The sequence below is a fragment of the Excalfactoria chinensis genome, chromosome Z (genome assembly GCF_039878825.1).
Source record: "Excalfactoria chinensis isolate bCotChi1 chromosome Z, bCotChi1.hap2, whole genome shotgun sequence".
Taxonomy (NCBI): Eukaryota; Metazoa; Chordata; class Aves; order Galliformes; family Phasianidae; genus Excalfactoria; species Excalfactoria chinensis.
In genome coordinates this window covers 45,954,769-46,026,857 of record NC_092857.1, presented here as the reverse complement: position 1 = coordinate 46,026,857, position 72,089 = coordinate 45,954,769, and the positions used below count along the sequence as shown (strand labels likewise).

The 72,089-nt window shown below is 41.5% G+C and overlaps 2 protein-coding genes across 2 annotated transcripts; both read right to left on the bottom strand.

The window, feature by feature from the left end:
• Positions 1–23,721: 23,721 nt before the first annotated feature.
• On the bottom strand, positions 23,722–24,469 carry LOC140264555 (endogenous retrovirus group V member 1 Env polyprotein-like; the record flags this gene model as incomplete). Its single annotated transcript, XM_072360409.1, is given in 3 exon segments — positions 23,722–24,212; positions 24,215–24,250; positions 24,253–24,469. Coding segments are annotated over 3 exon segments (744 nt in total), but the record flags the coding sequence as incomplete, so codon positions are not given.
• A 23-nt stretch (positions 24,470–24,492) lies between these two features.
• Positions 24,493–36,503, bottom strand: LOC140264554 (adenylate cyclase type 10-like). Its single transcript, XM_072360408.1, has 23 exons — positions 36,074–36,503; positions 35,722–35,826; positions 35,466–35,504; positions 34,860–35,003; positions 33,744–33,949; positions 33,400–33,493; positions 33,159–33,247; positions 32,831–33,022; positions 32,570–32,691; positions 31,897–31,973; positions 31,448–31,637; positions 30,683–30,735; positions 30,321–30,474; positions 29,443–29,635; positions 29,056–29,142; positions 28,436–28,719; positions 27,936–28,069; positions 27,298–27,420; positions 26,457–26,711; positions 25,818–26,353; positions 25,485–25,592; positions 25,139–25,317; positions 24,493–24,682 (listed from the first exon to the last, which is right to left on the bottom strand). Exons 1-23 carry the CDS (start codon positions 36,501–36,503, stop codon positions 24,493–24,495), a joined length of 3,984 nt encoding a protein of 1,327 aa, XP_072216509.1.
• Positions 36,504–72,089: the final 35,586 nt, after the last annotated feature.

The following is a 72,089-nucleotide window of genomic DNA, read 5'->3' as shown; positions in this document are numbered from 1 at the left end:
GGTTTTCTTTTATTGTCTCAAAGCTTGCTTTGTGAGGCTTTTCTGATGATAAGACTCTGACTGGCAACTGCTAACTATCTAGGAGGGTGAATGGTGGTTGTTATTGTGCCATCTCTGCTTATGATTGCAAAGATAAGCACAAACAGGACAAGCAGTCTTTTTCAGGGGTGCTGCTTGAAGGAGCAGACCACTGCAGAAGGCGATAATGCTTGTGTCTGGCACCACCAATCCTTGCTGGCTTATCCGTGGGACAGGAATGTCAGAAAAGCTGGTTTTAAACCATTTTACAAAGAGTGTTTACCTGCTTGTTTAGAAGTTCAGTGTTTGTTCGAGATACATTCCCAAAAATGCTGAGCATTTTTGTAATCCTCAAACTTCAAAGAAGAAGAAAAAAACAACCCCACCAAAATGGGGGATAAAAGGCCCTCACTAAAATGCGGACTTTGGAGACAAACTCCCAAAGACACCTCTGACGGAGAATTCCCTGAGGGGAAAACCTCTTCAGAAGGCCAGCTTGCTGCAGAGCTTCCTGACTTTCTCCCATCCCCCATGGTGATCAGACGAGTTCCTGAAATCAACGGACCTACGGTGCACCTCGCTGGACCCACGGTGGTGACTATCTCTTTTGCTCTCTATAGACTCCTTGCTTATTTTTCCTACTTTTCCTATCGCCCACCTTCCCTTCCCCATCTCCCTAAAACGGCTAGGACTTTAATAAACTGGTTGGACCAACATTTGAACCGTTGCTTCTTAATCTCACACCGGGTATACGCATATGAAAGAACCTTGCCTCCCTCCTACAAATTGAAGCGAGACACACCATCATTGCTGATGACACCCCACTGCTGTGGTGTGCAGTTAACTTACCAGAGGGATTACCATCCAGAGGGACCTGAATAGGCTTGGGCAGTTGGTCCAGGTGAACCTCATGAGGCTCAATAAATCCAAAGTCAAGATGTTGCTTTTGGATCATGGCAACCCTCACTACCAATACTAGCTGTGGTATGAAAGGATTGAGGACAGCCCTGACAAAAAAGACCTGGGTGATACTGATGGATGGAAAGCAGGACATTAAAAATGTGCCCTCTCAGCCCTGAATGCCAGCTATATTCTGGACTGCATCAAAGGAAGCATGGTAAGTAGGGTGAGGTAGGTGATCCTGCCCTTCTGCTCTGCTCAGGTGAGGCCTCACCTGAAGTACTGAGTCCAAATGTGGAGGCCTCAGGACAGGTGAGACACTTAGACCTGCTGGAGCACATCCAGAGTAGGGCCAATGTAGAAAATAGAATCATAGAATCACTCATGTTGGAAATGGCCTCAGCGATCATCAAGTCCAACCATAACCTAACCATACTACCCTAACAACCCTCTGCTAAATCATGTCCCTGAGCACCACATCCCAATGGTTTTTTAACACATCCAGGGATGGTGACTATATCTAAAGGAGAGCCACGGGAACAAAGGGGATAGATTCTTTAGCAGGGTCTGTTGTGATAGAACAAGAGGAAATGGCTTCAAGCTTAAAGAGGCTAGATTTAGATTGGATATGTGGAAAAAGTATTTTACAGGGAGTGTGGTGAGGCACTGGAACAGGTTTCCCAGAGTGGTGATGGATTCCCCATCCCTTGAGACTTTAAAGGTGAGGCTGGATCAGATTCTGGGCAAGCCACACAGGAAGAAAATATAATAGTGCACAGTATTTTCAGTGATATTTTTCTCCTGATTAATTTGCCAACATTCTTTCTGAGCTCATGCAAGCCTAAACAATAAAACATTTCTTATGTAAAAAAAAACAACCAACCAACCAAACAAACAAAAAATCTGAGTCAAACTCCACAACATGTGAGTAAATGTTTCTGTTTGTTCTAATCTACACATACTAAAAATGTCCCTTGTTCTTGTTTTATGAGAGGAAATGAACTATAGATTTCCAATTTACCTTCTCCATTCTACTCATTCTTACACTGTTATTCCTATCTGTATTAGGGCATCAACTGCAGAGAGGAGAAAGGTGGAGTTTCTACTCTTTGTGGAAATACACACCATTCATTATTAATCGATTCACATAAAACCAATGTCAAACAGTACTATAAATATTCTACTATTCTGTTCAGTAACATGTAGAAATCAGTAAAGGGACGTTGTTTCATTCTCTCTAGCCTGAAGTCACTTTCTTTCTCCTTGTAGAAGGAAGATAAACACTTTCATGGTTTTATCTATTCAATTCTGCATTTGGCCATATTCAAAATTGGTTCTGTTAAATAAACAGATTTGTTACAGCCTCCAAAATAACCTGAAACGAGAACTCCAGGTTTAATTGTCTATTGGGTATTTGTTTTGTTTTCACTTTAAATTGTGGATGTTCCGATCACCAAAATTACAGTAAGTGTGGAGAGGAAAAGGAATGTGAGGAAAGGAAGGTAAAAGAAAAGAGCTGAATATAAGGAAAGACACTCTGAAAGCTGCAATGAAACTGAACTAAGAAAGTCCATAGTATGGAATTCAGTGTTGTCATATTGACAACAGGACTCTTTAAGATACTGAACATATATGCTTACTAGGAATACATGCATAAGAGGATCATGTGTACAATTAGAATCTAATTTTTCTACCTGGCTTATTGAGAACTGGAATCAGAAATGCACATGTCTGCAAAAGATTGTCTCTGTATAGACCACTGAATAAATTTAGATTTTATTGAAAGAAGATGCTGCAGTAAAAATATCTCTTTTCATAATTTAAGAAAGAAAACATCTGTTGTTTGGTGTTTTGTTGTGGTTTTTTTGTTTGTTTTGTTTTGTTTTTTTGTTTTGTTTTGTTTTGTTTTGTTTTTTTTCAGCAGTGTGAGAGTAGAATTATGATGCCAAACTAATAATTAACATTTAAATTGCTCTAAGTGGAAAACATTGCTATATTTTAATATAGCTACCTATTAAAACCAGAACTGTCACTGTTCACTAAGTTGATAAATATCTTCTGTTTTTATCTGCATAGTCTATGTGGGATAATAGGTGCCATACTAAAAGTAGTGCTTTTGAAAATAACATTTTATATAACCTTTGCTTATGTAAACTCAAATACAGATTCAGGGGGAAAAGCAGCAGACTGAGAAAGGTCTAGAAGGCCAGTGGCTAAAAGATTATAGGGGTTAATAAGCATGTTAAACTTCCTCTTGTATTATCTCACAGTAATTTAATACCCATGTGCAATATTCTGATTGCAGCCCTCACTCCAGCTTAATTACAGGTTAACTTTTATTAACAGAGAGGCTGTAACAAGCTATTGACTAATTGAAATATTTCTCTTGCTAAAAATATGAACCAGCTCAGAAGGAACTTGTGGAATGATTTAGTACATCAAAAAAAAAAAAAAAAGGAAAAAAAAAAAGGAAAATCTTAAACCTTCAAATGCTTTATTACCTCTTTATTACCTTCTACACATATCCTCAGGAACTTTTACAAAAGTACCAGACTTAAATTCCTTTCATATTTTGTCATCTGAACAACTTTTCTTTTTTTGTAAAACTTAATAAAAAAAAAAAAAGAGAGAGAGAAAAGAAAAAAAGGTCACCTTCCCGGCCCTTGAGCTCTAATGCAAACTCTGGGTAAGGTTAAATACTGCTGTCCTTCTGTTGAACATAATAAGGCCTCTCAATTCCCACACGACATACACATGGTGCATAAGCTTGATAATTAAGACACAGGTCTCTTTTTTAAGCAAGTGCCAGGTAAAAAAGGACAGAGATGTGAAGGTCTTTAAATTGCAGTGGATATCATTTGTTTAGGTTTTCTTTTTGCAATCACATTTTATATTATATGATAAAAGCTTTTCTTCTTAGCTTTAACAATTGGTCTTAGTGTTGCAAACTACATAATATCCTAAATTCCTCTCTCAATTTGCATTTCCTTTCAGATTTCCCTAACATATGGTATTGAAAGAACTGTAGGTTGGAATCTTTCCTGCCATCTTTCCTGATTGGCACAGGTAACTTTGCTCAGTTTAAAATGAGAGAGAGTACACTTTTTCTGCTTCTGTTCAAGTAAATTGAACAATATGAGATAGAGCTAAGTAGAATATATTTATTTCTCAGATTCTGATCACACTAGAAGAATGACAATGGTCCAATATACTGATATACTCAGTAAACTGAAATTGAAACATCCTTCAAAGTGACAGGCTGAAGACAGTTTTGATCTGAATATTTCATTTTGAATTTCATACTTTCTACAATTACGAATAACGTGTTCCATTAGTGGGAGACTTCTTTTAATCAAATGGTAGCAGTTTTAACAGGAGCTAAGACAACAAATGTAGGTGACTTCTAGCCATAAGTATGCTGAAGTTGCGTTGAAATCACAGAAATACTGTATAGGAGCACCATAATTGATTGTAGTTTTACAGGTTGAGCTTGACCACTTCTAACTGACTGGAAACTATTCAAGTTGGTTCATATGCAAGGAACTCTACCCTTGAGTCCTAGCTGATATTTGCCACCAATAAATGATTGATTTTGGAATTTCATCTTTCACCAACAGTGATGAGATGAATAATTAAACTGTGCATTTAATTTGCACTAGAAAATACTGATATTGTACTCTCTAAAAAGGGTAAATTTGCAAACAGAAATGCCCTGCAGAACACATAATTTCCTCTGTTCACCTGCACGTAGCTAACTATTTTTTATAAAGTGGTAATAATCAGCAGAAATGATGAATACTCTTATAGGAACATATTTAAACATCACATAAAATCTTTATTCCAAGCAGTCTCTGTTATGCACAGGTTTTTGGTCATGTTATCCACTGTATTCATTGTGCATCTAATACGACATAACAGTAAAATATTCAGGCAATTTCCTGTTAATTGAAAAAGTAAATACCAATTTCATTTAGCTTATGGTGAGTCCAGTATGAGTGGGAACTTCCTTGACACACAATTTGATTCCTGTCATATTGAATAAATTAAACGGTGGCTATATGCCTATTTTATAAGACTTATTAAAGAGGATGGTGGTTTTGTGTGATAAAAAGAAATTATTAAACAAATTGATACTAACAATATGAAATAGACTCTCATCAGGTCTGCCAGAACTGGATTTTCACCTCTGCTCTTCATGTGACATGTATTTCCAGATGAAATATTAAACTTCACTGATGATAATTCTTTCAAAATGTTTTCCAAGTGCTTTGAAGGGGCCTAAATGCAGGGCCCCCACCTAAGAATGTGTGATGATGTGTGTCTCATGATTTCTCAGCTCTCTGTCCCCCAGTGCCACTCCCAATTAGTGGATCAGAATGAATTACAGAGACTACTGAAGAGAAAATCAAATGCCAGAACACTGTATCTGTACAACACAGAGCTAATACCTAAAGTAGTGGAAGTTTCCTAAGTACAGAACTTTCATGTCCTCATACGATAGCCACAGAGCATACTAGCCTTTCTCCCCAAGCCACTCTGTAAAACAAGATGAATATTTCTGTATACTTTTATTTTGTTTGTTCCAACTTTTAATTCTCCTTCAGTAAGTTTAATGCTTTCCCGGCTGTGGGGACTTCCAGACTTTTAACTAGATCTGATATAGGACCCCTTGCAAATTTTCTATATGGAAAGTTGCAGAGTCCACTAACTAACTTCAGTGGAACACTGTACTTGACTACATACATGTTAGGACTGTTTTTGACCAAAAGACAAGACCGATTAAAAATTCAATAGAAAGTAGATGTTGTGTTATGTTTTTAACCATATTTATGAGCACTGTTTGGTGTATTTCTTTAAGAGTTCTGCATGTTAGGTGTGATTCTTTCCTATTTCTTTAACTGAGATTTTAAACCACAATATATATGTAGATTCTCCAGTACATTATCTGTGCAAAGTATGGAATCTTTTCATAAGTTTTTGACAACTATTAGCCATAGAATCCTAGGGGATAAAAAAGAAAGAAAAACGAAAAAAGAAAAGAAGGAAAAAGAATAAAAGAAAAAAAAAAAAAGAAAAAAAGGAAAAAGAAAAAGAAATAAAAAAGAGAATAAGAAAAAAAAGAGAAAAAGAAAAAAAAAAGAGAAAGAGAAAAAAAAATGGCTGATTCTCTAAAAACTTTTATTTTGTAAAATTATCTATTGTGTTGTGTCACAATGCTTAGTTCCACCTTCTATAACATGACTGACACTAAATGGGAAAGTCTGCGTCCTTAAATGTTACCCCTATTGAAGTCAGGGGTACAGCTCCTACACAGGGAGAATAATTCAGATTTTTGGAAAACAATCGTGATTCAGATTTCTTGTTTTTCATCTTGTAACTCTGAGTGTACAACTAAGTACAAACAATAAATCTAGAAACCAGAACTTTTAATTAAAATATTCCTATTAGAAAATGGCAATTTAACCATTTCAAAAAGTTTTCTTTTAAATGATTCAATTTTGGTTAACCCCAATGATTAGTTTTTGTTTCTAAATCAAAAACTAACATAAATTTACTCCTTCCTTCCAGCAAAGGAAGTGTAATCAATCACTGGAAATCCATAAGAAATAGATTTTGACCGTCCTAACCCAATATCACACAACTGTAATTTTTTTTATTTCGTTCTCACAGTTCTTTTACAATATGTGAACTTAGACCAAGTCCTGCTCTTAATTTGGTGTTAGATGTAGAGGATTATAGTTTTCTAATTTCTCTTAAATCCTAACTGAATGTTACAACCTGAGAACTGAGAGCTACAGTGTAAAAAACAGGCTGGCCATTCTCAGGAAAAAAAAAATATATATATATATATATATATATCATAATGTTTCAAATGTCAGGCCTCCAGTCCCGTCATACACAAAGATGATGAAAATTTACATAGAACTTAGACAATATTTTTACACAATTCAGAATATGGGAGTCAATTTTGAAAAAAAAAAAAAAAAAAAAAAAAAAAAAAAAAAAAAAAGAATAGAAAAGAACATCCAGCTGAGGTAAAAGCTTTGAGATACACACATTCTGAGTATATGTAATGTAAGAGATGTAATGTGTGATGTATTAATAACTCACATATCAGACCTATGATTTTCACTCAATAAATGATATGAATTGGAATCTACTGGTACTCCAAATTATAATTTATTTACTTTATTTAAACTATATGCTAAAAAACTATCTGGGACTCAATGATTAGCAATAATAAAAATATTTTATACAGAGCTTGTAATTTAAAAAAAAAAAAAAAAAATGACTTCTTTAACAGAACAAGTTTCTGATGCCCATGCAAAAATGCAAGATCAAGTTATAAGAATTTCATTGGGTGTAATTCATACCCAGGAGTGCATTATTATATTTTCCGGCTGAAAATATGCAATTAGATAGAAATAAATTGGGACTGTGGCATTATGAAATTATCTCTTTTGAAAGCAGAACAGATGACTACCATATGTGGTGGCATTCTTTCTTTCTGTCTCTTTTTTTCTTTTTAATTTATTTTATAAATTTAAAAATATTTACTCTCATTTTACAAGGTATAGCAGAAGGACTAAATACTTTAGTACACTAAATGACTTTCTAAAGAAATTATCCAGACTGTTTTACATCTGTCTAGAATTTGTCCAGGAAGACAGTGTTTATGTTTTACATTGCATCTTATATATACTGGGAAACAGTACCTAATTTCTATATGTAATTAAAAGAAAGTGAATTCTGCCATTGGTTTTCATGAATTTCAGATTCTACCCTAAAAAATCCATAGCTTCATCTTTTGAATAGAAAACAAAAACAAACAAACAAACAAACAAACAAACAAAAAAACCCACTCAATTCCTTCTTGTATATCTTTCTTGTTATGTAGTTATTCAGAATGTGCATTTTGCTACCACTGTTTGAATGGTTGTTTATTTGGAGGCATTTAATTCTCATAACTTATGGCTTTAGAAATCACAGTTTCATACAGACAAAATTTGTGACACACTGAAGACCCAAATCTCTTTTAATGTAATAAATGAATGACTCCAACAATATTCAAATAAACTCAAGAATTATGTTGTATCTCCTTCAAATGAAGGAGTTTTACCAATAAAGAGCTGCATTGAGACCTTCTGAGTATTTCAATGAAAAGTACAAATTTTATCATAACTGGAGTTTAAAAATATTCTGACATTTATTTATTATTTGCTTACATTTTTTATTATGATTGAGAACTTCAGTTATCTTCCTATGTCATTGTGGAAAAGAACTATTCTATTGTATATCAGCCCTGTAGAGAAGGACTTGAGGGTCCTGGTGGATGAGAAGATGGACATGAGACAGCAGTGTGCGCTTGTAGCCTGGAAGGCCAGCTGTATTCTGGGCTGCATTAAAGAGGAGTAGCTGGCAGGGAGAGGGAGGTGATTGTTCCTCTCCACTCAGCTCATGTGAGACTCCATCTGGAGCACTGAGTCCAGGCCTTGAGCCCCCAACGCAAGGAAAACGTGGATCTCTCAGAATGGTTCCAGAGGGAGGCCACTAAGATGATCAGAGGGCTGGAGGATCTCCCCTGTGAAGAACGGTTGAGGGAACTGGGCTTGGAGAAGTGAAGGCTCCAGGGAGACTTCATTGTGGCCTTCCAGTACTTAGAGGGAGAGTATAAACAGGAGGGGGAATGACTGTTTACAAGGGTGGATCAATATACACTATAGGACAAGGGGGTATAGTTTTAAACTGAGACAAGGTAGGTTTAGGTTAGATATTAGGAGGAAGTTTTTCACACAGAGGGTGGTGACGCGCTGGAACAGGTTGCCCAAGGAGGTTGTGTATGCCCCATCCCTGGAGGCACTCACGGCCAGACTGGATGTGGCTCTGGGCAGGCTGGTGTGGTGGTTGCCAGCTCTACCCATAGCAGGGGGTTTGAAACTAGATGATAATTATGGTCCTTTTCAGACCAGGCCATTCTATGATATAGCAAATACATACTTCATGCATAGAAGTAATATAGCACAAAACAAAGGAAAATATTGAAAATTATTTTCTCTACCTAATGATCTCAAATGGATTGTAAGTTCACAGGAGATCTGAGTAACACATGCACATTAGTTCACTTATAAAATCATACTTAATAATACATAGAATATACTGTTTATGTAAGACAAAACTTCATAAATAAACTTCTTTTTTGAAAGAAACATTTCAATTTGAGATGAAAATAATGATACACAGCATATATATTATGTTCCAAACGTTTCCACTTTAGCAAACATATCATTTCCATCCAACACTAACCCATATCTGCACTTTACTAATCACTAAACAACAAAGAAAAACCAGGAAAAAAACCCTATACATCAGTTTGTTTTCCTCAGTAATGCCTCATTTCAGCAACCAAAACAAGAAAGAAAAATTAATCTTGAGATATATGCAAAATTTACTGAACTAAAAGAGAGTGCCAGTCTTAAAAATGCCAAAGGGAAAATATGACTGTCCCACATCTATCCATCATTCTACATCTTTCTCATGAGGTGATAGACTAATATTATTCCTACCAATATGTTTATCTGACCATTCAACTCTCCAGTGTTTAATTGATAGAAGGATAATTCAGGCTCCATAGATTATTTATACTGCAAATATAAAATGTTAAAATGTTACATGCCCCGAAGCTTCACCCTTAGGCGGGTCTTCAGCTGATCTTTCTTGAACAAGTTGCTAGTACAAGCACTATTTCTTTATAAGCACAGAAGATCTGTTGATAAATGTTTCTTTCCATGTCTTCTTGACAATGGTTTGGTTGGCTCACTGTAATAAACAATACACAGATTTTAGCTTCAAATTTATTTCTGAATGGGATTACTGAGAAGATAAACAAAAGCAATAACATTATTCCATCACTCCATTTCTGAAATATATTTATGAAATAACGAGCAGAAGATGTATGTGTCAGGGCACATTCTGCAGGGCAACTTTGTAGAGAGGACCTGGAGTACTGGATGAAAAGATTAACATAAAACCAGAAATGTACCCATGTGGCAAAGAAGGCCAATAGTATCCTCATCTGCAACAGGAAGAGCAATAATAGAAAATCTAGGGAGACTATTCTTTACCTCTGATCAGCACTGCTGAAACACATCTTTACTGCTGTGTCCCTCTCTTCTTAAGTAGAGAAGAGACAGATATCCTAGAGGTGAGTCCAGCAAAGGGACACAAAAATGATAAGGGGTCTGAAACATCTGTCGTACAAGGAAGGGCTTAAGACAAGATCAATGCTCACCATTATCAGTGTTTATAAGGAACTCAAACGAGAGCATAATGAAAACAGATCCGGACTTCTTTCTTTGCTGCCAAGTGATGTGACAAAAGGCACCAGGCACAGAGAGGAACAATGCAAGGAAATACAATCTGAACAGTGGTTTTGTTTTTTGGGGTTTTTTGTTTGGTAGGTTTGGTTTTGGTATGAAGGATGATGAGTACTGGAATAAGTCACTCAGATGTGTTCTGGAGTCTTCATATTTCAATACACTCAAAATCCATCAGGGTGAAGTTCTAAACAGCTGACTGTGGGGGTGGACTAGATGATCTCCCATGGCTTCAGCCAGCCTTAACTACTCTGTGATTATGTGAAAAGGAATTACTAGAAGGCATTTGGAAAGTTCAGGTAGTAAGTAGCCATTACACCATCTTTGGGTTCATCAATCTTAGTGTTCTATTACAAGTGATGACTCAGTTCCTTTATAAAGTCATACACGCACTAGTCTGCTCGTCATAAAAGACCAGAATCTTTCTACACGACCACAGTCCTTAAACAATCCTGCAGAACATCAGTTTAGGTGATCAGTTAACCCAATTTGGTAATACAACAATAATTGCATGTTCCCAGAGAAGACTGAAAGTAAAGAAACATGTTCAAATATTTACATCATGTCTTCATGTCTTCTATTCTAAAGTATAGCCTAATATGTTTTTACTTCTGAATACCCAAAGTAAAAGAGCATAAGAAAATGTATGTTGTTGCATATCTTCCATCAGATCCTCTGGGACTGAATCACTTATTCCAAGAGCAATAATAATATTACTTGATTTTCCTGTATATTTTGCAAGAAGAAAACAATGCTACAGATTATAATATGCTTTTTAGACTGTATTTTTAAATATATTTTTAGGTAAAACTAACAACTGCAAGCATAATATGTTAATTTTTCATCTTTAGTCTATTCATGTTACACTACAAGAGATGTTGGATTAAATACAAAGCAACAGTACTCAGCACTGTTATGGATGAATTTAATGTTTTTACTGGATGAAAAGGCACATATCCATATGGAAGAACCACTGATCTGGACAGTAAATAAAATATAGTAATAGAAAAAAAATTAAATATATATATATATATATGATTTTAAAAAGTAGAAAAAAATCTACTTGGAATTAAAGCAATGTTCTCTGATAAGATTGGGAAGAAGAAAATGAGACAACTGCTAATGCTTGAAAAAAAAATTCTCTGTAAAACAAGTGGTCAGGGTAGACAAATGAAGTAAAACCAGCTCCCATGAGCTAAAATAAATTGATGAATTCCAATAAAACACAGTGAAAATAACTGTTACAATGGGGAAAGCAAACTCTGAAAATTCTGTTGGCGAGTAACAATGAGATTTTCAGTAACAGTATTGTGATCAAATATAATGAATCATGAGGGAAGAAGTTTCATAATAGGTTCATGAAACCCACAGACAGGATTGTTTCCTCTTGAAGATTGTTTCTTCCCATTAGCCATCTCCTCTCTCCAACAAAGTGTGCTACATGAAACAGAAAGAAATAGAAGAGTGAAGCAATGTTTATGAGTGAATTCTGTTGGTCATGTAATTTGTACCCTCTCTAAGGCCAGACATGCAGTAACTAGTCATCAATCAACATAGACTCTATGGAAGACTCCCCTGGCAAGGGTTTACAGTAAAAATAAAAGCCCTCAAAATTGCTCCCTTGTCTTGGTTTTGGCTGGGATGAATTTCTTCATAAATTGTTCTGTGTTTTGGATTTTCAGAGAAAATAGTACAAAGAATCCGGGAAGGTACAGAGCCAGGACAGCTGACACAAACTGGCCAAAGAGATGTCCCACACCATATCAAATATGCACAGCAATAAAAGCTGGGTTAAAGAAGGAGGAAGATATTCCATCATCATATTCATCATTCAGAGTGATGGCATTTGTCTTTCCAAGTAATCATTATGCATGACGGTTCTGCTTTCCAGGAAGTGTCTGAATACCAGCCTGCTCATGGGAAGTAGTGAATGAATTTCTTTGTTTTCTGTGCTTGCATATGAATATTTTGCTTTACTTGTTAAATTTTCTTTATCTCAAACTACAAATTATTGCACTTTTCCCAGAAGCCACCCTGGGAATGCCTCAGAGAAATGTATATAAGGATCAGAAATAGAAGGCTTCACAACAGCTGTGAGAAATGGGGCATAAAGAACATGGGATAAACAGCCCCACAAACATGAAGGGTATTGAAGGAAGAGGTACAAGAGGTGCTCCAGGTACATGAGCAGAGGCTCCCCTGTAGCTTGTTGGATAATCATAAAATCAAACAATCAAAGAATCAGCTTAGGTTGGAAAAGACCTTAAAGATCAAGTCCAACCACAACCTAACCAAACTACCCTAACAACCCTCTGCTAAATCATGTCCCTGAGTACCACATTCAAACTGTTTTTAAACACATCCATGGATGGTGACTTAACCACTTCCCTGGTTAGCCTTTTCCAGTGCTTAACAACCCTTTCTATAGTTTTCCTGATATCCAAGCTAAACTTACCCTGGCACAACCTGAGGCCATTTTCCCTCATCCTGTCATCAGTCACAGTGAGAAGAGACCACCCTTACTCTCTCTGTAAGCACCATTCAGATATTGGAAGAGAGAGCAACAAGGTCTCCCCTCAGCTTCCTTTTCCCTGGACTAAACAGCCCCAGTTCCCTCAGTCGCTCCTCATATGGCATATTCTAAAAGGCCTTCATGAGACTGAGAGTTTTGTTGGTGACTCTAAGTGCTAAGTGGTCTCCCTGCATTTATCTTGACTCGTGAAAGTTTTTATTTTCTATCTGTGTGCTGTTGAGCAGGAGGAATGAGAGAGCAGCTGGCTGATGGTGTAGCAGTCAGCCAAAGACAACCCACCATAGATGCACACTTGTGTGTATGTGCTTACTCATGTGTGTGCCTACTGGGAATGCATGCTCATACTCACTATTGTTTGGACCTCGAAACATGGAGCTGTAGCACACTGCCTAGTGGACATATCTGGCCCTCCTAACAAAATCCAACACTGGAACAGTTCATGTAGCTATGTATACTGCATAGGAACTATGTTGTATGGGAACTCTGCTGCTAAGAGGAACTATTGTAACAAGAGTACTTTTGTATTTTTTAAATTAACTTAGTTTTTAACCTCTGTTGCAATTGAAGAACTGGAGGCTTTTCCTTCATAGCTTCCTTAATTGGAGGTTTTGTTTTATTAATATGGTTGCTTGTTATATTTTAATGTCTATCTTAAAAGTATTATTGGAATTACATTCCTGCATGTATTCCAAGTGGCATTTATTGCACCTTTGCTGAAATGCCAGCAATCAATTTCTAAACTAAAAATCATTTTATGGACCAAGAAAATGCTGCCAGGCTGTTTTTGACTAAGAATTACAGGTGAAACTTGATTCCCAGCCCAATTATAACATATAGCAATCTTTGCAGTACTATTCCAACTTAACAAAAGAACAGCCTTGCTAAATCTTGACATTCAAATCAAATAATTTATGATTAATGGGATGAATCAACAAGAGAATTGAACTGCAAAGAACGCTCTCCCTGCCACTTCTTTAACAAATGTGTTTGTGAGTAATGTTTTATAACACTGCAAGTGGGGACTGCTAATCTGTGGAACTGAAATAAGTTAACAGGAGAGAGCTCTGCCTAAAAGAGTGAGGAACGACATCACATGTCATTGTAGTTTGTAGTATGTGGAGTTTGGCAGGATCTTCATGTGAACTGGGTTTAATGGAATTCTCCCCACATAGCAGTCTGGCCCCTTCAACTAAAAAATAAGAAAAGAATCCTTAAAAATCTAAAAGTTCTGTTTAAAAAAACTGTTACAATAAATATTTTTAAAACGTGTAGGTGTACTCTCTTGAATACTGCTAGCATTTTTAATGTCCAATCAAACAAAAATTTACTAGCATTTTATTCATTTCGCTTAAATACAACATTCTGTATACATTTCTTATGTATAATATACATATATTATACTTACAATATTATACTTACAATTCAATACTATATTGAATTTATCTATACTACTAAGTAAAAATAACATACAAGGAAGTATATTTGATACACAAAAGTAAAAACCTATTCAAATACTTCCCACCTGTAATCAAAAAATATTTTGTTTTTGATATGAGCCAAAAACTTTATTCAAGACAAAGACGGGCAATACGGTAAAATGTTGTATCCACTTCCTTAATAAAATTTTCCATTAAATGTTGAAACATCCACTATTTAATAAAGACATTTAAAGTTCCAAGTGACCAATTAAAGGTCAAGACCAAGTAAAACTTTTTTTTCAGTTTTTTTTTAGACTAAAGAGACATAATTTTAAAAAATCGTAAGCATTCATGTTTAAAAAACAAAGAATAAAAAATCCACATTGATTAAATGCTGTAATACCAAATTGAGTTTAAATATATTTGCCTGCAGTGACACACACAATGCTAGCCTAAAGCAAATTCAACTCCGGATATATATGATTACCTCTCATAAGCAGTAACCAAAGAGGTGTTTATGGGTCTCTAATGGCATATAACTGTGTAGGATGTGTCTGAATATAGTCCTGTGATTTTATTTTTATTTTTTTACAAGATTTATTTATGTGACATCTCACACACGACATGCCAGATACTCAGGAGATTTAGAAAAGGTCAGTGGAAAAGGTTACTATAGATTCTTTCAATATTATTGACAAGCTCTATATCAGGTTAAAATGCTGTGAACTAGAACAAGCCAATGTATACAGCTACCTCTCATGTAAGGAAGTCTGCAGTAAATGTCAGAAGAGAAGTGAGGAAGCAGTGCTGAAAACACTGTACCAGTGTATATTTTTGCCCTTCATAAAGCTTGCTCCCATCTCTGGTTCTTGACTGTAATTTTCCCTTTCCATACCCCGAAGTGATAGCATTCTTTTTGTAGACAAATGGCAAGCTACATACTGTTAGTCTGTTCTAGATAGAATGGTGCAATGTTGGTTTGATTCTGTCATCTCAGCTATTTTTATGTTTCAACAATATCATTTTTTCCTCTCATGAGAGTTCTCTGGACAGTAAAAAAGGTTTCTGATCAGTGAGTAGATTCATTGTTATGAAGAAAAAACAAAAAGGTAACTGACATTACTCTATTTGATGTGTACTGCAGTAAAGATTTTCTATCTAACTTTAATCTTAAGAAGTTTTAATAATATGGCTAAAACATTCACTTTATTTAACTAATTATTTGATATCCACACTCATTTATTAGTTTGAAACAATAATCTGTTGATCTACTCACTTCTCTACTCAGTGGTCTGAATTCTGCTGGGTCAAAACCAGACACATGTAGTAACTAAACAATTGAGATTTTGTATGAGACTTTACAATCTCTGTCACAAGACCTTCTTGCCCAGCCAAATATAGCATTATAAATCCTGTGTTTGTTGTGGTGTCTAATGTTTTAAATCAATAAAAGAAATAGGATTTAATGAAGTGTTTGCAAGGAGAAATAATCCTTAGTTAAGAAGAGTTAATATGCTTTGACTGAATCATGTTCTAGCAAAATGACAACCTCTTTCCTTAATAAATATTGTCATTTCTATGCAACATTGGTGAACATGATTTATGATCTAGCAGTTCCTGCAGTATTATATGAGTATTAGAGGACCTCTATTTATACAGAAGCATAGATCTTGAATTTGGATGAATACTAAGAAGCTGATAAGTATTCAAAACCTACTTGGTGAGAATGATGGAACAGTAGAATTAAAAGAGTGAAATTAGAAGCAAAGTTGATGGAAGAAAAGCTACTTTCAGAAAGTGAGACCAGAAAATTTGAGAAAGAGCAATAATTCAGGAAAGGCATTTTGAAAAATATTAAAGTAATCATTTTAAAGAATATCTAGTAACCAATGGCAAAATATATATACATTCTTAAGAAAGTTATTAAGCTAAATTGTAAAAATGGGTATACATATGGGTTAATTGCTGACAATGCAGATGGTATTAATTTCCACATATGTGCTGTGAAACTGTTTGCTGAGAAAAAGGCCAGCTTCTCACCTGCCCTGAACAAATGAAGTTCAGAAATACTTTCTAATATACATCAAGCAGGGTTATGAATCAACTGTCAACTCACCCTTATGGTATCTGGTAACCTAGCTATGATGTAACGTGGTAAAGAAAGTACTGTGGGATGTATGAACGAGTATATGGGTAGTTGGGTTGCAGTGCTAAAGTATCAGGTAAACAGTAAGTGATTTTTAGATCTAGTAATTCTAATATTCTTGATCAAAATAAAATAAACTTGTTGTATTAATCTTTGTCCAGGTCTGCGTGTCTCAGAATAGGAAATCAACATCCCTGAAAGTGTGCAAGAACCATGGAGGTGTGGCACTGAGAGTCACATTTAGTGGGCATGGTAGGTTGATGGTTGGATTAGATGAACTTAGTGGTCTTTTCAACCTTAAAGATTCTATGTCAGGAAGGTTTTTACTGAGCGGTAAGGGGCTGGAACAGGTTGCCCAGAGAAGTCATGGATTCACCACCAAAGTGTGAATGTTTAAGGCCAGATTGGATGGTTCCCCAGGCAACCTGATCTAGTACATGATCTAGCAGCTGGCAACTGTGTCTGTGGCAGAAGATTTGGAATCTGATGATCCTTGAGGTCCCTTCCAACCCAAGCTGTTCTATGATCAACATAATATGCCCTATAAACCAGACTGTGTTGTGAATAGTCCAACAATATTTGGCCTCTGATGATGTATTGTGTATCTTATGCTATAGAAATTCAAAAAGATACTTCATCTGACTCCTACTAAAGCTTCCTAGTTGAAAATAAACTATTTATTAAGAAAATATTTATAAAAAGCATATGTTTTCTACCTAAAACATTGTATTTATTTTTTTGAAGAATACAAAACATAATCATATAGAAGAAAAAAAATGAAAAATTTTGCTTTATATTTGGCATTCTGGAAGTTGGAAGTGGTACATCTGTAGGATTTTATTAAAGCATATTTCATTTCTGCATCTCCTTCAATATCTGCCTCAGTTTTGGCTCTTAATTTTCTCTCATGATACTCTTCTACTGAAGGACTGCAATCATGACTTTCAGAAACAATGTGAAAACCTATTTTGTGATGCATTGCAAATACACATAATGTGTGCAAGCCACTTCTTATGATGAACAGAAATAAAGGAAAATGAAAAGAAAGAGAAGTTGCTGAAATTTGATGTTTCAGTTGATGCTAGGTAGAGCCTGCACAGAGCCAAGGACATTTTCACAGTGCCCTGACAGTAAGAAGCCTGAAAGTTCACAAGAAGCAAAAGGAGATGCAACCGGGGCAGCTGACACAAAGGGACCACAGAATGTCACGCCATATGATGTCATCTTCAGTAACAAAACTGAGCAAAATACTGGTAGTGAGCAACTGTGTTGTGTGCCACTTGTTGGGTTGTTTTTTTTTTTTAATTCTTTATTTTCTTTTCTTCTCTCTCTTGATCTCAACCAACCAGTTCTCACATTTTCACCTTTTTCAGTTCTGTCCCCAGTAATAGAAAGCAAACAAATGTAATTGAGGACCTCAGCTGCCCCTAGGTAAAACCACAATAAACCAGGATTGCGGACTTGCCACAAAGATTAATGATATCCTGGGCTGCACTAGGCAAAGTACTGCCAGCTAGTTAATGGAGGTGATATCTCCCAGCATTGATAAAGTCACACCTGGATTGCTATGTCCAGTTCTAGCACATCCAGTGCAGAAGAGACATTTGTCTATAGGGAATTCAGAGTAGGGCCACCAACATGATGAAGGGACTGGAGAACCTCTCCTTCAAGGAAAGGCTGAGAGAACCGTGACTTTTCAGCCTTAAGAAGAGACGATGCAAAGAGATTTCACCAGAAACTGCCTTGCCAAGGATCTATTTTTCAAGGACCCTCATGTTTGGTTTTTTTTTATCCTTGCTTATACCTGGAAGAAAGATTTTTCTTGTCATCTTTACCACCCATCTTCCACTGCTGTTGTTCCTGGGAAATCTCTGAGCCCTTCTAAACCATTATTTTCTTTTCCTGACCAGACTGCAGCCTTGTTGTTCAGTAACACTTCACAGGTTCTGTGATCTCTTTCTTCTCTGCATTAACTCAATAGCCATGTGCTTCCAAACCTTTGGAACCTTTATGTTTCCAAACTAGGTGAAGAGGCAGAAGTCTTGGACTTACAAATGTAATATTGATAATTTTTTGTAAATTTTTGTATAGACTGTATATGTGACTAAAAATAGCGTATTATACCAAACTGATAATAGGATAATCATAAGAAGTACTTTCTCAGGAAAATTTGTACTGAATTTCCTACAAATAAATTTTTAAGTTTGAGTCTTGTGCAGAAATTCCAATCCTAAAATTAGTACGTGTTCAGAGGAGGACAACAAAGCTGGTGAGGAGTCTGGAGCACAGGCCGTATGAGGAGAGGCTGAAGGAGCTGGAAATGTTCAGTCTGGAGAAGAAGAAGCTCAGGGGAGACCTTATTGCTCTGTATAACTTCCTGAAGGGAGGTTGTAGTGAGCTGGGGGTTGGCCTCTTCTCTCGTGTCATTAGTGATAGGACCAGAGGAAATGATTTCAAGCTGCAGCAGGGGAGAATCAAACTGGACATTAGGAAGTATTACTTCTCAGAAAGGGTGGTCAGGCACTGGAATGAACAGCCCAGGGAGGTGGTGGAGTCACCGACCCAGGGGGTGTTCAAGGAACGATTGGATGTTGTGTTGAGGGACATAGTATCATAGTATCGTGCGAGTTGGAAGGGACCTTAGAGATCATCAAGTCCAACTCCCGGGTTTCGAGCCCTCTGTGTAGCGAAGCGGCACTTCTACCCCCTGCGCCACAAGGGGGATTCGAACCCAGGCCCTTCGGTGCCGCAAGCAGCACTTTATACCACTGCGCCACCGGGGGCACACGACACGACATGGTGTAGTGGGAGCCATTGGTGATAGTTGGACGGTTGAAATGGGTGATCTTTTAGGTCTTTTCTAACCTTGGTGGTGCCATGATTCTATGATTCTATGAATATTAATAGAGAAACTATAAAACCACGACACCCAGGAATCGGTATCAGGGCCTGTCCTGTTTACTATCTTTGTTGATGATCTGGATGAAGGGAACAAAGGCACCCTCAGTGAGTTTGCAGATGATATCAAGCTGGAAGCATCCAAAGAAGAGCAAAGAAGACTATGAGGAGTTGGAAATATCCTATTCCAGAAGATGCCTAGTGCACGGATGGATCCAGCAGAGGAAACCCAAGTACGTGGCAAGCTGCCACATAACATCCCTGGACTGAAACAATATGGTTGAAGAGGGAGATGAACAAAGCAGCCAGCGGGCTGAGCTAAGAGCCATGGGGATGATTATAAGTAAAGAGCTGTGTGACAGTGCACTGAACATCTGCACAGATAGTTGGGCACTCACTGAGAGCTCATGCTCTGCCTAGCACAGTGGGCCACTCAGGACTGGAAAATCCATGTCTGATCTGTCTGGGGCAAGGGTATGTGGGTTGATAAATGAAACGTGTTAGGATACAGGACCCTTCAAGCACACCATATCTCTAGACATCGACCCTTGCATCGACCACTGCCCACCTGGCAATGATGAAGCTGACACATTGGCTTAAGTTAGATGACTGGAAAATCCATCAGCAGAAGACATCACCCACTGGCTGCATTGGAAACTATGCCGAGCAGGACAGAAGACCATATGGGCAGTAGCAGTGGACCTCAAGGATCATGAATCCCCATCCCCCCACCCCGCACCCTGCCACAGGCAGGGCCACCAATCTCCACATTTAATACCAAACCAGGCTGCCCAGGATCCCTTCCTGTTGGCGAACCTGAAAGGCAAAAGGTCAGTGCGCTAGGACAAACAGCCACACACCAATATGGTTACATATAGCCGCATCAACTTACTGCCCGAAAAGCCATACTTTTATAGCAGACAGATGAGGGCATTTAAAAATCACACACACTCATTGGAGGAAAGCTACTGCAATAACAACCCCAAAACCCCCCTTCAAAGCTGCAAGCCATTCATTCATTTCCTAGAGGTGTCCTTGGTTCTCATGCTGTTTATCCTGCTCCACAGCTGCTGCTCTGTGAAGTCCTTCTCTTGATCCATGGCTGCTGCTCTGTAAAATCCTTCTTGTATTACAACACCTTCCAACGTGGACTTGAACATTTCCAGGGATGGGGCAACCACAGCCTCTCTGGGCAGCTGTTCCAGCACCTCACCACTCTGACAGTAAAGAACTTCCTCCTGACGTCCAACCAAAATCTTCCTTCCTTCAACTTCAAACCATTTCCCCTTGTCCTGCTGTTATCTAACCTTTCAAAGAGTTGACTCCCCTCCTGTTTATAGGCTCCCTTTAGGACCACACACTGCTGGCTCAAGTCCAGCTTCTCGTCCACCAGGATCCCCAAGTCCTTCTCCGCAGGGCTGCTCTCAAGGGGTTCCTCCCCCAGCCTGTATAAACACCTGGGACTGTCCTGGCCCAAGTGCAGCATCCTGCATGTGGCTGTACTGAACCTCATTAGGTTCTCATGGGCCCACTTCTTCAGCCTGTCCAGGTCCCTCTGGATGGCTTCCCTTCCCTCCAAAGTATCGAATGCACTGCTCAGCTTGGTGTCATCTGCAGCCTTGCTGGGAGTGCACTCGATGCCATTGTCTGTCACTGACAAAGGTGTTGAAGAGCACCTGTCCCAAGACCGACCCCTGAGGGACACCGCTTGTGACCGGCCTCCACCCTGACACAGAACTACTGCTCACAGCCCTTGGGCTGCAACTGGTTAAACAATTCTTAATCCACCAAACTGCCCATTCTTCAAATCCACACCTCTCCCATTCAGAGAGAAGGTGGTGCGGGACCATGCCAAAGGCTTTGCAGAAGTCCAGGTAGGTGACATCCATTGCCCTTCCCCCATCCACCAATGCCTTCAGTTCATCATAAGAGGCCATCAGATTGGTCAGTCAAGATCTGCCCTTGGTAAAGCCTGGCTGGCTATCTCAAATCACCTTTTTTTCTCCTGTGTGTGCCTTAGCATAGCTTCTAGGAGGATCTGCTCCACAGAGGTGAGGCTCACTAGCCTGTAGTTCCATGGGTCATCCTTTCTCCCTTTCTTAAAAATGGGAGTCATGTTTTCCTTTTCCCAGTCACCGGGGACTTCACCAGACAGCCATGATTTTTCAAATATGATGGAGAGTGGCTCAGCCACCACACCAGCCATCTCCCTCAGAACCCTAGGGTGGATGAAATCCGAGCCCATGGACCTAAATAAATTCAGTTTCATGAGGTGGTCTCGGACTTGTTCCACTGTTGCCATGGTGCTGCCCTCACCCATGCCTAGGTCTTCAGGGTCCTGGCAGACATGGGGAGAAACTGAACCACTGGTGAAGACTGAGGCAAAGCACTTACTGAGCACCTCAGCTTTATCCATGTCTGAGGAAGCCAGTTCTCCATTCTCATTTATCAGTGGGGGAACACACTCCTTGGTCTGTCTCCTCCTGCTTATGTGCCTGTAGAACCCCTTGTTATTTTTCACATCCCTCACCAAGTTCAGCTCTACTCGTGCCTTGGCTTTCCTTATCTTATATTGTGACAGGACGAGGGGAAATGGCCTCAAGTTGTGCCAGGGCAAGTTTAGGTTGGATATTAGAAAGAACTTCTTAACAGAAAGGGTGGTTAGGTACTGGAATGGGCTCCCCAAGGAGGTGGTTGAATCGCCATCCCTGGATGTGTTTAAGAGCCGTTTGGATGTGGTACTCAGGGATATGATTTAGCAGAGGTTTGTTGTTGTGGTGTTGTTTCGTGGTTGTTTTTTTTTTTAAGAGATAGGCTACTGGTTAGGCTGCGGTTGGACTTGATGATCTTCAAGGTCTTTTCCAACCTGAGTAATTCTATGATTCTATGATTCTATCTTATTTCTATGCACGCAAACAATGTTCCAATCTTCTTCCCAGGCTACACAACCCTGCTTCCATTTCCTTCACAGTCCCCTCTTCTCCCTCAGTTTAAGCTGCAGGTCCTTACTCAGCCATGCTGGTCAGCTGCCTGCTCTGCTCAGGTTCTTCTTCTGGGGGACTGGGAGAGCTCTTGTGCTCCCAGAAGGGTGTCCTTAAAGAGCTGCCAGCTCTGTTCTGTACCCATGCCCCTAAGGACAGTTTCCCAGGAGATCCCACCCAGCAACTCCTTGAGCAGCTGGAAGTTTGCCCTCCTGAAGCACAGGGTCCTAGCTCTGCTTTTTGCCAGGCCTGCATTCCTCCAGGTCACCAACTCCACCATGGCACGGTCACTACAGCCCGGGCTGCCTCCAATCTTAACCTCTCTAACGCTCTCCTCTGCTTTAGTGAGCACCAGGTCCAGTAAGGCTTCACCTCCGGTCGGTCCATCTATTACCTGGACCAGGAAGTTGTCCTTGACAGACTCCAGGAATCTCCTAGATGGTCTGCCACTCGCCATGCTGCCATCCCAGCAGATACCTGGGTGGCTGAAATCCCCCATTGGGACAAGAGCCCATGGGAACAACACCTCCTGCAGCTGGAACAAGAAGGCCTTGTCAACAGGCTCCCCCTGGTCAGGCAGCCTGTAGCAGACCCCAACCACTAAATGCCCTTTACTGGACTGATCCCTGATTTTCGCCCATAAGCTCTCAACCTGCTCATGGCTGTTACTCAGACACAGCTCTAATATGGAGGGCAATTCCACTTATCAAAGACAGACCCCAAGTATAAGCCTGGCTAGTGTTCGTCAGTCTTGCTTCTCTGTACTGCGAGCTCAAATGCTGTCTAACTGATCAAGTCCCAGAGAAGTATTTTGATGAATTTCACAAGATGCTTTTCTATTTTGAAAGGCAAACCTATTCACAGCTTGGCTTTCCCTTTGTGACAGTATTTTTTCTAGAATGCGCACGAAAACAGGATGTTTTGACATTTTCCAGATCTCAAGAAAGGCCGAAAAACAATGAATATAAGAAATAAGAAGGTTTATTTAGATAGAAAAGGTAAAAGAGGGAATGAATATAAGAAATTAAATGGTTTGTTTAGATAGAGAAGGTAAAAGAGGGTTGTCAGTGTGGGACTCTGCACATATGTCATATATCTCGGTGGTTGTTTGGTGGTCTGTCTGGGGAAGGTCTTCCTCACTGTGTGCTCTTTGACCTGGTCAGGTTGGAGGACCCTTGGCTGGCTTTGGCCAGTCGTCTCATTGGTTATGACTTCTTCCACCAATCTGCTCCTTCGTTAATTTGAAGTTTAGTGTCCTAGCCTGCCGTCAGCATTCCAGACATAGGAATATAGTGATGATACTTGGAGAAATGGGAGATCCACTCTCTGCACTGTCTGAGTCTGTAGAAAAGCATGTTATCGTCAGCCAAAAGCTGGCTTAGCAAGGTCAGATCTGCAGCTGCCGATTCAGCACCCCAGGAAAGTACATAGCTTTTAACCTGACCTATTTTCCTTAATTCAAGGGTTGTCCAACATGGGAGGGGTTGTCCAAGAAAAGCTGCTTTATCCATCCCAGATTTGGTAGCCAGCTAGTGAGTGCATCCCATAAATCTCCTTCCCAATATGTGTTATCCCGACTTGCCCTATGCGATACCTTTGTCTGTTCCCAGATTTTCGTCAAGTCTGTTTCAGTCCTTAGGTCCTTGCTTAGGTATACACAGCAGCTCCGATTTAGTATTGTGTATACCCCTCCTTCTTTAGCTGTCAATAGATCTAGTGCCATCCTGTTCTGAATCACCATCTTGGACAAGGAGGATACCTCCTCTTGGATGGCTCGTAATACATCCGTTGTGGCATTTTCCACTATTTCTAAGGTTGCAGAGATATTCACAATTGCCTTTTCTAGCTGAGCTATTCCTAGAGCTGGGACAAGGATTCTTAAGAAGCTATGGAATCCTGTATTGTACTTAGCTAGGGGGTTGTACGTGCACCTAGTCCGAGTCAGGGGGTTCTCAAAAGCCCTTGTGGGGTTTCTTCATGCACTGTGGTACAAAATATCCCGCACTGCATGTCCCTGTCCAATGTAAGGGTAATGCTTTTTGTGCCTGTCCATCTCTGCATAACCACTGGTACCCATGCAGTAGTTTACATGGCTTGGATATTTTTTCTTGGTGGGTAAACGTTGTACCCATCCCTACAATTCCGAGTATGTTCTCATCTGAGACAGTCTGGTCGGCTGGAGTACACAGCGTCGATGGTCTCCAAACAGTCTGACCTATTTTCCTTAATTGAAGGGTTGTCCAACATGGGATTCTGCTGCCTGATAAAAGCGCATCTTGATGTCTGTGTTGGCCTTCATGAGTGCTGCCAGGCGGGAGAACTTCTGCCCGCGAGGTGTGCCCTCCTGGTTGTAGAGGTCCTCGAGCAAGGAGAGGCATCTGCTCCGCCAAAGCAGCCAGGCTTGCTTCTTCCTCCTGCCACACAAGAGAAACGGTTGGGCCCAGAGGCATGGCTGTGGAGCACAGAGTCAGACAGGGCAAGGAAAGCAGGGCGGCAGGGCTAGCCAGCTACACTGCTGGAGAAAGGGAGCTGATGCCAGGAGGGTGGCCAGGAGGAAGGGGCAAAGGAAGAAGTGCTGATGGGGGCAGCTGACAGCTACAGGGCGGGTGTGTGCTGGCACTGCGGCTCCAGAGGTGCAACCCTCAGCACAAGCTGCTTTTTACCCAAAGGAGTGCATTCTTCTCGTGTGCTGTGCATGGGAGGCAGCGTGAGGCTGCACCATCCCTGGCTCTACTCAGACATCACACCTGAATGTTTCAGTGTTGCTAAGGCTTGGGAATGGGCTGAAAACTAGGCGGGCCTGGCCTGGATGCATGGGATCAGGTACAAAATGGCTCTTCCTTTCCCATGTTGTCTCTTGGGCTGCTTACCGAGCTTCCTGGGGAAGGAAGGATGTTCTGCTTCTGGCGTGAAAAGCATGAAGCAACCCTTCCCACAAAGACTTGACAGAGGCCCCGGCACAGGTATCGGGGAACTGCTTTTTCAATAGGCTCAGCGCCTGCCTGCTCATTTTCTTGGCCAGCTTCACATGTCGCATGTTACTGCAGACCTGCACAGGGAAGAGGAAGGCATGCAGATGTGGAGTACTTGCCCAAGACCTGCAGAGACTGCAGGAATGGACTGGGGTCTGGCTATGGCAGGAGCATTCCCTGCCAGCAGGGAAAGCGTCTGCCTGCATCCCTCCGGACACCCTTCTGCTTTTCCCTGCCTCTTTACCTCTCCTTTGAGGCTGGCGAAGACGGCCTCCTCAAAGCGGTCTATGACATTTCCTGTTTTCTGTATGGAGCTCCTCAGGACCTCTGCTTCATTCAGCTTTGTGAGGACCTTGGAACAAGCACACAGACAGCAGATAAGCATTCATGCAGAGCCTGCGGCCAGCCCCATCCTTCCCTGTTGCCTCCTGTGGCATCTGCAGTAGCAGGGCCCGTGTTCCTCCTGGTCATGCCTGCCTTAACATAGTCGCACAGGCGCAGAGCAGGGGAACCGAGGGAGCCCTCGGGCCTCCTCCCTGCTAAGGCAGCTCATGCTGGCCAGTAGTGCATGGCTCACCATGTAGCTGTTGGAGACGTGTAAGTAGGCAGCTGCACACTCCAGCAGGTAATAGAAGGCTTGGGAAGTGCTGCCCGTTGCCATGTAGTGGCGAGCCAGGGGCGCAAGCACTGCTTTGGCGATGGCTTCACACTGGCAGGAGCACTTGCTACCATCCTCAGCCTGCAAAGTTGTCTGCTTGCCCTCTGCTAGAATCCCCTCTGCAGGGTAGGTCCTGGCCCTCCGCAGGTGTTCTCCAGCAAGCACCAAGGCCTCCCAGCTGCACTGGTCATACTTGTCAGCAGAGTCCTGGCAGCTCTGCTGCTCCTGGGCGCTGGAGATGCCGAAGCGGTGGAAGGCCACAAAGTCCCCCCCGTGGCACCTCTGGCATTTGTGCGCATGCCTCTCCAGGAAGGCGGCACACTTGCGGTGGATGCTGACCCTCAGCTTCATAGGCCACAGCTCGTACGTTGCCTCCCACAGCAGTGGGGCACAGAAGGCCAGGACGTCAGACTGCTGCTGCGTGGCCTCCGTGCTCACAGAAGGCCTCTCCAGTCCTGCAAGGCAACGAGTCCTGGCCTTAGCCAGTGGAGCCAGGCCTCAGGCTGCCTGGACTGGGGCAAAGGCCATGCTTTGGTGTGCACTGCAGCCACCACTTACCGCTTCCTGCCTGCCCAGAGGTGGCCAGCCCCTCTGTAGCACCTCGCATTTCTTCTGGCTTCCTGGTGGTCTTCAGCCGCTTCAGGATGTTGTCCTCCACCAGCATGTCCAGCAATAAATTCATGATGTGCTTTACATCAGTGGGAAGTAAGTGAACCAGCTGGTGGGTGGTAAACACCGGCCCTATGATGGCTGCAAACTTCAGGACCATCTGCTTCTTTAGTTCGATCCGGTCCAGCTCAACCAGAGCAATCTCTGCCAAGAAGCAGCAACACAATTCTGTCTTGCCTGTCCCTGATCCTGAGGTTGGAGAAACTGGGCAGTTTCACCAGAGGAAACGGGGAAGGCTTTGGCCTCCTTTCCTCGGGATGGCACCTGCTGGGAAACCAGAGCCCAGAGCTGGTACCTTCAAGGTGGGTCTGCTCCTCTCACAGCCACAGGCCACAGGAGCCAGGGAAAGCAGAGGCAGAAAAATGCTCCCAACCAATGATGGGGAGGGCACAATCCAGCAGGTATGAGTTTCCCACTGTGCGACCTACTAGATCTGCACTGGGTTCATGCCCCGCGGTGCACAGAGAACACAGAGCATTTTCAGCAGCCCAGAGCTGGACTCAGAGCTCCCCAGCCCCTGGCACGCAGCTCACCAGTCGGCTCAGAGCTGGTCCATTGCCCACAGGGGAAAACCACAGCCTGTGAGATCACGCGGCTCTTCCTGCCTGGACTGAAGTCACCTTCCTGGCAGAGCTCTGAGGCTGAAAGGGCGACTCTGCAGCACGCAGGTGCCCAGGAGAGGAAGCTGGGGCACAGACACAAACCGGATGAGCGCTGCTCAGCTCCTCACCTTTCAAGGCCACCGGCAGCATGGGGTTCTCGAGGCTCACACCTGGTCTGATGGCACAGATCCTTTTGCTGTCACTCCCGGTACCCGAGCTTGAGGCAGCTGTGACACTGGGAGACGCCGTGGCTGCAGAAGATGGGTAGAGCAGGGGGAGCATGAATAAGGTGCGACAAGTTGTACCTGTCATGGTCCGGCATGCTGCCTGGCCTGCACTGAACAGGGCCAGTAAACAGGGCAAGCTGGTTGATTCCCATAGCAAGCTTTCATGTGCATTGCCCTCCCTCTCTTCTGTCTTCACACCAGCTTCAGACCAGATGCCCTTCAGTCAAAACTTCCAGGCTTCTCAGATGGAAAACAAATGTCCCACAACAGAACATGGTGGTGCTGCTGCTTTTGACAGTGCTACCTCCAGAGCCAGGGAAGTTGCCACGGATGCTCCACAAGGCAAAGCCTGCACAGGCTGCCCCTAAGCAACAGCGCTCTGCCTGACATTGCTACTGCCGTGGCATTCCCACCGTGCTTTTCAGTTCCCAAGGGTGCAGGGTCAGCCTCCACCCAGAGTCACTGGGGAGACACAAGGCACAGCTGTGTGGGAGAGGATGTGCCACAGTGAACAGCTGATTGGCAACAAGGGTGCTTACCCATCAGGCTCTGCCAGTTGTCCTTTCCTTCCTCCGGCATCCCGGTGTGCAACAAGAGGATGTTGTTGCAACGCAGGTAGCACAGCAGTTCCTCACAGTAATATGGGATGCCAGAACTTCTCTGGATCAGGAACCTGGGCAGGAGGACAACCAACACCAGGGAAGTAAGGTGCAGCACAGTTCTGATGGGTGCTGAGTCATTCAGGCCTTGCAGGATAACCAGCCTCTTCAACAAGGCTACACCTGGCTTCTGGAAGGGGCTTGTCTGTCTGGGACCCCCCAAATCTGCAACATTCCCGGGAATCCATTGGGAAAGGCTGGTGGACAATGCCCAAAGCACAGAACAGCAAGCCATGGCAACAGCAAAGGGCTGACACCATCCACACTCTGCTGCCTCGTGGCACTTGCCAATTCTTAGCTCATGCCTGCTATGGCCAGGCCTAAGGAGAGACAAGGACATGTACTATCTAAGTGCAGAAGAGTGCTGGACTTGGGCTTACCTTGCTAGCTCCCTGGGGATGCTGCACACACCAAGCTCCTGGCAGGCTTTCTGCACCACAGCTGAAGCTTTCAGCCCTTCCAGATGATGACAGGTGATTCTCTGAGATGTCTTGCTTTCTGTGGCAGCTTTGAAAATGTCCTCTGCCCTGTCATGGCCGGGAGCTAAGCTCATGACCATGAAGACCATGATGCTTTGGAGCAGGGGCCACATGATACACCAGGACTTAGGGTCGAGGAAGTGGGCATTGTCGATGAAAAATAAGCCAAATTCCCCTCCAAGCACCTGAAAGAAACAGACAGTTCCGAGTAGAATCCAGTGGATTCTTGAGTGTCTTCCGGGGAGGGCACTTAGCCTTTCACTCCTCAAGACAAGGGGATACTCAGAAGCCCCTCCTCAGCCACCTTCCCCTCCAGGAGTTTACCAACTTTGTTCCCATGAGACTGTAAAGTCTTCCCTAACATCAGTTCCCGGGCAGAAAGAGGGAACTTGGGCAAGGTTCCCGTAGGGCCATGACCCAGGCACGTCATCCTGCCACCTCCTCAGTCATCTTCAGCCCAGAGCCTGCAGCCTGCATGGGTGTTTGGCTCCTGTGAGGCAGGAGGAAGGAGACATGCTCACCTTCTGTAGCACTCGTGTACAAGTCAGGTGGAATGCACTGGCCAGTTCACTGCAACTCATCTTGTGGACCTCGTCTGTGATGGGAAACTGTCCAGGAAAGATAGAGAGGAACATTGCAGCAGGTCTAGGCACAACTATCCCCCACAGCAAGAATGCTGAGCAAAATGCCTCTGCTTTTGCATGCGGCCAACACCAGCAAGTCTTCAATGCCATTTCCAGGGTGCAGAACAAGACACGGGGCACATGCGTGGCACAGGAGCACCCCATGCACTGGGAGACTCCCAGGCACAGGAATCCAACAGGTGGGGTACAAGCCCCCACGAATGCCTGCTCTGAGCTGAGCTGCTCCCAGCAGAGCATCCAAGCAGGATGGCCTCTTGTTCTCACCTCAACAAAGAAAACATCGTTGAGCAGGCAGTAGCTGCTCTCCTCTATGGTGCCTTGGAACAGGGTCTGCAGAGTACGCTGCCTGTCACTGCAGGTCTCACTGGCCTGGAGACCCAGCACCCTGGCCACCAGCAGACGGATGGCAGAGAAGGGCTGCCTCACATTCTCCTCTATCAGTGACACAGTGATGACCCTGTGGTGCAAAAGCAGAAGACTCAGAGATCCAGAATTGCCTCCTGGTAGCTCAAGCTTGCCTGGACAGCAGTGTTTTATGGGTGAGCCATGTGGTTCTTTCTGCAGAGGAAAGTGGGACTCCTCAGCCACACATGTCCAAGTGCTTCCTGGATAGAGGACCAAGTTCCACTCATCATATGAAAAAGAGCCTCGAGGGGCAGCTGCAGGCCAGTCACTGGCAGGGCTGACCATAGCCCCTGCACCTCCACTGCCCCAGACCGGGTCATACTACGCGTCCCCTGCAGAGGCCCTCACTGGGTTAAGAAGGAAGGCCTCAGCAGGTGGCAGGTCTGCCGCCCGGCCCGCAGCAAGGCTTTTCTGCCTCAGTGCTGCATCTGGAAAACAGCCAGGGGGCAAGCAGCATTTCTGAGACGGGCTACCTTGCCTCCCCTCAGCTCCAGAGCTGGAGCCCTTTCTACCTCGTTGGGCTTTGGGCTTGGCCCAGGGACAAGGCAGGAAAGCAGTGGCTCACAAAGCCAGCTGGAACTCTCCGAGGAGGCTGGTGCTGCTCAGGTCTGCAGCAGGATTTTTTGGGAGGCTGCAGTGCAAGGGCTGGGCACAGTGGCACATGGACTGCAGTGTTCCACCAACACCAGGGGACAAGAGGGAGAGAGGTGCCAAAGCAATGGCTCCAAAGTGCTTACCTGTGCGCAGCAGCCTGACCTAAAGCAGCCAGCTCGGCGAGTAAGTGGCTCTTTCCAGAGCCTTGAATGCCCACAAATGCCAGGATGTGTGGCTCTCCCAAATACTTGTAGGCCTCTAAGTGGCATTCAAAGAGGTCAATCTCCGCCTCCCGACCTGTACATACCCACAAGGAAATGAGTTGCTGCAGTGTGCTGAAAAGCGAGGAGCCCCTCCAGCTCTCTCCCCCCTCCCGCAGCACAGAGGGAGGGAGTCAGGAAGTGGCTGCGTGGGGCTCAGCTGCATGCCAGGGGCAGCTTACAGCACAGCCCCTGGGCACTCAGCAAAGGGGAGCAACAGGGCTTCAGATGAGTTCTCTACCTACCCAGCAAGGGACCATAGCATGACTTCTCCTTGGCAAGGCTCATGTCATATCGGCTAGAAGGGGGAGAAGAGAAAATGGGTCCTTCAGTTGGTCAGAAGCCAGAGCACGCAGAGCCTGCTTTGTTACCAGAGCATGTTCCCCTGGCCAAAGCTGCAGGTGACATGCTAGGACAGCCTCAAGCATAAGGAAGTCCAGAAGCCACAGCAGGACAGCCAAAGCTAAGAAAAGTCCCTTGGTGGTGGCAGCAGCCAAAGAAATCCAAGATGAGGAAATAGACTGGGCTGTGCTGCTGGCTAGCTGACTGCTCTGCCAGCCTGGACAAGCAAAACAAGATTCTGGGAAAGGAAGACCTGTGTCACTTAGTGGCTTGGGAAGCCCAAGATGCTGGCACCTTTGGCTCAAGTCCTGCAGTGGTTTCCAAAAGACGGTAGCATTTGTGTTCAAAACTCCCTCCAACAACAAGGTCAAAGCCGGGCCCAGAAGAACACAGAGGACTGAACAGGAAGGCAGCAGGAGGCAAAGCATGCCAGCAGCCTACCTTCCCCCAGCAGAACACCCAACACTTCCTGCTGGGAAGCAGCTGGGGAAAAAAACCACCCCATGCAGCAGAATGGCTGTTGGCTTAGTCTTATGCGTGGTGGAGCACAACACAAGGGACATCTGTGTGAGAGCAGCCTAGTCTTGATGCAGAACTCCTCTCTGCCAGCCAAGGTTGTACCCCTGAGGCCCCTCTCCCCTCACTTGCATCACTCAGAGAACACTTACTTCTTCCTGGTGATCCCCAAGTATTGATAGACAGTGATGAGAGTGCCGACACCTTTCATAACTTTCTTTGGTAACTCCTGGAAGCAGTCACTTGGCAGGCAAGAGGCCGCACAGGTCTCTGCATCACAGCACACCATTCCTGGGAAGGTCATCATCATGCGGGCGGCCAAATTCACCCTAAAGCCAAGGGCTGCCACAAAGAAAGAGCAAACATCAGCGCTGCTGGGAAACCTTCAAGGTCAAGGGCGACCACCCTTCGCGGGCACAAGCCAACCCAAATGCAGGGTAAGCAGACCCAAAGGGAGCCACATGACTCTGAGCCCATCCTCCCACCTCAAGGCCCCAGCAGGCTGCGGCATGTCCTTGCCTCAGCCCATCTTCCTCGTCCAGACCAACAGGCTGAAGAAGATCCATGCCAGCCTCACACTCCTAAGACAAAGGAGGCCTACCTGTGTATTCAAACCTCTCAGGATGACCAGTGAGGCCGCAGAACGCCATTCCACTGCTGACCGCAGCAGACACTAGCCTGGCACACAGAGAGGGAGATGTGGATTCAGCAGCAGTCCTGCTGCAGTCCTGATTGCCCTGTTCCATCCCTTCCCACCTCTCCCCTCCTCAGCACTGGGACCACACGCACCAGCATGGGTCTTGGGGACTTGGAGAGCTTGGGGCACAACACAGTCTGGGGGCAGGGGACATAGGCAGGGCACACACAAGACTCTTTGGAGCCTTCCCCCAGGGTATGATGGCTGCAACCTGCGCCAGGCCACAGGCTCTTCTCCTTAGCAGGTAGGCAAGCATGTGCTGCCTGCACACCACCCGCAGTGGCAGCAACTGGAGGTCAAGGGACCAGGCCTGGGCCTTGTTCCTGTCCCCGTTGCCCACAGGAGCCTGCCTCTGGCACTGAGGAGCTCTGCGCCCTGGTGAGGGCTTGCTCTGACACAATGACTGTCAGGCAGTACTTGGGGGACTGTGCCTGGCTGTCGGGGGCTAACCCGCCACCTCTGACACCACCTCCTTCCTGCCAGGGGCGAAGGAGGACAAGCCAGAAGGCATGTCTCTTGCTCATCAGTCCCCTCACGCCATCCCAGGCAGCACACACCCCTCATCATGTGCACTCACCGGAGATTTCTCAGAGATGTGGAGGCCTTGTGGAAGATCCGCAGAGCACACTGCAAGGCGTGGGTGCTCTCGTAGGCCAGCTTTGCACCAGAAAATCCAAACACGCAGAGGACGGTGCAGCCCTGCAAAGAAGAGGTGCAGTACGTCTTGTTTACCAACCCACCACCACAGATGCCAGCAGCAGGGCAGAACTGCTTCCCATTCCCTTGCTGCCAAAGAGGCCAAGGCATCCCAGGGGTGGGATGGCTGTCACACACTCACTTTGTCAAACAGAAGAGTTTTGTTGATTTCACCCTTGTGAGGGATGATGATTTCTGAAATCATCTTGCTGCTATCGCTGAGGGTCTTGCTGAGCTCCAGCATGGTGATATTGTCAGCAAACTTCATCTGGATGAAGAGGCTGGTGACCGGCCGTAGCTCAGAGAACAGTTCCAGCGGCACACCCTCAGAAAGCTGCAAGAGAAGAGCACATCTCTTTTCCTCGGGCTCTCGCCACAGACTGCTCTTTCCTTTGGCTGCCCCTTTTCCCAAGAACTCCACACTACTTTCTGCCCTCCCTGCACGCAGCTGCCAGCAGTGCTGGCCATACCTTCCGGAGAACAGCTGTCGATAAGTGCTTCTCCAGCCACTTTTCCGCTTCACTATCAATGGACATCACAAGAGATGGCCTTCGGAGGCCTAAGGAAAGGAAACGCAGGCCGTCACTGGCAGGGCAGGACTACAGGGCCTTGAGAAGCTGGACACGGCAAGGAAAAGAGTCTCCTGTGCTTGCTCCTGTTCCTGTCTGTGAAGCAGGCAGGCCCCACCTTTCAGCCAGTCACAGGACTCACCCGTTCCTTCCAAACGCCTCTCTCCTCTGGATTCGCTCAGCCTGAGTACTGCATCAATGTATTCTTGGTGATCTAAGCGCCTCATTCCCACCACCTGAAGACACACAGGAGGAAAGGAATGCCACTGGCCTCCTCAGAAGCCCAAGGGCACAGGGCCAGCACCTCCACTCTCACTTCCCAGTGAAGGGCAAGCCCACTTCTCTGGACTTTCAGCTGCGGTGCAAAGCCAATGTCTTCGGCTCTCTGCCTACGCTTACAGCTGTGGCCACGTGTTCAGCCTCTCAGCTGCCTCCCCACCCAGGTGTGGGTCTTCCAAAGGGCTCAGTGCCACCCCATCCACCCACCTTCATGGCCCTGTAGCCAGCAAGAGGCCTGGCCCTGATTCGTTGCTGCTCACACATCTTCCAGCAGGTGTGTGACAGCATGACTTGATGGTTAGCCGAAAGGCCTTGGGCCTCGATTACATCATCCAGAGTCCAGTTGCAGATGAAGAAGAACTGACGATCCCCACCTCTGACAGAAGTAAAGGAGAGAATCCCAGCGGAGATCCCTGGGGACAGAGAGACCGGTGGTGTTAGTACAGGGAACCTTTGGAACCCAGTGGGCCCCAGCTGCACCAAGCTCAGCTGACACCCAGCCTGGAGACAGGCACCAGGGAGGGGAAGGGCCTCATGCATCCTTCTCGGGGCCATAGTGACACAGGTCCCAGAAACAGGAGTCTACAAAGAGGCAAAGAAAGTCAACTCTGACAATGTGTTGGCACTGCTGGGCGTCTCAGCCAGCAGCCTACAGCGCAAGGCCAGCAGAGCAGCAGCTTTGAGCAGCATCTGCTCTGTTTACGTGAAGGCGGGTTGCAAGTGTCTGCCTGAGGCAAGAGCCTTCCAGAGAGCTGGGGAAGTGGGACCTCGAGGGGAAGGGAAGAAAAGCAAACAGGGAGACCCGGAGAGAGGAGGATAGAAGAGATCCAGCAAAAGTCCCAAGTGAAGTCCCCACCCACAGTCTGCTGACCAGGCATGCTGTCCATGGTGTGAGGAGAGCCTGCAGAAGCCCGGCTCAAAGCCATTATGCAAAGCAGTTCCCCTTTGCTTGTCATGAAAAACACCAGCCCTTGGCTGTTGGGCTCGTAGAACTTGAGGAAGCGTCTCTGAGGTGACACATCCCTCATCCAAGGGGCAAGCGGGACAAAGGTGCCTGTCTGCAGACCGGGTGTGGGATCTACCTCCCAGTGGAGTCAGACGTTGGGGCCTGCACGGATAGAGTGGGCTGTGCTCTGGGAGCCTCACTGGGAGAGAGGGGCCTGTGCTACAGCCAACGCCAGGCAGGCAGGGAAGGAGTCCTGTCCTCCCCTGCCCTCGCTGCCTCCCGCTTGCCCTGCAGATGCTGTCACGGGAGGCTGTCCATCGGCTCTGGAGAGTAGTGGGGCTGCACACGTGGCACAGCTGACCCATCAGTGCCCGTACCTATCCTCAGGTGGAGCTTGTGACCCAGGTAAGTGTCATGACTGCCGTACTTCTTCTGGATTTTCCTGCAGCACTGCAGCGCCAGGTTGATGGCCATAGGCAGCTCAGGTCCTGATGCTCTCCACAGCACCAGCACGGCATCCCCTGGGGAAAGTGAGAGGAAGGTGAAGGCTGTCCTGAGGGCTGACTCTTCCTGAGTTGCGCCCAGCCGTAGGGACAGTGGCAAGTGGCTGGCCAGCGTGCCCAGAAAGATGGGACTGTGGGAAGGCATCATCCTGAAGGACCTCTGGGGCAGCCTGACTTCAGGGACACCTCCCATCTGTCAGGCCAGCCACAGCAACCTCCAGGGCAGCCAAGCAGGAGAGTTGGATGGTGTGGGACAGCAGTGAGGCCGACACCCCCCACCACCAGTGACCCTCAGCACTCAAAGACAGGGCTCCCGTCCTGACCCCCCTGCTTATCTCACAAGGAGAAGCCCTGCTCAAAGCTGGAGGCAAAGCAGTTCCCCTTTGCTCTCCACTAAAAGCAAGGTGGAATCCAGGAGGCTCCCGCAGGCGACGCTGTGCATCAGCAGGATGCTGACTCTGCCTCCTCCTAAGGACACACCTGCAAACTTCAGGACATCTCCTCCAAACGCCAGAATCTCTGCAAAGAGAAGGAAAAGCGGAGTTATGGGAATGCCTTCTTCCAGGAGCCATGGGAAGAGCCACTGAGCCCATAGAGGAGTGCTGTGGTTGGTTGTGCAGGACCAGGGCACAGCTCCAGAAAGCTGGGCACAGCTCCAGAAATCTCAGCACGGCTCTCTCCACAGTGAGCGAGCCTCAGCGCTCAATGCCCGACAGCCCAGCAGCACGGCTCTTACCCTCCAGAATGTAGCCCATGTAGTCATTGAGAGCTTCTGCCAGCTTCTCAGATCCTCTCTCTGGACCGTTCCGAATGAAGCACTTGTGTGCCAAGGCAGTGAAACCTGCCAGAAAGACACCCGCAAATCAGGACACGTCTGTGTGCCTGTAGCTCATCCCTTCCCTGGCCCCAGCTCAGCACTCGTCACTGCCTTGGCTGACAGCCCAGGAGAAGCTGGTCCGCTCTTTGTGCAGCACGGCAGGACGCCTGCGCAGTGACGAGATGGCCACCCTGTCTTGGGGCAGGGTTCCCAAGGGCCAGGAGCATCCCAGGGGCTCATGTCTGTGGGGGCTCCACCATGCCCAGCCTACCTGAGACATCTGCCAGGAGCAGCACTCCCTCAAGCATCCTGGGGAACCCAGTGCTTGTGAACTCCCTATGGAGAAGGAGACTGGGGAGGAACACCACTTTCTTCCCCAGATCAGAGTAAAGCCACTTCCTCTCCCAAGCAGAAGCCATTGTCAGCACCCTGTGGTACCGGGGTACCTCAGAACAAGACAACCGTGCCCAGCTGCAAGGGAGGAGGATGAGACGCTCACCACTCCAGGCGGCACAATGAGCCCAGGGCTGCTCTGAGGGTCGACGGAACCTCCACCATGGTGCTGTCACAGTCCCGGGCAGCGATGTCATCGCCGACCTCACAAAGAGCTGCCCTCTGGCAATGCAGTGGGCTGCCAGTGCTGTCCTCCATAGCCCGTGGAGCAGCTGCCGCCTTCCCCCTTGACGGCGAGCCGTGGCCATCCGGGCCTCCCTTACTCAGGACAGCGCCCAAGGCAGGCTGGGCCTGCTGCAGTTAGAGCAGCCGCTTCCCATAGCAGGGAGCGGCCCAGGACTGTTCCCAGGACTCCGAGAGGCCTCTGGCGTGTGGAGCTGGGATGGCACCTTGCTGAGCAGTGGCAGGGCTGGAAGGGCAGGCAGGGCAGGCACGCGCGGGCTGCTCATGCCGGTTGTGGCTGGGGTGGAGCTACTTTTCGTTTACCCTACCCATTATATTTCTGGCATTTGAAATACACAATCAGTCCATGTATTATTTCCACATTGATTAAGATGTATTTATACCCAGCACAGGTTTTCAAAGGACTGATGCAGTCAGTTGGCCAGGTAGACCATGACATTTTTCCTTTGTCAGTGTGCAACGGTGGCTTTTTAGCAGGGTGGTGTGTTTGTATAGAGGGGACATTTGGTAAGAATGGTTTCACAGATGGTCTGTTGAGAGGCTAATCTTGGCTCTGAATAGAGTACAGGTTACGGGCTGACCTAAGCTCTGCAGAAAAGGGCCTAGATTTTCCAATAGAGAACAGGTTGTTCATGAGCCAGCAGTGTGCCCGTGTGGGCAAGGCCGATGGTAGCTTGGGGCACTCCAGAAAGAGTATGGCCAGCAGGTCAAGGGAGGTGATCTTCCTCCTCTACTCTGCCCTGGTGAGGCCCCATCTGGAGTACTAAATCCAGTTCTGGGCTCCCCAGTTAGAAAAGCACGGGGAGCTTGCAGAGAGAGTCCAGTAAAGGGCCACAAAGATGGCTGGGGGCCTGGAGCTTCTCACATATGAGGAAAGGCTGAGAGGCTTGGGACTGTTGAGCCTGGAGAAGTCTGAGAGGGGATCTCACAATTGTTTATAAATATCTACAGTGCAGGAGTCAAATGGATGAAGCCGGGCTCTTTTCAGTGGTGTACAGAAACAGGACAAGGGGCAACGGGCAAAAACTGAAACACAGTGAGTTCCATAACACATGGAGAAGAACTTCTTTACAGTGAGGGTGATGGAGCACTGGAACGGGCTGTCCAGGGGAGCTGTGCATTTTCCTGCCACTGTGGGTCCCTTCCAGCCCCCATGATTCGATGACTCCATGATTCTTTTCTTTGGTGAGGGCTTTCATCAATAATAAAGGTGTGTTTTATGCCTTCCCAAGAAAAATATTGTTGTCTGTTTTGTTTTTTGTTGTTTTTTTTTTTTTTAAAATATCCCTCCAGTAAAGAGACCAAGAAGACCATGTCTTTTATGTCTAGAACTGCCATGCAAGGTTATGTAGTAGCTTGCAGTGTAGTTGTTGAAATAGAAATATTTGGCACTGCCACCATCAACAGATGTGTTGGCATTTAAGTACTGAAAATCAGCTGTTAATCACCACTGCACATCTCGTTCACAGGATAACCATATTGGAGCATTATATCAGGAGCATGTTCTATTACTAATCTGCCATTTTCCTACTTCTGAAGTACTCTTCACCTGTTAAGAAACTGACTGGGCACCCAGGCACAGAGGGCAGTGGTGCGTGGAGTTAAACGCAGCTGGTGACTGGTCTCTAGTGGTGTTCCCCAGTGTCACTTTTTATCTCTAGATCTGTGTCCATGACAGGGGCACAGCAAGCCCACAGGCCCACCAGCCCAAAAAGGAGGAAGGAAAAGGAATGAAAGGAAATAAAACAGCAGCAGTGATCTGAGGAGGAAAACAAACCGAGTTTACTAATTACAGTAGTGAAATACAAGTTAACGGGATTGAAGCTAATAAATCAAATACATGAGAGAGAGAGAGAGTTTCTAAAGTCCTCACTCTGACCCACCAGGGAGCAAAGAGAGAGTCTTGTGGCTTCCCAGATCTTTCCCTCCCCCCAGAAGACAGAAATGAAAAAGCAGAGTCTTCTGGGTGTCATGGTTCATTCTTTGCTTCTGAGATAGGAGCAGAAGCATTAATTCTTTTACTTGCAGTGCACTGCATGATGATTTGATGCGGAATAGCGCTTCGGCTACAACAACCCCGGGCGATGCTACAGGCTTGGGGAGGAGTGGCTGGAAGACTGTGCAGAAGAAATGAACCTGGGGGTATTGATTGATGCTTGGCTGAACATGAGCCGACAATGTGCTCAGGTGGCCAAGAAGGCCAATGACATCCTGGCTTGCATCAGAAACGGTGCTGCCAGCAGGAGCAGAGAGGTGATTGTCCTCAGCTCTTGTGAGGCCACACCTCGAGTACTGTGTCCAGTTTTGGGCCCCTCACTGCAAGAAAGACATTGAGGCCCTGGAACGTGTTCAGAGGAGGGCTACGAAGCTGGTGAGGGGTCTGGAGCACAGGCCTTATGAGGAGCGGCTGAGGGAGCTGGGATTGTTCAGCCTGGAGAAGAGGAGGCTCAGGGGAGACCTTATAGCTCTCTATAACTTCCTGAAGGGAGGTTGTGGTGAGCTGGGGGTTGGCCTTTTCTCTCATGTAGACAGTGATAGAACTAGAGGGAATGGTTTCAAGCTGCAACAGGGGAGGTTCAGGCTGGACATTAGGAAGTATTTCTTCTCGGAAAGGGTAGCCAGGCATTGGAATGCACTGCCCAGGGAGGTGGTAGAGTCACCGACCATGGGAGTGTTCAAGAAACGTTTGGATGTTGCATTGAGGAATATGGTTTAGCTGGGAAGTATTGGTAATGGTTGGACTAGATGATCTTCTAGGTCTTTTCCAACCTGAAAATTTCTGTGATTTTGTGATTCTGTGATAACAAGACTGCATGTGATCTTCCCAGTTCCTTCCAGATACTGTGAGACTCAAGTGACTATACTCACTTGGTGTATTATGTTGAGTAATTATCAGAAATAACTTACTTACTGGGATATTCCCCTCTTAAAAGAAAAAAAAAAAAAAAGAAAAAAAAAAAAAAAAAAAAAAGTGATAAAAAAAAGTGATGAAGAAACCTCCAGTGTTGGAAAGTAGTAAATATGCAAGGTGTCTGTTCCATGACTGTTTCCTAGGCAACACAACCTGTTCTCTTGCATATCAGTTATACAAGAGGAGCTTGGTATTTTGACTAAGAGATTCAGCATAGAAAGTGGAGTAGAGTATATATGTCCTGTTCAGGCTCTGTGATAACATAGCAAGGATAGGAATTTGGTAGTACTATGAAACTGATAAACTGCTCAGTACTCAAAGTCAGCAGCTTTTCAATTTTATTTTGCACAAATCACAAAAAAGGTACGTCTGGCAAGAGTCCACTGGGTTCCACTCAGAAATAAGAAAATTAATAGTATAAAAATGAGTTAAGAGAGAAACAACTGGGGGAAAAATACCATAGCAGACAGAACACGCTGACTTCTGGGACCAGTCAATGGGATAAGCCTCTCTTTCCTTCATTAGGGATGCCTATTGGTAAGATTCACACATGCAATTAAACTGAGTCCCTGGAAAACTTATAAATCTCTGTGGAGTAATTCCATAGTTAAACTTGTTCACATTTGGCTATATTATATCACTGGTACTCTCATGTGCTCTGCAGACAGTGTATTTATTACAAGCAACACAAAAGAATCTGTAATCTGTTGCTTCAATAAAGAGCACTATTCAGGTTCTTACTGGAAGCAGGCAAGCTTCTTTGGAATGGTCACATGAGTCTATTCACTTGCTACCAAACCTGTAGCTGAATTTAGCATTTACCCCTTAATGATATACCTGTAATTGCTTTATTTTATTTGCTCTTAAGTTTAAGAAGATGGACCCTTTTACTTAGTCATTACAACAATTTGTTTCAAATTCTTTCCCATTCTATAGCTACTGAATATGTCTTTTCACAGTTTCGATATTGTCATTTTTTATATCTTAAATTTCCTTAGCTAAAATGATAAATGTGTTTTATAATTTCTCCAAGGGTAAACCTGTTTTAAATGTGTTGTTTTATACATCCTCTAAGCTTCCATTCTGTCACCTTTCTTTTTAATCTCACATTTATATTTTTCAATAATTAAGAAACTCTTGTCACCTGTTTCACCATGTGCACAACACTGACACCTTTGGAATTCAAAGTGTCAAAATCCCACATCACTCAAAGCCAGACAAATAGAACTGACAAGGAAAATGAACTAATATGTCCATAAATGTAAGTGGAGTAACAGTCTTGAATATTTTAGACCTTCTCACAGCATGCATGAGTTATAACAGAACTTTTCCCACTTCCTACAATAATTAATATCCTTGATGAGTTTTGCCTCTGCTGTGGTATAGTTCAAATAATAAATTGATAACAGATTTCGCTGACAGCACAGAAACACTGAAAAAACATCATGCGTAGGGGACTTTCAATTACCCGTGTGTATTCAGTCTGACTGATTAGGTGACTTCAAGAATTAATGAGAGGACATAGAATTTTTTGCTTCTGAATTATTGTTCTAAATCCAGCATAAGTTTAGAATGAGCAAATATCATCTCCTTTTCTGCCCAGCACAGAAGAAGTTGCTAATATTCAGTGGTGCCTTCACATGCCAACAGTTGACAATAATTAAAGATATTTTGAGGACCTCACTGCAAATTCTGGATCCTTTTCTGAATTTTCCTGGACTTTTTATGAATCTAAATCAGTATTTGACTTAGTTGCCTGAAGTCATTCATACAGTAACAATGGAGAATCTAAAATAATAGCATACATATTAGAGGATAATAGCAGTACTATGTAGTCTTTATATATATAGACGCTGAAACTTTCATTCTCATCTTTGGTATTTCAGAAATGACTATAAGCAGTTATCCTGCCACTGTATAGTATTATTTTTATTATTATTATTCCAGATTCAGACCAGTTCTAAAATTGCAGTAGAATGACACAAGATAACTTATTACAATTTTTGCAGCAGAATGGATTTCCTCCTATGTATATGTAGAGAAGTTTATATTATACAGAAAATATTGAATTGAAACCAAACTTCAACTAAATTAATGAAAATTTGGATAACTAATCTTAGGGGTTCAATTTTAACACAATTTTTTTAGTGCTATCTGATAGTGTGCTCAATGGAGTACATAAAACTGTAAAAAAAAAAAAAAAAAAAAAAAAAAAACAAAAAAAAAAACCTGCTCAATTTACTGAATGAATGACTGGTGTAAGCTGGTATAAGCATCATGAGAAATGAGGAGATTTCCTGTATGATTAAGAGGAGGTATGCAATAATTGTGCAAGATTCACAGATATGCAAGTGAGTTTTTGATACCTAATTGAGTACAGATGTAGCAAAACTTAGAGAAAATGGGGAAAAGCAATGAGAGATGTGCTGAAGGGAGAAATACCTTCAGCTTTCCTCCTGTATCTCTTTCCTCCTTCCTTTCCTAAGGAAAAGAGCAGTGAAATATATATGCAAGAATGACTTTGTGTGTCTTATTTACAAGAAAGAGAAATGTAGATATAGTAAGACAGGGAATAAGAGTATTATTTCAAGGAAGTGTTTGTTAAATTCTCTTTTCAATCAAAGTACTTACCATATAACACATCAACTTTGCTGAACTTCAATGGTATAATAAAAGACAACTAGTGTGCCTCTGGTGGCGCAGTGGTATAAGTTGCTGCTTGCAACACCAGAGGCCCGGGGTTCGAATCCCCCCTGTGGCGTAAGTGGCAGAATGTTGCTCTGCTACACAGAGGGCTCGAATCCTGGGAGTTGGACTCGATGATCTCTAAGGTCCCTTCCAACTCGCATGATATTGTGAACTAGTATCTTACTGAATAGTTTTTCATTGCCTAGAGTACAGTATTATTCTCTTTGTCCAGGAAAAAAAAGGGGAGCTTTTAGAGCGATGATGACATGGCCTGTGGAATTTGCAGAATCAATTCTTTTCTGTGTTAGCAGTTTGACAGATCTGTATGATTCTGCATGGTTCTGAATGATTGCACTTTAACAGAATCAGGTTAAATTTGTGTTGAAAATGATGAACACTGAAATTAAAAGGCAGAAAAAAACCATAGCAAAACACAGACTCTCAAGCAGAAAACAGACCTCTGCTTGTCTTACTTTGCAGTGATTTGCAACATTTACATTGATTATAATCTCACATTCTCTGATCAGAATTAATATTGAGTGGTGTGCTATGCTCTTCTCAAGAGTGAGAAAGTGTTTTGGTAAACAAACTTTCTCTGAGATCTCAAGGGACAAAGAGATCATGCTGAGAACAGCTTAATTACAAATTGAAGCACTCTCTACATTGCACATGACCTATGGATGGAGTTCAGAATTGTTAGGTTGTGAATGCCATGAATTCAGACTGTCTTGCCTCTTCCAACTTCCAGTGTTTAAGTGCAGCTATCTGATTTTCTGTGGTGAAATTAAATTCCCTCAATAAAATCATTGTGGTTACAGCTACCAATCTGCTTACATACACAGCATGAAGTAGTTCTTCCTGCAGTTAACTGCTTTTTTTTTAGGTAGTGTTTCAAATAATAGCTCTCTTAAAAAACTGCTGACCAGGTTTAGAAGAGAACTGATTTTGTATCCAATGTGATTTAAATAGAGATAACACAGAAAAATCCCAAAAGCTAGCTTGTTTTTACCAGAAGAAAGAATAGAATGCATTGTAGACTGCTCTGCCTTAGTAAAACCAGAATGTCTAATCAGATCATCAGTGCTTTCTTTGTCTTCTGCTTTCTAGTCAAAGCCATCAGCTTTCCTTAGAAACTGCTAATGTATTATTTCTTTTTGTCTTGTATAGCAAGGCAGTGTTCTAATAGCAATAATCTTTTATCTGTTTATGTATATGTAATGTATGACTTAAAGTTCTATAGACCAAGTTTTTTCATTCCTGGTTTTGGGGTGTTTTGGGGTGTTTTGGGGTGTTATTTTGTTGTTGTTGTTGCTTTTTTGGTTTTTGTTTTTTGGTTTGTTTGTTTGGTTGGTTGGTTGGTTGATATGGTTTGGATTCTTTTGTTTGTTTTTAGTTCTTATGCTCAAATACTCATCTAACAATGTGTGAAGCTGGATATGATGGTAAAATAGAAATGTTTTGCTGTTCAATGAAAACTGAGTGTACAAGCAAGAAAGTAATAAGAAGTACACATCTCAAAATGCTCTAATTTCCAAAATTCTTCCTTGTTACAGTGCTTACATGTCCATTAGTCATTGTTCCTTTTTGTTGTTCAGTTCTCAGCCTCAGGAAGATCTCTCTTTATTAACTCTAAAAGACTTCCTTTAGAATTAGTCCACCATAAATGTAGGTTTTCTAAGATTTATCTGACTTTAGGAGAAATATTATGAATTGAAAGGATCTTGTACCATCCTTATTCTAATCAGTTTGCTTATTTTTACACTGTATATGCTTTGAATATCTACATTATTATTCTAAGTAGTGTTATATTGTAGTAAAAGTTCAGTTCATGTTATAACATTGTTCAGATTGTCAAAATAAACTTTTTTCAGGAAACCAATAGCTTTCCTATCACTTGAGATATTTCTTATGCTCTATTTTTGTTTATCTTCTTCAACCTAAGTGCAATAAGATCTGTCTTTTAACTTAAAATCTCTTTTTGGTACTACTACCATGTGTTCCTCCTCTACTCTTTAAAAACATGACTGAGAGTCTCTTCAGACAATCAGCAACTTTCAGGAAATGTGTTTAAATCACTAGAGCTCCAGAGTGTAAGTATCATAAGTACCTTGACTATTGAATAGAAGTCAATAGTCTTAGTCTCTGAATTAAAAAAAAAAAAAAAAAAAAAATTGCTTCATGCACCCCAAGAGGCTCAAATGTCTAATTAGCTACGGATACTCTGAATCTTAATTGAAAGTGACTGAAAGGTAAAGCATACTGTACTCAACAAAGGAATATGAGTGGTCACTGCTCTCAACAAACAAACAAAAAAAACCTCCACCTCAGAATAAAATTGAGACAAATTCTTTTGTAAAATTGAATGATTCCCATCTTTCTTTTGTTTGATACTTTCTTTTGTTAAGACTTGGGCATCTTTTCTATACTTGGAAAATTCTTTCTCTTTTTTTATTCTGCCTCAAAGCTCATCTTATTTATCTAATGTTTGACAGCTCACTTGCAAAGAAATTGAAGATTTTTAAATTCAGTCCTGTTACCTTCTTACACTATTAACATGCTTGTTTTTTCAGACATCTGAAGTCTTGGATAAGAATTCCATTGTTCAGTGCATATAGTTGAAAGGCAGTGAATTATGTCTTGGCTACAAAGTGTTGTCTTGATGTTTTTCAAAGATCTCCCTTCAATAATATGTCAAATGTTTAATGGACTGGAGCAGCCATGTGGAATCCATTTTGATATGCCTACATTGGGCAAAATTTAAGTCTCTGTTCAACTCAGAATATGCAGTTATTCAAAATAAAATCCACAATTAGATCTTGTTAAATTACAGGAAGTACTGATTCAATAAAATGTTAGCATGCTAGGTGACCACAGATTTTTTTCAAAAACATGAGTATAAAATTATAGATCAATATAAAACTAGACAAAAGCAAGCATTCTGGGTTTATTCAAACAACACAAAAGAAATTTCATTCTGAGATTTCAAGAATGAGAATAGTTCTGTGATTCCTTACAGGCTGGAAGCATGCACTAATTATACTACTTGTGAGAGTTCATAGATAATTTTGCATAAAGCCTTGTCTATTCTAATGCATCTTCTTATAGAGTAAAGCATGTATGGAGAATACATATTTAAAAATATATATTTATGTATAGAAAAGATCTTGGGATGTACTGAGGCATACATCATCATGTTCATGAATAAGCAAAGCTCAGTAACTGTGAAGAAGTGCTTCTCAGCTTTATAATCTTCAGTTGGCCTGACTGGAGTACTGCATTTAGACCTGGGACCCATAGCACAAGAAGGATGCAGAGCTGTTGGACAGAGTCCAGAGGAGACCACAAAGATAAGGATAGGACTTGAGCACCTCTCCTATGAAGAGACTGGAGAAGGGAAGAATCTGAGGAGACCTCACTGCCACCCTCCAATATATAAAGAGAGCATATAAAACAGCAAGGAAATTGTATTTCACATGTCTAGATAGTGATAGGTCTAGGGAGAAAAGTTTTAAACTAAAAAAAGAGAGATTAGACTGGATGTTGGGAAAAATTTTCACTGAGAGATCAGGAAGGAACTGGCACAGGCTGTTCAGCTAATCACAGAATCATAGAATGTTTTGAGTTGGAAGGGACCTTTAAGATAATTTATTTCCAACCCCCCTCCTATGGGCAAGGATACATTCCTTTAGACCAGCTTGCTCACAGCTCCATCCAGCCTGGCCTTGAATGCTTCCAGGGATGGCGCATCCACAGCCTTGCTGGGCACCCTGTTCCAGTGTCTCACCACCATCGCAGTAAAGGATTTCTAACTAAAACCTAGTCTAAATTTACCCTCCTCCAGTTTAAAACTGTTTTGACTTGTCTTGGTTCTACATACCCTTGTAAAAAGTCCCTCCTCAGCTTTCCTGTAGGCTGCCTTCATGACTGGAAGAAGCTGTGGATGTATTAAGGGTCTGGGTAGATGGGGCTCTGGACACCTTCATCTAGTAGTCGGAACTCTACCCGTGGCAGAGGGGCCAGAACTAGATGATCTTTGAGGCCCCTTCCAATCCAAGCCATTCTATAATTCCATGATTTACAGCTCTGCCAGAGAGCTGCAAAGGAACTCTGTTTACTCTTATTCCTTTTGCAGAAGTACTTTTGTCCACCTCTTTTCTTCAAGTAAAGCATTTATTCTACTGAAAACCTTACAGCTACTCAATGGAGTCCTTCCATGGGTTGCAATGTGGTATTTCCTCTGACATCATCCTCTTCATGGGCTATAGTTGGACAGCCTCCTTCAGCATTGTCTTCTTGGACTGCAAGAAACTTCTCAATGGCTGGAGCACTTCCTTCTGTTCTCCTGAACTAAGGATGTGCACTGGACTCTGCACATTGTTTCTCTAATATTTTTTCTTCTCTTTCTCAACATCTCTGTGCAGTGGTATTCTGTTGCTTCAGTTTTTTTCTGAAATGCTTCCAAATGTACTATTCCTTCACAGGTGAGCTCAGTGTTGTCCAGTGATGGGTATGGTAAAAACCTGTCTGGAATCAGTTTTACCTGTCATGGGGGCATCCCATGGACTCTCCATCCTGGAAGGTCCCCTGCATGACAAAACCTTGTCTTCTAAACTCAATATAACTAAATATTTATAACTATTCATGGACAGTCATGCATATTACAGGCACACAGTGCACAAAACACCAGCAAACTCAACACTTTTTCAGTCCTTGGCTGACCTAGATGATGATCTGTTATTGGAAATATACATATCCAAGTGAATCTCTCCAGTTGCTGGTCCTAGACACTCAGTCTGCTAAGTAGTTGGTCCATGGATTCCTGTGTCTCACAAGAATCACATGCAGATGCATACACATTCACAAATAGGCATGCAGGCACATGAACACACTCTCTCTCAAATACACACATGCACATTTTCTGATATTTGGTCAGGACTGTTCTCATTCCCCTGACAGCCATCTCCTCCTGTGGTCTTGCCAAGAGACACTAACACAGGCCTCACTTTAGGTCTGATACACTTGCTCACTGGATGCTCCAGCTTGATCTTTGCTACTGCTCACACAGCTGCTTGCGCAGCCATGCTCACCACAGACACATGATCCTTCTCATCTGAGGTCTGACTCCAATTGCTGGCAAGATTGATAAGAAGATGGGGAAGGCTTTGCTAATCAGGTGCACAGCAAAGCCAGGCAAGTGTATCTATCAAGTCACTGTTAAGAAATGAACCACCATTTTTATTGCCTTCATCCCTATTTTTCTGCTCTTTTTCCTTCACAAATTATCTAGACCTGCCACTTTGCCTTCATTTGAACCATCTCCTACAGTTTCCATTACAAGTTTTGTGCAAGCCCCAAAAGTTCTGTCCCTGTGTCCCGTTATACATCCACCACTGTGGGCTATGTCTCACCATCAGCAAGAAAGCTTACTTAGAGGGCTTCTCCCTCTAACTTATTATGGTATAGTTCACACCTAAACACTGAAGCTGAGGTTGTCTTGAGATTGATTCAGATGGGCCCAAGCAAGATGTCTTCTCCCGAGATCTTAATTTAATTCTCCCTTGCCTGATTTTGTTCTTCTTTGGATGTGTGACGGGCCAGTGATTAGCTGATAACTTTGGTGACAGGCCTGAGAGAAGCCAGGATGAGGTATAAGTTGGGTTTCCCACCCATATGTGTCACCACACTCCTCTGTGGAAGTGCAGATAAGCTTTTCATCAAATAATCTGATAGAATACATCATTCACTAGTAACTTATAATCTATATGAACTCAATTGGTTGAGCATTTCCAGCTACTTGATGTTTCTTACCTCTGACTGCTCCATTAAAGAGACTTGAAAAAAAGTCTATTACTCATATGATATTTAATGACCCAAGATTACACCTTCCATATATTATCTTTCACAGAGGAGTCCTTTACTGCACTATTCTGGCAGAGCATATTGAATTTCTCAACCATTTTTCATATTTTTTTCATCATTTTTAATCTTGCCACAATTTACAAGCTTCCTTCTTAAATTTAAGTAACTCTTCTGACATAAATTTTCTGAAACAACCAGTATTCTGTTTCTATATAAGCAACACTCATATTAGTCTATAAGCCAGTGTTATAGTGAGATCACACTTACCTGATTAACAGCTCTTACCCCATGTTTTATGCATGATTTTTCCCCCTTTAGACTATACTCTTCCTGTAAAAAAAACTCTAATAAAAAAAAAAAAAAAAAAAAAAAAAAAGTGTTCTCTCATTGTATCCTGCTTACCTGTAATTTGTGTCAGATATATTCTCAGTTCACTGGTAGAAATTTTATGGAATTCAGGTTGAAGAACAAAATCACGTGCAGCCCTGCTAGAGCCACATGTTGATTCCTCCATCAGTTATATTTCAGTCTTAATAACCAGCGTGTTGTCAGTGTTGTGAGAACCATTCTGAGCTGACTCCATTTCCATCCTGAAACAAAATGGCATGTCAGTGCCTTTCTGGAGTGTCAGTACAGCGAAGCGCTCTCACACTACTGCATTCATCAGCTGAATTCTTACACACACACGAATGCACACAGAGTTAATACAAGTAATCTGTTTTCCAAAGATATTTATTGAAAAACAGCCTCCAGCTCATAATAATTAAAGTTTTGTTTTATCAGCTGGCTTTGCTTTTTAATAATCAAAACTTGCAGAGCTTTTCTCATTACACTGCATGGTGTCAGGCAGAAAAGGCTAAAATCACCTGTGCTATTCCATTTATCACTTTTAAATGTTATCATACTGCTTTCAGTATTCTGAAATATCAAGTGAGGTACAATATTTATTGAAAATGAATATTAATTTCCCAAAGTGCATCTCATCCAGGTCTTATAATGCTGCTACTACTGTTATGTAGACTTAGTAGTACAAAAATGTCCAGCTTTGATGAAGGTCATTAAATATTTTCCAGAGTTGGTCCTGAGAGAAAGTATTCCATCATAATGTTGGGAAAGAACTGTATCATTTGGCTTTCTAAACCCGCCAGGCCTATTACATATGCATTGCTGACAAAGCGACGTTCAATATTTGTCTTTGAGATAATATAAAAGGACGTACTTTATATTCAGGGAAAGATTCTTTTTCTCCTTGTCAGTGTAAGCATTGCTCACTTAGGGACTGACACTGCCACTCTCAGTCATATTGAACCATTAGCTGAAATTGAAATCCATAATCTACTCACAAAGTAATGAGTAAAAGAAATAATCTTGGCCTTGCAGTATATAAAGCTTTAACAGTTGTACTTTGCCACATGGTCATTTTTAAGGGATTTTTTCCTAGTCATTGCTATTATTAAACAACAGATGGAAATCCACTAAAATTGCTGTGCTCATTTTTAATGCTACAGTGGTATCTCAGATATTTCAGAGGTATTTTCATTTCTTTGAATATTTCCATTTTTCACTAATAGCAGGTTCTAGAATATTATCTCTGAATTTGACTCTGGAGAGTCTTTTGTGTGTAGCTATTATTGGACTCATTATAAGTTTTTTTTGTGTTTGTCCTTTGTATCTGTGTTACAGTAGACATATTTATTTCAAATACTTTTTTTTTTTTTTTTTTTTTTTTTAGTTGTTAAATAATTGAAAGCTATAGCACAATGGTAAGTAGAAGATTTTGTATAATGTCTCTTGAAGGATATATAATAAAAAGCATAAAAAATTTGTAAGACCTTATGCTGTAACATCTCCATATACTTCAAAGAAAAGTTAAACTCATTCATCCTAGCATTCATTCAAAGGCAGCAGTCTGTAATAGCTGCAAAGACTTTTTTCTCAATCTAACAAATATTTTCTAAGGAAGACTTCTAATCACATACTGCAAAGGGCTTTACACTTCTTTTTCTTTTTCGTCGAAAGATTTTACTTAGCAACTTTTGAGTATTCAACTATGTTGCACTCAGTGTCTAAGGATTTTAATTCAGATTTTCAAATAATTTCAGATTGTCAAAAAAAAATGTGGTTAGATTTTTTATTTATTTATTTATTTATTTATTTATTTATTTATTTATTTATTCACAATATCATTGATTATTTGGAGGCACCAAAGTGGTGCAGTTTTGGTTTTGTTTTGTTTTGTTTATGTTACTTATTTATTTATTATTTTGAACACAGAATCATCAGTTCCTCTGGAGCTGATTTTAGGACTGCTTGTTCTAAATATTTTCATTTATATGGTTAACAGAAAACTTCAAGTGTTCCAAGCAATATTAAAGATGCAGGGTGTTTGAATTTTAACAAATTATAGCTTTAGCACCCTACGTTGAAGCGTCTTAATATACTATTAGTGGTAGACAATATCAATGGGCAATTTTGAACAAGCTATCCTACTTCTTTATTGGCAACAGGATATATCTGCTTGTAAGGAAAATTTATGAGAAGGAGGCATATTTTAAAAACTGGCAAATCCTAAATGAAATAGTAATTCACTATTTGACTGTGACAAAACACTTACTGATGTTAAATAAATTTACTTTGTCCACAATGCAGGTGGGATTAAAATTGCATGCAGACAGTCAGCTCTTCTGCATTTATATTTTATTTTGGAGGACATCCACTGCTTTTCACAGAAGGAATTTTTACCCATGGCTCATTGTCTCCTTGAGCATATCTGATTATCAAGATTTATAGCTTTTACTTTAATTTATTTATTTTTGTGTAAACAGGCACCTCTCTTCTTTCTCCAACAATACCTCTCTCTTGAGAGGAGGAAGAAGAAAATAAGGATGCTCAAATGATTCACTTCACTACTTGGCTCTATTTCCAAAAAAACAGTGAGAATTAGGTTATGATCACCATAATCACATTTGTTGATCTAATCTGTCTCCTGGTCTCCTTGAATTTTTTTATCTGTCTTTTGGAGGAAGGGAAATGTCTTTTTATTCATATTCATGTACAACGTGAAGTGAAGCTCCATTTTAATTGACTAGCAATTATTACACCTACGAAAGCTATTTAAATTCAATATATAAATAGTTTTTAATACAAAATAGTATATTTTGCAAGAATTAATTATTGGTAAATTCTTAGTTATTCAAAGAACAGAATATTCTAGGTTGGAAGGCATGCACCTGTGTCATCAAATCCAATTCATGGTTGCACACAGGACCACCCAAAAATCTAAATCCTAAGTCTGAAAGCATTGTCCAAACACTCCTTGAACTCCCTTAGTTTGGGACCATGCCCACTGCCCTGTGCAGCCCGTTCCATGACCACCACCCTCTGATGCAGACCCTTTCCCTGACCCCAGCTGCCCTGACCCCCAGATTCCCCTCCCCTGGCACAGCTCCGTGCTGTTTCCTCGGGCCCTGTCGCTGTCACACAGAGCAGAGCTCAGCACTGCTCTCTGCTCCCAGTGAGGAGCTGCAGCCACCAGGAAGGCTCCCCTCAGCTCTTCTGTTCTGCGCTGAGCAGCCACTCCTCATATGTTTCCCTTCCAGACCCTTCCTCATCTCTGTAGCCCACCTTTGAATACTGTAATAGTTTTATGTCTTTTCTGTACTCTGGCACCCAAAACCACACGTACTCAAGGTGGGGCTGCACCAGTACTTGCAAAGGGTAAAACTCAGGAGACACTGTATGCCCCTGTGCTAAGGTGATTTGCATTGTAGGGGCAAGCTGAGGGGAAACAGACAAATTAAAAATAAGAGAAAAACAAACAAAAAACAGTTCTTGTTGGATCAAGTCTGGCTGCGTTGTCAGTGGTGCTAAACCCAAAGATGTGAAACTGAAAAACTGAGGTTGCTGCTCACTGTAGCAACATGGACTTAGATGGGCTTAGCTTGCTCATGAATACACACGACACACTGATTTACTGATTTAAAGTCTGTAGATTAGGTTTTGCCATCCTTCAATGAAACCTTTAGTTATACTTGGTATGTCCCTGCCTCTCCTGGCTCAATCACTGATCAGTGACATACCATGCTAGGAGGACATACAGTTTCTGAACAGACATTAGTCTGACTTGATTCACCACACACATTTTGCTATCCAGCATTGCATATCTCATTCCATGTAGTCTTTATCCAGACTAATTCACTTCTGTCAGCCCAGCCCAGCACAGCCCAGTCCTGTCATCCCCACCCTTCATCCACCTCTCTGAATTGGAAGTTGTAACCTTCCAACAAATCAGTAAGACCAATTTCATTTGTGGGTATGTGCTTCAGAAAAGGTCACAACTAGAACTTCAAGGTTCTGAAAAGAAAGTAGAATGTTTCTGGGTCTCTGTGTCCAAACCCATAGGTCTTGCTGCTCCTTCTGTGCTTTTGGAAAGCAATTGAAATAATCACACTTTGATCTGCTACTTCTGACTTTGATCTGTTACTTCTTTGTTGCTCAGATAAATATTATGACTTGAAAGTACTTCATTTTTAACATTTAATGTAGATTTTTTTCTCTTCCATTCGTACATGGAAAAAATACAGCAATGAAGAATAAGGATGATGGACTGATGGACTTAATGCCTTCTTTGCCTCAGTTGTTCTATGAGTATACAGATCTGGAAGAAAGGGACAGGGAATGGAAAGAAATTCTGCTAATTCATAAGGAAATGGTTAGCAGCCTGCTAGTGGAGGCTCAGGGGAGATCTCGTTGCACTGTACAACTTCCTGAAGGGAGGTTGTAATGAGGAGGGGCTTGGCCTCTTCCCCCAGGCAACAAACAGGACCCGAGGAAATGGCCACAGGTTGTATCAGAAGAGGTTTAGACTGGACGTAAGAAGGAACTTTTTCTCTCAGAGAGTGGTCAGGCACTGGAATGGCTGCCCAGGGAGGTGGTGGAGTCGCCATCCCTGGCAGTGTTCAAGAAGCATCTAGATAAGGAGCTAGGAGATATGGTTTAGTGGTTTTCTGTAGGTATGGTAAAGGGAGGACAGTTGGACTAGATGATCTTGCAGGTTCTTTCCAACCTCGTGATTTTATTATTCTATGATTCAATGATTCTATTTACTTAGCCATACACAAGTCTGTCGAGTCAGATGGAATCCAAACAAGAGTAATGATAAAGCTGGTGGAAGTTCTCACCAAGCCTCTTTCCACCATTTATCAACACTTCTTGCTATCTGGACAGGTCCCAGTTGACTGAATACTGGAAAGAAGGTTGTGTCTTTTTGCAAGAGGTAGGGGAAGGAGGACCATGGGAGCTACAGGCCTGTCAGCCTGATATTGGTGCCATGGGAGGTTATGGAGCCAATTATCTTTAGTGCCATCATGCACAGCTTTCCTGTAGGCCCCCTTCAGGTACTGGGAGGCCACCATAAGGTCTCCTTGGAGCCTTGTCTGCTCCAGTCTGAAGAACCCCAGCTCTCTCAGCCTGTCCTCATGTGGAAGGTGCTCTGCCCCTATAATCAACTTCATGGTCCTCCTCTGCACCCACTCCAACAATTCCATGTCCTTCTTGTGTTGGGGGCCCCAGAACTGGACACAGTACTCCAGGTGAGCTCTCATGAGAGCAGAGTAGAGAGGAAGAATCACCTCCCTCAACTTGCTGGTTGCACTTCTCTTGATGCAACTCAGGATACAGCTGGCCTTCTGGACTGCAAGTGCATGTCGCCAGCTCATGTTGAATCTTTCATCAACAAATACCCCCAAATTAATTTAAATGATACAGATGATGAAACATATTTCAAAACTGAAGATAAATTTGAATAACCTATACTTTTAGAAATGCTTATATATGCAAACATCTGCATCATTTATTGTTTGTTTTTGGGTGGGAAACAACCACAAAATATTTGTAGATGGTAAATACAATATGAGAAAATAATATTCTCTGAAAACCTACTAAGTTATTTTTCTAGTCATAAAACCACATAGCATGTATCTAAGTATTCAAAATTTGTAGGAGAAAAGGCAGATTGTTAGATTATTTATGATTTTCTAGAGCCTTTTTACTAATCCCTGTTCATATATTCCTTCTAGTAATATTTCTCATAGAAATATCAGTTATGTCTATTCTTGAAGACAGGGAAAATGTGCAAAATTTCCCTTTCTTAGATTCTTCCTTCTTTCTCCCTTAATCATGTTTAGTACATAACATTACTCCAGATCAATTTATGTAACAAAACAGACAAAAGGAGATTAAAAGGGCCTGGAGGGAAGGAGGGAAAGGGCATTATATATTTCTTCATCTGTCTTTTACTTAGAATCATATTCATTTCAGTGAATTTTTTATGGGAAACATTTTGCAATTTCAGAAACTGATAGAAGAAAAGGCAAAAAAAAAAAAATCAGCTACTAATTGTTGGCTTGTACATTCTGTCTTTGTTGTTTGTTTGTTTGTTTGTTTTTTCGTTGTTGTTGTCTGAAACATTTCCTTTTAAAGAATGCATTTTGTTTGTGAAAGATGCAGAAGATTCGGTGTTTAACTCGAGATAGTGACATGCCAAGAATCAGAGCTTTTGTTTTTAATAATATCAAGAAAGCCTCTCAGTCTTGGCCTTCTCACATCTGCATAGCTCTTTGTCACTTGCCATAATTTTCAGTTGTGTTTTTTCTGCTTCTTCTACACTTACCTTTTCTGAATCTTCTGGAGAAAGTCTGATTCAGTTTGTAACATCATACTGATCATAACCAGTGTCTTTGCTTCTTGGTCAACTCTAAATCATACCTTTTTTATTTTCAGCAGTATGTGTGTCCCAGATCTGTACAACAACTTGCTAATAGCAGGCTTCTTTTTCTTGCCACTAAGCTTTATCTTACATTAGTTTTCCTCCTATATCTGAAAAAATTTTCTACTGTTTTTTCAGTTGTCCAACAATTTCTGTCATTCATAACAGACTTCTTTTACCCTTTCCTCCATCTTCTTATCTAATAGTTAGAATATCTGTGTGGTCTCCCATGGTAACAGCCATAAAATTCTCATGCCAGAAGACATCCTATATTTTTTGCAGAAATCTGCTCTGGAGTTGGTTTACCTCTGTATTTGTGGAAGTCTCTGTATGTGGTCTTTCTGATCTGCATCAAATATAGCCCAGAAGAGATGACTCTGGCATTGTTTATCAGCCAACACAAAGGAGTTACTGCATATTTTTTGTTAGTCACAATAGCTCTAAAATGAGCCATGTGCATTCAGGGAAGATTTTAGATCTGAATGATAGCAATCCGTCCCACAAATCCCATATCTCTCCCATCACCTTTCTTATCTGCATGACCAAACTATAATGTAATAAAAATAGAAGGAAAGAGAAACTCAACTGCTTTTTCTCCTGTGGAAATGCAGTATTAACTACAATAAATACTCCTAGGAGAGTGAAAGCTCAGTATTTACTTGCTCTACCTAGCAATTGATTGTATGTCTCTTAAGGACTGCAGTGCTTTAGTACAAGGTAAGAAATGGTCAGCCAAAGGAGACTGTTCTACAAAGATGTTTCTTATTTACTAGATATGCTACATTTAATGCCATGATAAGTCTAGAATCAGATGCTGAAGGAAGGAAGAAAGGATCCTTGACTTCTCCTATACGTACATCACCTTAATCAATTTCACAAGCATCCAACCAAGAAAGTTTATCTAATGCCTTTACTGTTTCATTTAAGGGCAAGAAGGCAGGTGTGAGTGGATGTTATTAATGGTGTTGGGAAAGCAGAATAACAGAGAAAAAGATTCTGCTCTGTATTTATGAGAACTGGGAGTGCCTTTTAATGCAAAGGAGATAACGTGAATTATGTATTTAAACACTGTAAAAGTATCATTAACTACAAATGTAACAATGCACAATATGGTTTCAAACATAACTGTACAGCTTGAACACATGGGTTTAACAAATGTTTTGAATACAACTAATTTTTTTTTCTTTAAAGTGAGAATCTTCCTCTATACATTTATGCATTTTCAGCAAAGATTTCTAGCATTAGTTGAGAAGTGAGATTCAGCTTAGATGTCAAACACTTTACTAGCTGGCTGACCTTGAGCTATCAGCTCTTTAGTCTGAGCAATGCAGATGAATGCTTGATATGAAATTGCGTATACATGCCAGAACACAGGTCTCTGTCTACTGTACTAGCTTCTTTGTATGTAGGGACACAGTATGGTAGAACCTGTAAGCACTGCAGACACAATTATTTGCACATCTTATGATTAAAAGTATTGTAGGGACTTTACAGAGTGATGAGCAGCCAAAATGGCACCAGTACACTCTCCAGTATTTTAAACAAATGGAATACTGCAACCAACCTGCAATTTTAGGATTAATCGCGCTTCAAGGAAAACGGATGAAAGATAAGAGGAACAAATGTGCAACATACTATGCTTAGTCAAGCAGTCAAATAGATTCCATCTCATAAAATTTCCCAGGCATGATGTTAATCAGCTCTACAATTCCATTTAAACTGGAACAGGAAAGTACAAATCTAGAGGTAGCATGATCAGCTGCACTCCATTCTAAAGCCACTTTTCTAACTATGGGACATGTGCTTCTCCACATACACACTTCATTTGTAAAACTCCAGATAATTAATTCAAAAATCCCACTAGTCTGTGAAGATAGATATTCTGTTGCAGATGCAACCTGAGATATGGACAGTTACAGTGTTTCAACACTGTCTTGACTTTATTTTGATATTGTATACTTCCATCCTTCTCACACATCCACATTTTCCTTATAATAGGACATTTGAAAACAAGAAGGAAAAAGGAAAGTGTAGCATATTTAGATTATTTTCTATCCCAAAATATGCCCAGAATTCACATCTGAACAAGAAAATGGGAAATACTTTCAAGTCCCAGACTGTAAATGTTGAATGACTGTCATCAGTGTCACCATATAAGCCATTGTTTTCAGTAGGAGTTAATGTAAAATAAAAATAGGATTTGACCTGACTTGACCCAGTAAGAATCATTATCCAATATCTCATGTATCTCCCAATTTTTAACCCTGAAAAGTAACCCCATCCTTACTTCTTTTCTGATTTTCCCATCCTACACACTTACCATAAAATTAGTCATCACTACCAATTTAATATGTATAAATGTTTTAACTCTAATGTAAACTGATTGCATTCTACAAATAACATCTAATATATCTGACAAATAATGGGAAAAAAAAAAAGTATTTTTATTAGCAGGAAACCTATGCTATTTTTAAAAATGAGCATTTAGATGCTCTAGTAGCAACAGAATAATTTCATCTTTGTGCTGTGTAATAAAAAATGAAAATACTCACCCAGCACATGGCTGAGATGAATAAGTCATGCTTATGAGATAAGATCTTAGAAATTAATCTTTTCTGGATCAACTACCAGTCCACATCAGATGCTTTCCTGAGTAATGTATATAAACAGAAGGAAGAGCAAGAAATTTGTCCTTTACTATGGTGGGAACACTTGTAGATGTAACTTGACTATAATGAAAAAGTACAGACATAATATGTCTACTGAATACTGACAGAAGAAAATATGTACCCCCCTTGGAACTACAGGACTGGGAACTTGGACTGGGAATGAGGAGCACCCTTAAGGGGTACAGGTGGAAATCTGAGAACCAAAGGTGTTCTGAAGAACACAGAATCGTAGAATTATAAAATGGTTTGGGTTGGAAAGGGACATTTAAGATCATCTGTTTCCAATCCCCCTGCTATAGGCAGGAACACCTCGCTCTAGTCCAGGTTATTTAAACTCCAGGGAGAGGGCTTTCACACTGGAACAATCTATTCCAGTGTCTCAGCATCCTCACAGCAAAGATTTCTTCCTAACATCTAGGCTAAATCTACTCTCTTGCAGTTTGAAACCATTTCCTCTTGTCCAGTCACTATCTGCACTTCTAAAAAGTTGCTCCCCAGCTTTCCTGTAGACCCCCTTCAGGTACTGGGAGGCCACCATAAGGTCTCCTTGAAGCCTTCTCCAGTCTGAAGACCCCAGTCTCTCCCAGCCTGTCCTCATCGGGGAGGACACTCTTACCAGCTCTCTGATCAACTTCACGGCCCTCCTCTGCACCTGCTCCAACAACTCTGTGTCCTTCTTGTGTTGGGGGCCCCAGAACTGGACACAGTACTCCAGGTGGCTTCTCACAAGAGCAGAGTAGAGTGGCAGAATCACTTTCCTCAACTTGCTGATCACACTTCTCTTTGCCTTCTGGTTGGCCTTCTGAGCTGCAAGTCCACACTGCCAGTTCATACTGAATCTCTCATCAATCAACACTCCTAAATCCTTCTCCTCAGAGCTACTCTCACCTGAAGCCATTCTCTTCCAAGCCTGTGTCTGTGCTTGTGAAAGCCCAGACCCAGGTGCAGGATGTTGCACTTGTTGATCTTCATGAGGATGGCATGGACCCACTTCTCAAGCCTGTCCAGGTTCTTCTAGATAGCATTCCTTCCCTCTAGCATGTCACTTCCCTCTAGAATGCCACTCACCATTGTTCTCCACTTGAACATTGAGCCATTGACCACAACTCCCTGAATGCAACCATCCAGACAGTTCCTTATCCAGTGAATGGTTGTCTCGCCATAATTTATAGGAGGGAGGCAAGGTTCTTTGATATATGTATACCTGGCATGAGATTAAGAAACAACGGTTCAAATGTTGGTCCAACCAGTTTATTATAAATCTTAATCAGGGAGATGGGGAAGGAGAGGACGGACACTATTATGATATAGGGTGATGAGGAAGGGAAGGCAGGCGATAGTGAAGATAGGAAATAGAAGCAAGGAGTCTTTGCAGGAAGCAAGAGGGAGATAGTCACCACCATGGATCCAGCGAGGTTTGTCATTGATCTTCATTAGTGGTGGGTCGTTGCTGTTCCACTGATGATGAGTGACAGCTCAAATCCAAAGTAGTTGAGTCAGCTCTCCTTGGGGTAGAAAATGGCTTTGGGATCTCAGCAGAAACTCCTTTGTTCCCATCTTCCGGGCCTTGCCAGCAGAAAAGAGGGAGCAGGGATGCCCATCTGCATCTTGTTTTTCACAGGACATGATGGCATCATTCCCCAATTTTCCCATACCAAGCTGGAGCTATTTAGTCTCAGGCCAGATCTTCCGCCCGTAAACATTCCTGTGCACTCTGTTCCAGAAGCAAACAGCTATGAAGGAAGGTGCTATCAGATGCCTACAGGGTGATGTTGATTGTCACACGGTAGCACCCATCACTTGCCTCCTCCATAAATCAGCGAGAGTCTTATCACTAGAAAACACCTCAGGAAGCAAGCTTTGAGCCAGAAAACAAAGAAGGGTTCTCACAATGGTCCATACATTAAGTCATTCCTCTCCAAGCTGACAACCAGGATTTCAGGCAGGACAGTGTCAAATGTTCTGTGCAAACCCAGGTAGATGATGTCAGTTGTTCTTTCTTTATCTGCTGACACTGTAAGGCCGCTTACTTTGTCAGGCATGGCTCACCCTTGGTGAAGCCATGTTGGCTCACACCAATCGCCTTGTCTTTATTTTCCAAGATGCCATCAATAAGGGTAGAACAGCAAGATGAGGAACAAACTATTTTCTAAGAACTTGAAAAGTTGTCTGGGAACTCATCACAAGAAAGTTTATTTGTTACATTTTATTTGTTAAAGAAAGTAAAGAAAATTAAAGACGACTTTTTCAGGAGGGAGATAAAAATTAACAGCATCCATTGATTGCCTGACATGGCATTATCTATGCCCTATTTCCTCTTATGTCTCTATGGTATAAAAACAGCCTGATTCCTACCTAAAGTTATGTCTTTCTGAAAAACTTCCCATCATTTAAAAAGAATGGCTTTGCTGCAATATTGGTTGTCTCCTAAAGTCTAGAGTGACTTCTACCTACACCCTGCTGCACTCCACCTCACATGATATGGATCTCCTTTGAAGTGAGGCTCTGCTACTTCACTCTCCTTTTTGGGCCCAACTCCACCATGAGTTGGAGGTCTCTTCTGAGACTGCTGTGTTATTGACACTGTTTTCATCATGCATCCAGAACACTACATCATCCCATTTACTCGGATAAAAATTATTCTATCTGAAATCAGGATATTTAGAAAAATAAAGCCTATGTGTCTTTGTGTATTACTGAGTCCTACAGTCCCACTGTTGTGACTTCTGTGTACCCACAGGCCAAGTGGCCATATCTATTATGACAGACTCAAAGCTTAAGCACAGTTGAAGCAGCACATCAACAGATTAGTGAAAGATTAGTGATAGAAGAGTGAATATTGGTTCTGTGCAGAGCTTTTCATATTGTTGTAGAGAGAATTGTCTTGAAAATGCTGTAGGCTAAATTATTTTCTAAGATTTTAAAGTTTCTTCAGACACTAAGTCTGTGCAGAGCTTCTAAAAGAAGCATGTGCAGCAGGAACTATTTCATATTCAAAACTGTGACAGTCTTTAAAGAATTCACATACTCCCTTTAGGCCATTTTTTATTCTCAGTCTAGGAAACCTAGTTTCTGTCAGGCAGTAACTTTTATCATCTTGGTCTCTTGTGGACTCATGTAATTACCATCACAGTACAGAGCACTAGAAATGCTCATCTGTTATATGCTTTTCCATATTTACTTCCTTCCTTTTCAACTTCCAATCCATGAAACACTTTTTACCCTATGCTGACACTACTAGTGACACTAAAGAAAAATAACACTACTGTCATGGATTACCTAGATTTACCTGTGCCCATGACAGGGGCAGCCACCCCGTAGGGCCCCCGGCCCAAAAGGAAAGGGAAAAAGGGGAATGGGAAAAGAGAACAGAGGCAGCAATCTAAGGAGGAAAACTTATTTTACTAAATATGATATCAGAATACAAGATAACACAATATAATACAATGTGATTGAGGCTAATAAATCAAACAAAACAGAGAGAGAGAGTCCCCGAAAACTGAGAGGCCTACTGTGAACTCTAGGCGACACAGCTGGAACGCTTCCCACTCTCTGAGAGTCCAGGAGAGAGAGCAACAGCCTGGGAGAGAGATTATATATATGTCCTCCTCCCATGACTTATCTCTGACCGTGAAGTCCTCTGGGATATGTAGTTTTCTTCTGAGAGCTGAGTATTCAGGACGGTGTTATTCCACAGAACTGGAGTATGAACCTTTTAATGATCCATACTGCACATGATGTTATGATGTGGAATACTGACAGCAACATTACAAAACCATGACAGCTACTCACAGTCTTCTTCTTTTAGGCACTAGACAGACAGTTTTTACACATTAATCTGCAGCGATTAAAAATAATAATAATAATAATAATAATAATAATAATAATAATAATAATAATAATAATAATTCTTGCAGACAATATGAAAGACAAAACCACCATGGAAATCAGAATTGTAAAACAGTCCATTTTTACCAAATAAAGGAGCAACAGGAGAGCAGCTGCACTGTAACCAAGTATCACTACTACTTTAATTGTAAGAAAAAAGTATAAACTAAACACTTTCATTTGTTCAGATTTTTTTGACAGCATGAGTAAAGCAAGTTCAATTACTCAAAACCTGTTATCAGTCACACTGTGAAGTTGTTCCACACTGGTGGAGTTGTTCATTTTTTCTGCTTTTTAGTGATTTCAAGAGGTTCTGAGTTGGTGTGTATTGAATGCAGATCACAAGAGATGAAATAGCTATGATTTCTTGTGAATTAAGTCCATTTGGATTTCATAGATAATAGGGCCCTTAAAAAGAAAAAAAAACCAAAAAAACAACAACAACAAAAAACCCCAAACAAAACAAAACACACACAAAAAAAAAACCTAAAATGAAAGAAATAACTGGGGGGGAAAACACAAACATAATCACTCATTTCTCTGATTCTGAAAATTATCCTTCCAGGCTCATAAGAAAAAGGAGATCTTCAGGGTTGGAATAAATTTGAGTTCATATTCATTAATATCCCTACGAAACTGAGACTACAAACTGTCAAAATACATGACTTTGATGCCTTTCTTTTATTGAGGCAGGTGGTAGCTACTGGTGGTTGGCTAGAAATATGTAATTGTTAAGCACAGTGAAATGTCTTGCTGAACCAGAAGGAAATGTGACTACTAAAAAGCAAGTTTATACATGACTCTATCAAAATTACATTGACTGATTTTGTTTCCAGTTCTCATCACTGATTCATGTGAGTTTTTCACATGAAAAAAATAAGATGTGTTCTCAAAGCAAGTTTCAGAATAATATTTAGGTAATAAAAAAGGAAGGAAAGAATACAGGGGATGGTGCTATAGAAGTAGTACCTCATATGTTACTCTTTGCCTCAACAGCAGTTCCATTAATTTGGGCAAATAACAACATTTACTGACAAATTTCCATTTCATGGCTGATCATCACATGTTTTTTGCTTTGTCAGTCACATACTTGATTAGCTAATTACTTCTTCTCTTTCCTTCTATTTCTCTCACCTCATATTAATTTTTGTCAATCCTTCCATTAACACACCTGCACAATAAATGCAAAAAAAATACTGCATATAATTCTTCCCATCTTTTGATTTCTTCTCTGCTCTGAGTCATTCATTGGAGTCCAAGTTTCTTTTCCTGAAATTCAGAGAATCATAGAATGGCTTTTGTTGGAACAGCCTTAGTTCCAGATCACCAGTTCAAGCCCTCTGCCAAGGGCAAGGTTGCCCCCCACCAAGCTAAGCTGCCCAGGGTCCCATCCAACTTGACCTTGAGTGCCTCCAGGGATGGAGCACCCACAGCTTCTGTTAGCAACTGTGCCAGGGTCTCACTGACCTCTGAGTACAAAATTTCCTCCTAGCATCTAAACTAAGTTTTTCCTCTTCTAGTTTAAAACCATTCTTCCTTGTCCTATCACCATCAGATCACATAATATGTAGGTCTCCTTTCTATTTATAATTTCCCTTCACTTACTGGAAGGTCACAATGAGATCTCCCTGGAGCTTTTTTTTATTCAGTCTGAACAAGCTCAATTCATAGAATCATACGGAATGGCCCAGGTTGGAAAGGACCTCAAGGATCTTCAAGCTCCAAACCCCAGCCACAGGCAGAGCTGCCAACCTCCACATTTAATACTAGACCAGTATGCCCAGGACCCCATCCAACCTGGCCTTGAATACCTCCAGGGACAGGGAATCCACAACCTCTCTGGGCAGCCTGTTCCAGCACCTCACCACTCTCATAGTATAGAACTTTCCCTCGATATACAACTTAAATCTTCCCTACTTCAACTTAAAACCATTTCCCCTTGTACTTCCATTATCTGCCCTTGCCAAGAGTTGACTTCCCTCCTGTTTATGGGCTCCCTTTAGGTACTGAAAGGCTGCAATGTGGTCACCCCACAGCCTTCTCTTCTCCAGGTTGAACAAGCCCAGCTCCCTCAGCCTGTCTTAGTAGAGGTGGTGCTCCAGCCCTCTGATCATCTTCGTGGCCCTTCTCAGGGCCTTCTCCAACAGCTCTCTGTATTGGTGGCCCCAGACCTTTACATGGTACTCCAGATGGGGCCTCATGTGGGCAGAGTAGTGAGGGAGTTCCTTCATGTCATAATAGAAGTGCTCCAGCCCTTTCATCAACTTTGTAGCTTCCTCTGAACCCACACCAGCATCTTTCTTGTCTTTCTTATGTTGAGGAGTCCATATGTGGACACAGCACTCCAAACAGGGTCTCTCAGACTAAATCAGCCTTCTTCCTTCATTGTAATCACTCAGGATGTTGGTCCTTAAATACTACTCTCTCCACCGACATATCTTTTTGAGCAAAATGTTCTGTACAGCTCAGTAAGATTAGCCCACATCCTATTCATTTGCTATCTGCAATCATGTTTCTTAAGGAAAAATAAATAAATAAATAAATAAATAATAAAAATAAAAAAATAAAATAAAAATAAAAAATAATTTTTTTTAGTCCCTATCCTTGCATGAGGGTAAGAATGCCTTCTTTATATTTCTACTTTGATTTTTACTACATAGGCTGATCAGTCAAAATGCAGCTGTTACAATACAGCAATTTGCTTTTTCCTCTTGTAACATCTGTCAGTAGGAATTGACAATTAAATATATTTCAAAAATTTAAATATTTAGAAAACAAAATCTCTCACTGTCATCCACATTTCTGTACCTACTGAGATAACTGATATCATCAAATGTAACACATTTCATTGTGCTTCTTAAAGGGATGCTTTCAGTACAGCATTGAATTTAAATTGCATAAATAAATAAATAAATAAATTATCTTTCTATTCAAAAAAGTATTTATCCACCATTTCCTTTTATTATTAATTGTGTTCTGGATTTCCCAACTTCCTTGTAACTCAGTATTTTAAAAGCTCAGTAATCATCTTTAAGCAAAACTGTCTTTTTTCCGGTCAGTCTTTGATCATAGTCAGTCACTAAGGATCCTAAGCAACTAGGGAAATTTAAAGATGTTGTTTTGAGTTACTTCTTGTTTTTATCCACTATGTTAATCCACTATGTTAATTCCAAATTTGGAAACTCCCTTGTTTCCAAAAATGAAATCTTCTTAATGGACTTTCCATATAGGAAATTGCTGAGAAGCATTTTTTATTTTTTATTTTTAATTGCACATGGAAGAGAAATGTTTGCATGCAAGGCATCATATAGGCAAATATCTTTCTTAATATTTTACTGTTCTATCCACTTTTCAAATTTCCATCCTCTCTGAAACTCCTTGAGTTCAAAAGTAAATTCCCGTTATTGCTTGTGACCACACATAGCTGGACTCAAACTTCAATGGCATGACCATGGATCCCCATGGATAAGCATCAGTCAGGTGTTGAACTAACAACTTTATACTGATTTGGACAACCTTATCCATCGCTAAAAAAGGAACTGTGAAAAATAATAATAACAGTGATATATACAGTAGATGAGGAAATAAGTTTTGCTACAGCTCCTTGTAGGTCTGATGTAATTTTCATTGTTGTAAGTGTACGGGAATCCAAAGAATGGGCATGATTAACAAGTTGAATCTAAATAAATATCAAAAGAAACACTAATAAGTTAATTATATTTAAATACAGTCAGAAACAATGAGAGAGACAGCACAACACACATTAAAAAAAAAAAATAGCTTCATTTTTGTAAATATAAATACAGTAAATATGAATCCCACTCTGTTTCTGGTGTTTTGCAGACCTAGACCATAGCTTCTTCCATCTTAATATTTTCCAGGAAAAAAAAAAATGCATTGTGTAATGAACACTAGTGCCTGAATGCTTGGCTGTTTTTGATCTGTATTGTAAAGGGGGATACAACAGGGAGAGAGTAGATAGTTCTTCTTGCTAAATCTATATTGCATTATTGCATGTATGCAGGGATACATGAATTATGAAGCTGTTTATGCAAATCTTCCTCTATTTAGACATTATTTTTAAATGTAGTGAGTAAACCTCATAAACTTTTTTTTTTTTTTTTTTTTTTTTTTTTTTTTTTTTAATGAGTATCTCATTTAAGGGTGTACAGAACCAATTAAAATTATTCCATTATGAAAATTTTTTCAAAAACAGTGTTCCAAAATGCAGACTCTATCCACAGGCCAAGCATACAACTCTCTGAAAGAACAGTTTAGTCGCATTTGTGTCTGATATATTGTAAAAGTATACCTACTGGAACAAAGTAGTTTATTAGTTTGTTTTTTGGTTTTTTTTTTGTTTGTTTGTTTTGTTTTGTTTTGTTTTGTTTTTTAATTTAGCTTCTAAATAAATTTAAAAACTAAAACTAATCTTTGCATTCAAACTAGAAACTTGTATGCTCATAAGCTATGTAGATAGTGCAAATTTCTCTCTGCATGGACAAAATATACAATGGTTGCTTCGAAAGTAATGCCTCTTATTTTGCAGTGTTGGCCCATGCCTTTAGGGGTGGATGTTGGTTGTACGGCAGTAGAGGTGGACCCTTCCCACCAATATCCCAGGACATGCTGTTGCCATGTGGCTGATGGTTGCAGTGGAGTAATTTGACCAAATGTCGTCTGACATGGAAGTGCAAATTAGCAAAGGTGTGTCACTGAATTCCTCCATGTGGCCCTCATTGGCATTCATCAGCACTTTCTGTGCATTGATGGAGCCCAGTCAGTGGATGTGAGCCCAGGGAGGCAATCAGTGGTGCATTTTGGCAGTAGTGACTATGACATGAAAGACAAGCCCTGCACAGCTGTCACAACGCAAAGTGAAGGATGTCCTGATAAACTTTAGGATGGCAACATTGTAACATCTCAAAGTTTCCACCACGTCAATTCCACCAATGTGCCAACAGGAACAGAAAGAACACTGTAAGCAAACTGGCAGTTTTCTGGATTGCATACCATGACGAGACATGGTGTCACTGCTATGAGCCAGGGTCAAAATGGCATTCCATGGAGAGGTATGATATAGACCTTCCCATGTGGACAACAGACCACTGAAAAACACTTTGTGTGTGGGGGGGGGGGGGAGTTATTTTCTGGCAAACACCAATAAGTCAAGGGAAAAAGGGCTTACTGTGTAAACAAAAACTGTCCCCTAACTGGGCTAAGGAAAGCATCATGCCAAATTACTAGCTGAACTGACCCAATTCAAGCCACAGCTCGATCACCAAACATATGATACCACTACTATGGAATGTTACCTTCCTGACCTGCTACCTTACAGCCCATAGAATAGAATCAGTTCTCCGATTTTTCTGTGATTGTCATCACTCTGGTGGTAAACAAATAATAAAATAAAATAAAATAAAATAAAATAAAATAAAATAAAATAAAATAAAATAAAATAAAATAAAATAAAATAAAATAAAATAAAATAAAATAAAATAAAATAAAATAAAATAAAATAAAATAAAATAATGTTTCTGGATTCCTTGCTAGATCCATAGCGAGAACTGTCCAATTTCAGTTGCCAATCTGCACACAAAACTTTCTAGCAATATTTAAAATATGTAAATCTCTTTCTTACATGGCAAAAGGAAAATGAACTAAACTTAACCTGCATAGATAGCCTCAGAATTTATCAGCGATGTAAGACAAATTTATTCATACAACTTAAGGGATGAAATGCTGGGGCTTTGTAGTTTCTACTGTGAGAAAAGGAACAATAAAAGAACGTAGATGAAAAAAAAAATAAAAAATGCTGAAATGGAACAGTCCTGGTTGCTGAGTTCTACTTTTTGACAGTAAGATTAGAGCAGGGCTGGCAGCTACTACTGTAAGGAGATTAACTGAAGCCCCAGAAACAGCAAGCTCAAATGTCCAGGACTTCAAGCATCAGGGTCAGCTCCCCTCTGCCACATACATCCTCACAGACTGTGACTCTATTTTGGCAGCCCAAGTCCTGGCAACCTGAATGCTTTTCAGTATCAAGATGCATCACCAAGATGCAGGAGGCACTTTATTAGGCTGTGGATTTCCAAGTAACTGGACTAATTTCCCAACACCTAGACTTTGCAGCAAGCTTGGGCAAGTTTCTCAACAGATCATCTAAGTCCCTCCAGAAAGCTCAAAGCAGAAAGTGTGATGAAATATAGTGTAAATACAAAATTGCAGCTTAAAGCCCTGTGCATTCTAAAGAAACAACTCTTACGGCTCAGACCTGGCATGTAGGAACAAGTTCACAAAGGGATCACTCACAAAAAACAAAGCTTTTTTTTGCTGGCTTTTAATTTGCCAAATTAATGAAGCCAAAAGAAACATAAGTTATTTAAAGGAACTTCAATAAAACACAGAATGTTGCAGTTGATGTGGCTCTTTCCAATAACCAATTTCTTTCACTGCATGGAGTCTTTCAGATTTAAGCAGAGGTGTATTATGGACTACAAACGGAGATTTTGATATGTTACTTCATGCAGCAACTTTTATTATCTGCAAGTAATTCAGCTTAAAAAGGGAGAAGTAGGCCAGTAAGCAAATTTACCACTCTAATTTCAAAGATATTTCCAAGTTTCAGTTGAAATCATTATATATTTTCTGGATGAAATGTCAAAATGGACCTTTGTGGAAGTACAGAAGTTTGACTACACCCAACAGATGTTACACACCTGTACTGTGATTTTACTTTTCCCTTTAATATATTTATATACTTTATATATGCTGTATAATTGTCAATATATGTGTTATAATTTATAATAATTTATAATTATAATTGTATAATTGGCAATAAATGTAAGGCATCACGGTACTTAAAAATAATTAGTCCTTGAGCATTTAAGAGAAAAAGAAAACTCCTAGCCATGATCAACTAACAGGTAATCACTGGAAAATAAAAAAAAAAAAAAGAAAAAAAAAAAAAGCATGATATATTTTCTTTTCTTTTCTTTTCCTTTTTTTTTTTTTCCTTTTTTTTTTTAAAATTCATTTCTTTTTAGGAAATAACGAGACTGATACAAACATAAAGCCCTGATATAGCAACTCTAGTTATATCAAAGTTAAAAGTATTTTCAAAGAAGTATTCCAAAAGCAAAAAATACACGGTCTATTGAAGCTGCTGCTAATTTCAGGTGTAAATAAATACTCTGCTCTGATGCACCACTTTATACAATTAGTTCCAGAAATATCAGCATCTCAATAGCTTAACAAGAACAATAATGTTGAAGAATAGGAATCCAACAGTGCATCTTTAAGGTGGTTCACCAGGAAGTGAGATCAAACATACGGGGAAAGCAGTAAATATAATTGTCATTCACACATCCATGCAGATCACGACTTTTCTTCTCATGTAGTTTAACTAAGTTACACTCAGCACGGCAATTGAAAACTTCACAGAATTTAATAAAACAAAGAGTTTTAAGATTTTACTGAATGAAATGAAAAATATGTGGCTTCAGACCCCCTTAATACCAGAGCTTAAATCATATTTGGAGTCAACATAAATAAGGCATCTGACTTTGGGGTTGCTTAATGTAAAAAAACACCACACAGAAAACATTACTGGTCATTCATCAGGTACGTTAAATTTTAGCATGTGTTTTGTTTGTTGTTGTTGTTTTTTGTTTGTTGTTTGTTTGTTTGTTTGTTTTCTCCAGGGCAGAAAAAGCTATTTTTAGAAAGATGAGAACTATTTTTAAAAATAGACTCTTGGATGTGTTCTCTCCTTCTCTCCACCCCATCAGTGCCCCGCATTTAAGGCAGGCTTCCTACTGTTTCCATTCTGAGAGTTGACTGGCAGTTCTGGTATGTTCCCATTACCAGACTAAATGGCTTTCCTCTCTCCCTCTCTACCTCTTAAGGATTCAGGGAGAAATAAGTTCTATATTCTTGAATTTATTTATTTTATTTTTTTTCAAAACCTCAATACTTCTGTTATAAATTTGGTTTTGAATATCTAATGTGTCCCTGTGGGAAATGGGGATCAACGTGTCTGAAGGAATGATACTGCCTGTCTCATGGGTGGGAGAACAGCCAAAAATGTGCACTGAAACAAGTCACCACTCTGCTCCAACTTCATTTATTTAAGGCAGCTTCTAGAGTAAACGGTTCTTCCTCCTAAATGTACCCTAGGTGCTACTGAGCATTATAAGGACCAGAGCATTGTCCAGAAAACTCAGTGAAGATTAGAAAACAGTAAGAAAAGCTGAGAGGAAAATAGTTCTTGTGTATTATGAAATGATTGCCTTAAGACAAAACAAAGTATTTTATGAGATCACTTTTGAAACCCTAAGTTGACTTTGTTTGTAAGAACATAAACACAATTTTAGCAATAAAAACACTCAGATCATTTAGAAAACCAAAGTTTCCTGTCTCCTGTGGCTTTTGTTTTTGTTTGTATGCATGTATATTTTTCCTACGTTATGAATTTGATATATTCTCTAAAGGACAGTGCGAGACTCTGTTTTGAAGAAATACTTATGTTGCTCCAAAAGTAATGTCGCCTGTTTATTTCCAAGGAAACTAAAACAAGTAAAGAGAGGATAATAACACCACTCTATATAGAAAATTATCAGCTACAAAGCACTATGTTTCAGCACGGTCACAGTCACTATTAGCTCTGCATCTTCATCAGTCTACATGCTGCTCTTTTGACAGTCTACATCAGTGGAGGTGACCCACTGCCACTGTCACCATCACCTCTGCTGAAATGTACCACCCACTGTTTCACTGTGCTCACATACACTGTTTGGCCTCCATCACTGCGCAACAAGAGTCAATTAATGTCAATGTTTCTTACACACTTCCATGTCATATGCCATTCTGTCAGACTGACACTGCTGCCATCTGTCACACAACCACCACACGTAATTAGCAGGAAGGTTCAACCTCTACAGACATACCACCAAAATCCACCTCTGACATCACAGACCAACATCATAAAATAGAAGGCAGTACTTTCAGAACAGTGCTCCTACATACTTCTGAACTCAGAATAAGAGACAGTTTAAGCTCAAAGGCCTATCATAATAAACACATGCCGTTAGATTGGTTAAGGGCCTCCTTCTGCACAAAATTGTACCTGTAATTGAAAACAGGCAAATACTCATTTTTATTTTTATTTTTCAGATAATTCATATGTTCGTGGTAGATATGGGCATGTAATAATTATTCAGTTCATAATTTTAATCACAATTTCTGAATATATTAATTTCGTTTGTAGATACAGCTACTGAGCCTACCAATAAGAGCTATAAGAGAAAAGAACAGCTCCTGGTTTTGCCTATTAATAAATTAAATCACAACGTTTTAATTAACTGGTCGTTTGTCTGCATGCTGTGAACCATATGGAAGACCTGTTAAACAGAAAGTACTGAAAGTCATAAAAAATTACATGTGACAGATACAATGGGAAAAATAAACACTAGCAGAAGATCCACTCAAAGTATATGCTTCTGAAGGAGAATTGGACAGCTACTAATATTATTTTTTTATAGTAGCTGCTAAACTGTTAAGGATTAAATTAAGGAAACACTATTCTTTACACTGAAATAAATTTAGAATGTAAAGTATCATATGCTGCTCTCTTAACAAGTTTCAGCGATGCATTCAACTATGTGAAAACACATGCTGGAAAGGCTATTGGAACTTGCAGCTGACATGTCAAAATAGCTCTACAATCTAAATCCTGTAAGTTTTAGTCTCATGGAAGTTCGCAACAAGATTTTCAGCATCTTATTTGAATTAAAAACATACACACACACACACAAATAAATAAATAAATAGATGGATAGATGATAGATAAGTAAATAACCCACCGAAACTCAGAAAGCAAGAAATACTTCTGCTTTGTTTTAAAAAATATCAAGTTAGATACAAGTTACAGTGCAACTGGAAAAGAGAATTAGACATGAGGCTAAATAACCATTAAATATAAGCAGCTGAAACCTTGAGAATGAGAAAAGATAATAATGTAATATTAAAGAACCATAAAATCATTTGAGTTGGAAAGGACCATGAATGATCGTCTGGTCCAATTCCCCTACAATGAACAGTGACTCTTACAGCTGGATCAGGTGCTCAGAGCCTCTCCAGCCTGACATTGAATGTCTTCAGGGATGGGACATCCATTACCTTTCTGGGCTATCTGTCCCACTTTCTCATTACACTTGCTGTAAAAAATCTTCTCCTCATATCCCATCTAATCTATCCTCCTTTCATTTGAAATCATTTCCTCGTCTTACCACAACAGACCCTGTTAATGAGTGTGTCCACTTCCTTCTTATAGCCCCTTTTTAGATACTGTATGTTCAAAATCATGATGTAGATGGTCCCCAAATGAATGAAGATGGATCAGCAAGCAAGCATACTGGAATGGCTAAGCTTGAATGTATGCAGTTCCTCTCTCTGTGTCCCATCTATTTGCTGGAATAAAACTTCCACAGCAAAGCAGTGTGGCCAGGGGGCCAGGAGGGAGTCATGGCAAAAAAATTTTAATAGGCCAGCTGAAGATCCAGAAACAGAGAATAAGCCACTCTCAGGAAACACCAACCATTCAACATAAGTAGAAGTTTGCATTTCTTATTTTAGCATCAAGAAAACAAACTGCTGAATTGCACATTGTAAAGTCATAATATCTGCAGTTCATTTATGCAAACAGAAAGTACTGAAATTCTTCCTGATTCCCAATGTAGAAGGGTTCCTCAGGTTTAATGGCCTATGCAGACTAATTTCTAAAGCTTCCCATTACAGAGGTGAGCAGAAATTGAAACCCAGGTTTCTGTGGAAAAACAGACTACAGTGCAAATAGTCTGGCATGAAACTT

What these genes read in the sequence shown, in the direction of transcription:
- LOC140264554 (XM_072360408.1), bottom strand. Translation starts at nt 36,503, where the DNA reads ATGGCCACGGCTCGCCGTCAAGGGGGAAGGCGGCAGCTGCTCCACGGG. An exon ending in CAAGCTCCACCTGAGGATAG is followed by an intron (nt 33,950 to 34,859) that starts GTACGGGCACTG and finishes CTCTGTCCCCAG; the next exon opens with GGATCTCCGCTGGGATTCTC. An exon ending in GTACACGAGTGCTACAGAAG is followed by an intron (nt 28,720 to 29,055) that starts GTGAGCATGTCT and finishes TGTTTCTTTCAG; the next exon opens with GTGCTTGGAGGGGAATTTGG.